The 72,089-nt window shown below is 27.8% G+C and overlaps 4 protein-coding genes across 6 annotated transcripts in view; 2 read left to right on the top strand and 2 right to left on the bottom strand.

Moving 5' to 3' along the window:
* Positions 1-5,711: 5,711 nt before the first annotated feature.
* On the bottom strand, positions 5,712-6,422 carry LOC136088426 (leucine-rich repeat-containing protein 69-like). The gene has a single exon (XM_065812136.1). The coding sequence runs from the start codon at positions 6,420-6,422 to the stop codon at positions 5,712-5,714; it is 711 nt and encodes a 236-aa protein (XP_065668208.1).
* Positions 6,423-27,159: 20,737 nt separating this feature from the next.
* On the bottom strand, positions 27,160-38,888 carry LOC100206242 (zinc finger protein 593). The gene is made up of 3 exons (XM_065814802.1): positions 38,643-38,888; positions 36,918-36,980; positions 27,160-27,465 (listed from the first exon to the last, which is right to left on the bottom strand). Exons 1-3 carry the CDS (start codon positions 38,843-38,845, stop codon positions 27,300-27,302), a joined length of 432 nt encoding a protein of 143 aa, XP_065670874.1. The 5' UTR covers positions 38,846-38,888; the 3' UTR covers positions 27,160-27,299.
* On the top strand, positions 28,345-29,529 carry LOC136089086 (uncharacterized). Its single transcript, XM_065814801.1, has 2 exons — positions 28,345-28,563; positions 28,843-29,529. Exons 1-2 carry the CDS (start codon positions 28,537-28,539, stop codon positions 29,512-29,514), a joined length of 699 nt encoding a protein of 232 aa, XP_065670873.1. The 5' UTR covers positions 28,345-28,536; the 3' UTR covers positions 29,515-29,529.
* Positions 38,889-68,508: 29,620 nt separating the features above from the next.
* The window catches only part of LOC100211787 (KH domain-containing, RNA-binding, signal transduction-associated protein 2), a 24,213-nt gene continuing 20,632 nt past the window's right edge, over positions 68,509-72,089 (top strand). For all 3 annotated transcript variants that reach the window (XR_010642790.1, XR_010642789.1, XM_065814800.1), the window contains exon 1: positions 68,509-68,716. Coding sequence is in view for 1 of the 3 variants with exons in the window: in XM_065814800.1 (XP_065670872.1) it covers positions 68,626-68,716 (91 nt within the window). In the remaining 2 variants the exon portion in view is untranslated. The remainder of the gene's footprint in view (positions 68,717-72,089) is intronic.

Genomic DNA, 72,089 nt, shown 5'->3' with positions numbered 1-72,089 from the left:
GATCCAATCAAGATCTTGTCCAAAATTGTTTTTGACAATTAAACTTTAGTTTTTTGCCTGCTGGAAAATAGGAATTGTGGTTTCAATTTTTTAAAATTCTGACTCTCTAGCTATTGCTCCGTCTTTTATTACTTGTTATCTTTTATTACAAAGTATTTGATTCTTTTATTAAAAATCTTCTAATATCTTATATTCAGCCTAACAACTTACTCACTGACTATTTCGATCCTCAAGTACGTCAGCTTTTTTAACCGAGCAAAAAGGTTCTGATGCGCATTAGATGAAAGTGGTAAACATAAAACATAAAACATAAAATATAAGAAAAGCAAAGGGCAAAAGTTTTTGACCAATCAAAATTTTTAATAAAGTCTGATAAAATGTTTTGATAAAATTTTTGATAAATGTTTGAACTTTTAATATTCCAAAAACTTCATTTTGCACATGTAGTAAAATCTTGCTAACTCGAACCCTGGATCAAATTTCGTCAAAATTTTACAAAGTTAGACGGATTTTTATAACCCCTTATATTTTCTTCATTAATTTAAAATAAATTGATGTAACTTTAATTACAACAATGATATAACTTTAATTAAAGTTTTACCATTGTAGAAAAAAAGTTTTAATAAACATTCGAACGTTAAAAAAATAATCAAACACCTTGATGTCTAATATAGTTCAAATAACTAAGCATTTTCACAGACAACTTCAATTTCAATTCCTTTAAATAAATTCTTTTTATTAAAATAAAACTTCGAAGATTGCTAAAGAAAGATCAAAACAAGAACAAGAACTCTAACTGAAAACTACAACTAAAAGTTGACAATTAAGAATTAACTGCACCCATATAAAAGAAATATAGCATTTTAAAACAAATTAAATTCCAGAGTTTCGGTGGCAAAAAAAAACAAAACAGCAATATGTTTAAAAGTCAAAAAAAGTAAAATTTTTGCAAAAGAAGTCTGGATGATAGTCTTCCTACATGAAGAATTGGAGGAAGCAAAATTATATCCTGGTTTTAAACGTATGACACCAAAAAATTTCTGTTTTCTGTTGACTTCGAAAATGAAACTTTGCTCTGTATTTTGCAAAAATACAGAGTAAAATACAGATACAAAGCTCTGTAGTTTGCAAAAAAAAACTTGAATGTAATAACTTTTAACATTTAACAGGTGGTTAAATAGGCAGAAAAAAAGAAACATGTTTCGTTTAAAACAATATTAGGTATTTCATTATTTTATTGTACATATTTACAAACATACATATTATTAAGAATTTCTTCTCCTAAATTATCAATGAAATTATCTCATTTAGTTATCCCAAATTTAATCATTTTTTAATCAGATTGTTGTGTTTTAATTTGTTAAAAGTTCAATTGGAAACCTGGAGTAAAAGATTCATGCGATTTAATCGCTTCATTATCTCGACTTATTAACTTATTTAATTGCCTTCATTACTTCATTGCCATTTGTAACAACAAAACCCTAAAACAGAATCAAATAAAGTTGCTTTTGATTTAAAGTTGTTTATTTTTGCTTAGATGAAGGCCAAAAAGTTACTAATGACTACTCTTTGCAGGTAGTACTTTTTCGTTACGACTCACGTGATGTATTCAATACTAATATATTTATATTTATATTTATTTATTTTTGTCAAGCAACTATTTACAATTAAGATGATTTCCGACATATAAAGTATTTAAAAATATTAAATACAAAATACACTTTATCATATATAGTAGTTTCAAGACTGGAGAACCTGAAGAAGATAAAATCTTATCATCAGTAACCTTTGATAATAAAAAAGACAGTAAAAGTCTATTGTTAGAAAAAATCAAGTAAGGAATCTTGATTGACAATTAGTTTAATTATGTTCTTTTTGAATTTTTGAGAGGTATTGGCTTCTCTTAGTTTACAACTCATGCTTGTAAAATGGTTCCATAGCATTGGGCCACGATAGAAAATGGCAAAGCTCGTAAGTTTTGATATAGGGAAAGGTTTTTTATAATTTCCGGTTGTTCGAGTGTTGTATCGGTTTGATATTTTAGGAAAAATATTTTCGAAAACCTTCGGAGTTTTTTTAAACTGATGTTGGAACATAATATGTGTGATTTTGAATACATTTATTTCATAAATATCAAGTGCCCTCATACTTCTGAGAAGAGGTTTAGCGTTTGTGAAGCGATTTTGAAAATAAATAATGCGTGCTCCATGATTTTGTTGTTTGAGGAGACATTTGAGTTTAGATTTGTTTGTACAATATTGCCATATGATTAATAACTATGTACGAATGCAAAATATAGCTGAGTTAGGGTAGATTTGTCTAAGATTTGACGGGTTTTATATAAAATAGCAATATTTCTTGAGATTTTATTGCTAATATATTTAATATGATCTCGCCAGGATAAGTTTTCATCTATTAAGACACCAAGTAATTTATTTGTGAAAGAGCGCTCAATTTCCATGTTATTTATATATAGCATTGGTAAGGATTTAGGAATATATTGAAACTTTCGTTTAGAATGGAATAAGGAAAACTTAGTTTTAACAGTGTCTAAAGATAGGCTATTCGCGTTAAGCCAGAATGATATTTGTTCTAGTTTTTTGTTTGCAACTTGAAATAGAGAAATAATGTTGTTGTGAGAATGAAATAAAGTGGTGTCATCTGCAAACATGATGGTAGACAAAGTATTTGATGCTTTATATAGATCGTTGACGTATATTAGAAATAGTAGAGGACCTAAGATGGAGCCCTGTGGAACCCCACATAATATTTTAAGTTTGATTGTCTAAAAACCGTCATTTAGAGATATAAACTGTTTTCTATCAGTTAAGTAACTGGTAAACCATTTATGGTATGTATTGCATATTCTATAATATTTTATTTTATCTAGTAAAGTTTGATGGTTAACGGTATCGAACGCTTTTGACAAATCTAGAAATATACCTTAAGTGAAATTGTTATGAGAAGATGCTCCACTGATAATTTCAACTAGTTGCATAAGTGCATGCTCCGTAGAGTAATTTGATCGAAAACCATATTGGTTACAAAAGGAAAATAGCCTATTATACATGATACGCTCGAAGATTTTAGAAAAAACTGGTAATACTGAAATAGGTCGATGATTTGAAACCAGACTTTCATCTCCTGTTTTAAAAATGGGTGTAATAATTGCAATTTTAAGTTTATCTGGAAAAACACCTGAATTGAGCGATTTGTTAAAAAAATCTAATAAAACATCTCTAATAAATCCATAGCAATCTTTGATTATGCTTGCTGAAATAAAATCATAATCTGTTGCTTTATTAGTATTTAGTTTTTTCATCAAATCCTCAAGTTCTTTACTAGTGAGTTTTTTAAATTCTAAGTTTTTATCAGACTTCGATAGATAGTTCGAGAAATGAACAGGAGTGTGTTTAATTTTACTGGCTACGTTTGGACCTATGTTTACGAAAAATTCATTAAATTTTGTTGCTACCGATTTACCATCAGAGATCTGAGTGTCGTCAACGGTAATCACGCTTGGTAAGACTTTATTGTGAATTTTTTGTTTACTGAGAATCTCTTTAATTGCATCCCATGTTTTTTTCCCGTTACCTTTTTGGCTCAATAGCTTGTTTTTGAAATATGTAGTTCGGGCTATTTTTTTGGTTCTTTCATATAGAAGTTTGTGGTTTAAGTAATTATGCTTGTCGCGATCTTTCTTTGATTTAATAAAACGTATATATAGCTTTTGTTTTCGCTTCGAACACTTTTAAAAGGTTTTTTGAGAACCAAGGGTTGAGAAGTCTTTTAGTTTTAATTCGGTTAGTTTTGTTAGGAAAATGCTTGTCGTACAAATTAAGAAATTTATTTAAAAATAGGTTGTAGCTTTTGTTAGCGCATGTCTCGAGATATACAAAGTTCCAATTTATAGAAGACAACTCTAGTTTAAACATATTTTTTGCTTGGGTGGTAAAGATTCTTTTTTTTAAGAATGAATTTTTCTTTAGTATATTTTTTGGTTTTTTGAAAATTGCAAAGACTGGAAAATGGTCACTTATGTCACTTCGAATAATGCCGGATTTAAATGTGGAATGGAAAAGAGTGTTTGTGAAAATATTGTCGATTGCAGAATAACAGTTTTGCGTGATTCTTGTTGGTTTCTTTATTATAGGCACCATTCCAAACTCATTAAAGCGATTGTAAAATTGTTGTATTTTAGTATTTTCACCATATTTGAGATAGTCCATGTTAAAATCTCCAACAAATAAAAACGAGCTATCTTTCTTTTTTTTGCATGCGATTTCAAAAGTCATTTAAGTGATTTTTAAAGTTGTTTAAACTTCCGTTTGGTGGTTGGTATGAAGTTGTTACGATAATATTTTTTGATGGTTTGTTATAAATTTCTAAAGTGAAAGATTCGAATTCTTGCACTAATGAATTTGGTTTAAGCCTTTCTAACAAAAGTTATGCATTTGAAAGGTGAGAAATGTAGTGTAGACAAGAGTTGTAAGATTTGTCTGATTGGAGTTGTTGCAGCTAACACGTGTGCAAAAAAGTTAGTTCTGAAATATTATATGGGGCAGTATAAATTATAGTGAACTAAAAAATCTTTAGAAAATTGATCCTACAAGCGAAAGCATGCTTGCAGGATCATTTTCGGTGCACACAGAAAAAGAGTTTTGTTTAAAAAAACCTTTTTTTCTGTATGCACCGTAAAATCACACTCTGTTTTGTTTGCAAAAACAGGTTCATTCTGAACCTCTATTAGGAAAATTTAAAGCCTTTAACGTCTATAAACTTAAAATACATCAAATTGTACTCTTAACTCATGTTTAAAATAAGACATGAACTTTCTCCTATTATATTTAGGTCTTATTTTAGTAAAATTTCTCACAAACACGCTACTAAATTTTCAATTAATAACTTTGTTGTTCCAAGAACTCTAAAAGAGGATTGGTTATAAGACATTTTTCGTCTTCTTCTTGCTCCAGCTATCTTATATATTCATGCGATTTATTTTATTTTAAATATTATTTCACAACAAACAAAAAATCTATAAACACTTTTCTATTGAGTATTTTTCAGAAATGACACGAATACCAATTTTTTGTATGTGCTTGTATGCACATACAAAAAATGCAAGTATCAAATAAAGGTGATTCCGAAAAAAATTACTGTCACAGCTTGCTGGAAACAAAGAACTCCTTAAAAATGGACACTCTTGTAATGGTGTTAATTTAAGCCTTTATAGGCTTAAGAGTATAATAGCAAAAAAGGTTAAGCGCATCAGGCACGTACAAAAAAAGCGCCTTAACTAGGTTGGGATGTCTTACGAAGGTACCAAACCACAATTTTGGGAAAGTTAAAGTTAATTAATATTTGTGTTGATTCAATGCAGAATTATTATGGCATGACAATCAGAAATAACAATTTTTTATGAAAACAAAAAATTTTTAATTTTTATAACAAGCTTTATTTACCTGCTTTATTTGCCTGATTTGCTTCATTACTATGAACGTTATATATTATTATTACGTCATCAACTATTATTATTATGTTGATTTATACATTTGTTAAACACTCACTATACAAGTAACTTAAGTTAAAGTTTCGTCAAGATAAACAAAAAATCTTAAGTTAAACTTTTTTTTTTCTTTTTTTTTTTCTTTTTTTTTTTCTTTTTTTCTCAAGATTTTCTTTCAAAAATTAAGAGTTGAATCTTTTGATTTTTAAATTTTAAAAATTGTCAACTTGCGCAGAAAGTCTGGAAGATTGGGATTTAAAGCAATCACATTGTTTTCGGATACGTCAAGTTCTTCAAGATTTTTTAAATTATCGAGTTCTTTCGGAAGATAATTTATCTTATTTTTAAATAATGTTAATACTCGAAGTTCTTTTAAATACTTTACGGAAGGAAACTCATTTAAACAATTACCATCCAAATTTAATATCTCTACATTTTCTAAAGCATTACAATTTAATACAAACCTTTTAATTTCGTTGTAACTAAAGTCAACTTTTTTAAGTACCTTCATGTTTGGCATAGTAACCGGCACTGACCAAATTCTATTACAACTGAGGTTTAAAATTTGAAGACAACTTAAGGAAAATATTTGCACAGGAATAAACTGAAAGTTGTTGTTGCACAAATTCAATTCGGTTACGTTTACAAAGGATGTTACTTCATTTGGTAAAATTGTGAGATAGTTTGAATTCAATCGTAGCACTTTAATTTTTTTATTAACTTTGGTTAAAGTTGTTTTATGTAAATGGCGTATCTCTTTCATACTCAAATCAAGTTCTCTATCGCCTTTTTTGTTTTTTTTAACATTTATTTTTAACCTTTGATTAAAAATAATTTCCTGCTCGTTTTGTTCGGCAACACTTGTGCTTAAAACAAAGTTTTCTTTGTGAAGTAGATCTGATTTCATTTGGCCCATGTAACTAAAATTGAGCATCAATACAAAACGAAAAGTTAATAAGATAATTCTAGAAACTTTGTCAACTTCAAAGTTTGTAAAGTAAAAATAAATTTCAATTTTCTGAAAGCAGATCGATTAAATTTAACGTAAACGATTGTTATAAAATTAATATTAACGATTATCTCCACCTAGATGATTTTATCTCCACTTTGATGATGAGAATTTATTTTTCCATTTTTTCTCGATTATTTTAAAAAAACTTTACACCATTCCGTTTAAAACACGCGGTTTTCAATTTTTTTTTTAAACTTCAATTAGTTGATTATATTGAAGAAATTGATGAAGCTGTTTTACTCATAGAAATTTTTTGAAAAAACGCAAAAATGCTCGTGAATCTTTAATAAACTAATGGAATTAATATTTCCATTGAAAAAAAGTTGTTGTAAAAATATTGTTGTAACGTCATATCAAAACACATTTACTTTGAATTTTAAAATTTACGATATTTATTAACTGTTACGCAAATTTATAAATGTTGACTGCAAATGTATATAAATAATAAAAAAGCTACTTACATAAAAAAAAAAGTTTATTAAAAAGAAATGGGAATTAAATGCTCATTGCACAACACGAAGAGTCAACAACCAATAAGTGCCGAGGCAAGAAACAGGCAAGTTCTAAAATTTGATTTAAAAATTTTAGCAAATAAAACATAATGAGTTTGTTATTTTTATATTTTCCTTCTTTTATTTATTCAAAACAAGTTTTTCAATATTGTATAAACAAATTGCAAACGCTTAAATAATAAATTATTTAAGGATTTTCATAAATTCAAAAACGTGGATAACTCGATAAAGACCATGAGGTCATCGAGAACCATTGCGAAGTGGATAATACCGCATCATATATAAATTCGTAGATACACGTTAAATATAATCAGATACATATTTTCTGGATAAACTAAAATTTTACTTTACATTTAGCATAAAATAAATATAGATAAACAAAGAAAAAAGTTTTCAAAGTGAATAAGTATATAAAATATGTTTTATGGACTTCTTTAAACTTTTTAAAAATAAGTTTTAATTCACAAGAAATATTTAATAATTTGAGTCAATTTTGTTCCACAGATAAGCTACACGAAATGATATACAAAATTCGCCGTGATTTGTTTTTAAAAACTGTTTTATCAGAAAATTACAATTCTGTATTTCGTATTTGCATATTTAGTTTTATTTATATATAGGTAATGAAAAAAAAAAATTTTATTTTATATTTGCATATAAAACAAAGATTGAGAATCAATACAATTGTTTACATCAAGTTGAAATATGTTTAATACATTTATTTTCCTTAAGAGTAGTTTTCTAAGAAATAGTCGATGACATGAATTAACTAAAGGTACTACATCTTTCTGTTGATAATAAAAGAGTTCGAGTTCGTTTTGTTCAGCCTCCCCATGAAATATCGGCAAAGTTAACATGGCAATAAATAAGTGAAAAATACAATTGAGCGTACGCGTATTTAATTTGAGTGTACGCGTATTTAAATAGTGTTGATTTCTATAACACTCTAATGCTTTTTGAAAATTTGTCAATGTTTTGAAAAACTTAACGTAAATGTTACAAAATCATTTTTTAGTATTATAAAATCTCTTTACATCTTTAATCTTTCTCTTTAATCTGGTACAATTTTAAAAAAGTTAAAAAATTGCACGAGTCTTAACTATTTTCAGATTCTTCATATTACAGACCAATATCAGTTCTACAATACTTTTCAGATCCTTCAAATTATAGACCAATATCAGTTCTACCATACTTTAATAAGTTACTCGAACGGGTAATGTATAATATACATAACAGCTACTTAACGGTAAATAACATATTGTACAACAAGCAATTTAAAAAAAGAATTGTTCAAGTGATTATTATTTCAACATAATAGTCATAGTCAAAAAGTCACAAATATGCCAATTTATGCTTCACACTTATGCCAGTTTGCATTTATGCCAATTCGTACTTATGCCAGTTTTTGCAACCATTTTGCATTTATGCCAGTTCGCACCTATGCCAATATTTTCAAGTTCTTTTGACTCACTTATGCCAATTTGTACAAGCTTGCATTTATGGCCGTTTTCGCAACTCCTTTGCGCTTATGCCTGTTTGCACTTATATAACTTGCATTTATTCAACTCCCAATCTAAAGTTATATTCTTATTCAATTTAGTACCAGGATCTATTTTATGGAAACGTTTTCAGCATATTTTAAATATCAAAGGAAAAACACCGCAATTCAAATCTAAATTAAGACATTATTTAGTCTTTACAGACTTATAATAAAGTAAAGGTTCTCGATGAAAAGCTTCACGTTATCTTCTGCAAGTTTCCTTAAAACTACATTATTTTAATTCATAAATAAATACTTTCAACGACAACCACAAGCAGGTCTCTAGTAAACAATGCTGGGACAAAACGTGTATATTTTATAATGCATGGGTTAGCCATAGTTAGCCATCACAATAAAAAATAGTTAGCCATAATTTACCGATAATTACAACTTGTCTTAGCACATACTTTCAATTAAAAATGAATGTTTTTATATTTAGAAATAAAAAAAAAGATAAAATAATGTTTTTATATTTAGAAATAGCCAGCACTTTATATTATAAACCACGAATTTAAACAAATTATTTTAACCCATTGTCAAACTTTTTTAGGTATTGTAAATATGTGTGGAGTACACATATATAAACTATATAAACTGAAGACATGTAAACATAACTTTGTTGAAATATATAATAATGATCGTTGTAAAAAAAAAATTGAAAGCTAAAAAAATCTGAATGTAAAAATTAAACTTCATGCAATGTGAGGATGGTTAAAATACTATCTTAATAATAATATTTGTCAAATAAAAATTGACACTATTGGTTTTTGTTCTTTTTAACATATTTCTATTGAAAAGTGTTTATAATTGCAAAAAACTACAACCGTTACCCATGTTAAAGTTGTTTAAATCCGTTACGGCGTATTTGTTTAAACTATTTCATGCGGCTTAAAGTATTTTTCGTATATTTGTATGAAATGATGAGATCCGGTATAGTGGATTAATATGTATCTTTTCATTTTTTTAATACATTCATAGTTCTTATCACAGGTTTTTGAAGATATTTCAGATCTAGAGAGATTAGATGTGAAATTAAATCTCACATCTGGCCTCATCGCTGCATCAAGACTAATGCACAAACGTAGTTGATCTATTTACTTTTACGTACTTCAGAGAAAAAATCGAATGGGTTTTAGACAAAAAAACAGATTGTTTAAGATAACAAGACATGTCTGGGGTTCAAGATAACCTATACGGTAGGAAAATTGAGAGTTTTCAGCTGTTTTTTTAATTTATAATTTGTCATTCTCATAATAATTACTTACAATACCTTTTTAGTTAAGATGTGATCGGTGCAGGTATAAGATATGATCGGTGCAGGTATAAGATATGATCGGTGCAGGTATAAGATATGATCGGTGCAGGTATAAGTCGTATTATCTAGCCCCGTTAATGTCGTTTAAACAAAATAAAAAAACTCTAATAAAAAAATACTAAACAAAACATTTACAAGTACTTTAAGATTTTCGTTAAACTATTCTTACATTAACGAAAAAAAGTTACATGTTAATGTAAAAATGAGTTGCGCATAAGATTTCATTTGCTGATAAAATAAGAATCAATCAAAAAATAATATTTTCACTAACTAATTACAAATACTATGACTTTTTAGATAATTTTGTTAATTTATTTTTAGATTTAAACTTTTTCTTTTTAATCAAAATGAAATATAAATTTAAGAATGCAATATAAATAAATTTAAGAAATTTCAAGATATATAAAAGAGATTGCATTTGTGAAGAGCGAAGGTTGTTAAACATCACTAGTGTCATTGCTAGAGTTCTGGCTTGAGAATTGGAGGTCCGCGGTTCCAAGCTAGCTCTGGACATATATGTATCATTAGGAAGGAGGCGTGAACTTCCTGGTTAAATACTGTTCCGTGGTGCTTTGTGATAAAATCGTTACAACTTCTTGGAGCACCTAAAATAACTAACAAAAAAAAAAAAGGGATATAATCTAAAAATAAGAGAGACTTTAGGATATGTCATAATCAAGTATATATATTTTTTTAAATACTTTTAAAAGTTTGGAAAATTTGAGTTCAAAAAAAAGTGGCGTTTGATATGTTATTGAATGGCGTTCGATATGTAATTAAGTGGCCTTCGATATGTTATTGAGAATTCGTTTTGTTTTAATAAAGAGGTTGTTATCTGATAATTATGCAATGAATGTTTTGTTAGATCTCTATGATTTATACATTAAAAGGTTTTTTAAATAATACCCTATATGCAACCGGTTGCATATAAGTTTTTATTCTAAGCATTAAATAAAGTATACTATAAATATTTAATCCGTAAATAATTAGAAGCATTAAAAAGTATACTATAAGTAATTAACTCGTAAACATTTTACAACTTCATCAGGAGGTACCTCAAGCTTATTCATTTCAAAGTCCCCTTTCTTCAAATATAATTTGAAGTTTGTATTTCCTTAAAATATTTTATCATTCAAATTGTTTCTAATGTTTAAAAAAAAAATTATTTAAACTTTCTGCATTATCTTTTTGGTCGCTTGTAATATGTATATATATATATATATATATATATATATATATATATATATATATATATATATATATATATATATATATATATATATATATATATATATGTATTTTTTGTCATCAGTATGTAGGTATCCTTGTAAATTATTACAAGATCTTTCTTCTCTTTAGAGAAGGCTGGGGTTAGTTGCAACAGTAAGTTGCAACAGTGCAATTTAAAAGATGTCTTTTAAGTTTTCGAAATATTTTTACATTATATATCTATAAGGATAACACAACACGTCAGCTCATTTGAAAAAAGGTTTTTTATGGTTTACTGAAAACTAATAGGTATAGGAACAAACTAAAGTAATGAGAGGTAAAAAAATAACTTTTTCAAACAAAAAAAGCTAAAAAATACAGAATTATTAAAAAAAACTATATTGAATAAAATTTTTATAAATCCTACGTGTTAAGTTGCATCAAACTTCTGAAGGTAAATTGTATTTTTTTTTTTTTTTTTTGGTTTACATTTTTAGTCTTTGTACAGCTTTATATAACCAATAATAAAAATAATAATATAGACTTACAATGATAAAAAATATAAAAATATAAACAAGATATCTGAAAGAAGATCGCAGGGATCGTCACAACCTAAAGTAAGCATTTAACAAAGTTAAAAAAAAAATTGAATAAACTTTTACAAAATTGCAAGGTAAATAATCTGTGTCTGAAGAAAGATCAAGAGGATCATCTCATCATAATTTTAAACAAAAGTAAACGAACATATAAATTAAACAGTAAAAAGTAAGTAAATAAGAACAATAAATAAAATAAGTAGGAATAAACTTCTATAAACGCAAACATGTATATAAACAATAAAAAAGTAGACCAAAATATATCTTTAACTTTTACTACTAGTATTAACTTTTAAAAAAGGCTAACCCTAACCTAACCCTGACTAAAAGTAATCAAAATTAAAATTCGGAATTTTATTCCAAACCAAGGAGCGCCACACCTTTATTCCAAAGGTGTGGCGCTCGATAGGTAATACAAAATTGATTAAAGTTTGTTTGGCAAAAAGGTTCATTTAAAAAAGTCATTATTTCTCAAAATATATTTACTGATTGGTTTAAAAGAGAAAAGATCTTTGAAGACAGCTAGGGATAAGTTATTTATCCACATATATACAAAACATAAAATATTCAATACATTTAACTCGTATATATTTAGAATTCTCATTTCAATAAAATAATGCTTCAAATGAGAGAAGCGATTTGCAAAATTGATTTTACAGATTGCGCGTTTCTGACGGAGATAAAGACGTTAACTTACTTTTTTTTGTACTTCCCCAAGCTATATTGGCATAACTTAAATAACTATGTATAAATGAGTAATAAAGTTGGATTAAGTCTTTCTTATTGAGATTGGTTCGTAATTTATATAGGATCCCCCATGTTTTTAGAAATTTTTGTACTTATATAACCAATATGGTGATTCCAAGTAATGTTTTCATCAAGATAAACACCGATAAAATTTTGTTACAAAATCTCTTTTTATTTCTTTTTAATCGATAAAGATTTGTCATAATTTTGATGGGAGAAATCGGTTTTTTGTAATCACTTGAACCAATTATATATATCGTCCCCTCAGTATTATCTTGTTCTACCTACAAATGTAATAAATAAAATGTTCTATCTAATATATAAAATAAATACAAAAAATGTATACATATAAATAAATAAAATGTTCTACCTGATAAAATATATTATATTATATTTCATTGTGTTTATTTATATATAATGTATTTATTTATATATAACTTTTTTTGTATTTATTTTACATATTAGATAGAATATTTTATTTATTACATTTGTAAATAGAACAAGATAATACTGAGGGGACAATATGTCTGAGTTCTTCTTTCAATGTTTTAAAAAATTCAGCTATATTATAGTTACAGAGGAAAAAATCTATATCATCTACATACATAATGCTCGTTAGTTTGAAGCTTTATTTAAGTCATTTATATAAATTGAAAAAAGGAGAGGTCGAAGATTTAAACCTTGTGGGACTCCTCAGGTTATATCATGGCGTACTCTAATTACACGTCCGGATATCTTGCTTTTCGGAACGAAAAATTACAAGGGTAACTTTTTGACTTACATAGACGTCTTTTAAAACAGTTTATTCAAATATTCTTAATATGGTTAACACATGTGGTGTAGTTTACTGTAAAACTGGATATAAAAAGAGAGAGAATCGAATTGATTTTATTCCTGAAAAGCATCCACTTTTTGGATTTCCAGAAAATAATCCTGACTTATTAAATCAGTGGGTAGTATTTATCAATCGAAAGTTATGGAAGCCTAGTAAAAATTCGGCTATTTGTGCTGAACATTTTGAAGAAAAGTATTTAAAAATTGGCAAAAGAGTAACATTAATTTGGGATTTAAATCCCGTTCCATCTATTTATTGCTTACCTGAAAAAATACCATTATCAGTATATCCAACAAAATCAAAAGGTAGAAAGCCATCATCTGTCTGTCATCCATCAAATCATCAGGATGAACCCAATTTATTTATAGAAAAAGATAAAGTTCACTGTTTAAATGATTTAAATAATGTTAACCTACTAGGGTATCAGCTCAAAATATATAATGACAAATACATATTTTTTAATTTAGAAATTAATCAACACTTAGGTATTTTAGAAGGTACAGAAACAATTGTAGTTGATGAATTTATGCATGTTTCCTTGTTCTATAAATCATCTTATCTTCCATTGCCTCCATGGTTTTGAAATATTGGCTGTGTATTAGAGAAAAAAAGTGTACTAGAGAATTTTCCAGCATATATAAAAAATCTTGAAGAAAATAGTTTATCAAATGATTTAATGACTGAATTCAATGAAATAAAATACAAAAAACCAGTTGATTGGCCGGAGTTTTTATCATATCTTTTACGATATTCCCTTATTCTTCGATATACATCAGCGCAGGCCTATAAACTCTTATTAGAACAGTTTCCTATACCATCATTTAGCCTTTTGAAAAAAATTAATAAAGGTGGGGTAGAACTATTGAAATCTGTAAAATGTTTACTAAACCAAAATAAAATTGACAAAGATGTAGTGCTGTTGATGGATGAAATATATTTGCAGAAAGAAGCACAATATCAAGGTAGTAGAATGATAGGTGAAGATAATGAAGGAGTTTTATATATATCTCTACGAGAAAATGGTTTTCACGTACATGGTGTAATTTCAGATAATCATTCTACTAATGTTTCTGCTTTTTCATATTTGATAAATAAATATAAAAATACCAACCATGTTGTATTTTGTAATAGTAGTATTACTCATCATACAAAAAAAGACAGTGTAATATATTTATTTTTTGACGCTGTTCATCTTCTCAAAAACATACAAAACAATTTACTAAATTCCAAACGTTTTATATTCCCTGCTTTTTATTTTGACCATTTTCATGATGTTATTGATGTACATGCTGGTGAAATATCATGGAAGTTACTTCATGATGTATACGATAAAGACCAATTACTTCAGTTGAATTTAAAAAATGGTTTCAAATTATCTTATAAATCACTTCATCCAGGAGATAACAAACAAAGTGTACCACTTGCTCTTGCAATATTTAATCCTACAACTTCTGCAGCTATTGAAAGTTATTTTCAAGATCGGACTGATGCCTCAAGCTTTTTAAAGTTGATAAATATTTGTTGGACAATAAGTAACAGTAAGCAAAAATACAACAACAATTATTATATTGGAAACGCAGCTGTTTTGGATGACATGAAACCTTTATTTTTGCGCAATTTAGCTGAATGGATTGAAGAAAGACAATTATGTCAAGCTTTAAACTCTCAAAAGTGTACATTAAATAAACAAACATCAGAAGCTCTTAGGACCACTTTAAGATGCACAGCTTCACTTATTGATGATTTAATTCAAAAAGGAGAACATTATTTTTTAATATCACGCTTGCTAACTGATCCATTAGAGCTAAGATTTTCAAAGTATTGTCAAATGAGTGGTGGCAGATTTTTAATTCGTTTGCGTGAACTTGAGACATCTGAGCACATTTTAGCGGTGAAAACTTTACTTAAAGAGTCAGTCAATATCTGGGAGGAAGATGTAAGAAAAGAGAGTTGTAATATATCTTTAATGAAATTATTTTATGATAAATTGCAAGAAATTTTACCAGATATTGAAGAATCCAATTTAGATTCAGAGAGCTTTGAAGTTGCTACAGTTATTTCTGGTTGTGTGGTTAAAAAGTTTAATAAAAAGATCAAATGTGGTGTTTGCAAAACTTTTCTATTAGCTGAATCTGGCGAGGTACAATGTCAATATTTTGAAAAACTTTCACGTGGAGGATTGATTTTACCAGCTATTAATTTTACGCATTATGTTTCAAAAGCATTTGCAGTATTAGATACTGCCATTATTCTTATAAGAGACTCAACTCTTTGTGATCGATATGTTGCAGAGCGAGTACTTAGATTAAATGATTGTGCTACTTCATTTTTATACAATGAACATCAAGTTATTGGTGTAAAATTTAGAAATCGCGTTGTTACAAATATTTATTTTAACAATGAACAGAAACAATTTTCTGATGAAATTCGAAAGAACAGTGTAAAGGATTTTAAGAGCAGACAGAGAAAAAAATTGAAGCTGAATTAGGTGAACTAATCAATGCCAAATTGATTATTTCAATTGTATATTCTTCTTTTATTATTAGGTTTTTCTTTATCGTTTTATATATCTCGTTAATATTATTGAGATGTTATTTTTGAGAAATATATTTCTTATGAGGTACATATTTATGTTAATAGAGTCATTAGAAATTTTAATATTTTATTATTTAACAAAGTTATTACAATTTTTTATTGATGAATAAAGTACAATATAATTTTATTTTATTTTAGCAGTGTAAGTTTTTTTAGAAACATAATCATCAGGCAAAGGAAAGTGTCTAATTTATGATACACTTATCATAGTCAGACAAATTTTATTTTATATACACACTTCTGTAAATAAAACCCCTCTAAAAATCATAATTTTAATTTGCGGTAAGTGTGGCCAATCATTCTATACGATATATTTTTGTTTTGAAAAGTTACCATTCTATTTTTTCGCTCCGAAAAGCAAGATATCCGGCCGTGTAATTATAGTAGGCCATGGTTATATTAAGAAAAGTGGGTTTATAGCCATTGTTAAATGGTACAAATTATTTTCGGTCAGATAGATAACTTTTAAACCATTTTCGAATTTTATTTTGTATTCCTTAGTGTTTGAGTTTATAAATCATAATATGGTGATCGACCGTATCAAAAGCTTTTGATATGTCAATAAAAATTCCTAGTGTATATTGTGATTTTTCGAATGATTTTGAAATTTCATGTGCAAATTGGGTAATTGCATGTTCAGTTGAGTTATTTTTCTTTAAACCAAATTGATTTATGTAAAGTAGATTGTTATCGTGAAAATATTTGTACATTTTGTTGAACATAATTTTTTCTAGAACTTTTGAAAATTTGGAGAGAACAGAGATGGGCCAATAATTACTGATTTCAGATTTGTCTCCTTCTTTAAAAATAGGAATAATTTTTGCAATTTTTAATTGTTCTGGGAATACTCCTTGATGGATAGAAGCCCTAAAGACTTTTTAAAAAAACAACTTTGAGTTATTCAAAGCAATCTATAACCACGTTGCCATTATTTTGACATGCTTCAATTGCTCCAATTTAATCTGCTCCATTGCTTCATTTTTTTTAAACAGATTTAAAGGCTCTTTCAAACTCATAAATCATTAATTTGGAAGATAACTCATCTGAGCAAATGCAATAATTTTTGGTCTTAAAGATTTTTCAGACAGTGTTGGTCCTATATGAGTAAAATATTTGTTAAATTCTTGAGCTATAGCTTTTTGATTTATATAAACTTTTGTTATCGACTCTAACAATTTGTGGCAGGAAATCGGAGCATGATTTTTTTTGACAATAATTTCTTTCATTATTTGCCACGTGCGTTTTGTGTCGTTTTTAAATGTATTGAATAATAAGGAAAAATAATTTTTATTTAGGTTTTGTGAATTTTTTCAAATAGGTTTTTGTAGTTCTTATAAATTTTTTTGCTTGTTTTTGTTTTTAAAAAATTTATACATAACTTTTATTTTATTCTGGATGATTTTTTAAAACTTTTAGTAATCCAGGGTGTATTGTACAGTACTGTACTATTGTACAGTAAAAAGGGTGTATTGATATTCTTAGTTGTTATTGTTTTTTCTATGATTGGGAAAATTGGATCATAACGTAACTTTGGGATAAAGCACTTTTCTAAATTTTTTTTGAAATTTTTTACAAAAATTGTATATAATGTAATGTAATCATAAATTCAAGAAACACGTCAGACTCATGTAAAGTTTCACATAAAATGTTGCAGCTCCAAATAAATACTTCTGAGTCTACAGATATTTTCTGTATTTTAGCTTTTCTTTATTATAAGTATAAAATTTATGTAAAATAATAAAAACTCAAAGTAACTAATTTTTTTTTTGATTTTTCTGCAAGACTCTTGAAGTACTTTGTTGCAACTTACGACGTTAACTTTTGCACCTTGTTCCAGAGCTGCAATAAGTTGCAACGATTTTTTTTTTCATTTATTTTCAACATTTCAACATTTTTATATTTTTTATTTTTTTATTTTTTGCCGTGTAAATATATGTTATCCGTAAGTTACTAACAAGGTTTATAGGTAGCAGGAGCGAGACGAAGACTATTATGTCTTAACGCCAAGCGCCTTGATAAATTCCGTAAATATAAAGTTCAATTTAAAAATAAGCGATTTCGTTAACTATATAAAATTAACAAATGTAAAAGTGGTAAGGTAATAAATAAAACATCTATTATTGAAAATTAACAAGAAGCGCTATTGGCTTAAACATATTCTTCAAAAAGCACGGAAATATTTAATCTTTATTTATAAGGTGAATAGAATTTTACTGATTAAAAAAAAAGAAGTGAGTTTTAGAAATCAAAAAAAAGCAATTGCTTTTACTCAGCTTTTTAGAAGTAATTGTTCAGCTTTACGTGAATAAAACTTTAGCAAACTAGCTCAAATTTTTATTCTCGGAAAGCTAAGCAATTTATTCCAAAAACGCGATTCAAGGAAAAAATCCCCCCGCAAAAAATAAATTTTTCAAAAAAATATTGCTTTAAAATTGATAAATTGCCTACCCAAATGAAAACCCTCAGTCAATGTAGCGGTTTTCTTTGCATGTTCTATTTATTTGTCAGTCAGTGTTTGTACACTCCTTGCATGTTCTACCTATTTGTCAGTCGATGTACAGTGGTGTGCAAAATAATAGGTAATTGTTAAACAATTTGACTTTTCGTACAAAAAAAGTACTTGATACAATTAATTCAATTATTAACTAACATTTTTAATGTAAGGAAACAATTAAAAAACAAAATTTGTTTACTAGCCTATACAATTAGATTATTTAAAAAAATATTTACTGTGCAAAAAAATAAGTTAATTAAAATTAAGTACACATTTTCCTTGAAATAATGAACAATAATAAGTAAAAATTTAATTTACTTATGGTTTATTAATATTTGGTTTTTACCCTTTATTCGCAATTATCGCTGCACATCTTTTCGGCATGGTATCAACTAATTTCTGGCATGTACTTATTGGAATGTTCTTCCAAATGTATTTAATGTTTTTCCAATTCTCATCTTTATTTTTGGTCTTAGAAAGTTTTCCTAATTCATTTTTAACGTGTGCCCAGAGATTTTCTATCGGATTTATGTCTGGTGATTGGGCTGGCCAAATTTTTACTACCTTTGCTGCATGCTTTGGGTCATTATCTTGTTGATTGACCCAAATCAAAGATAGTCTTTGTTTTAGGTCATTATCTTGTTGATTGACCCAAATCAAAGATAGGCTTTGTTTTAGGTCATTATCTTGTTGATTGACCCAAATCAAAGTTTGGTCTCATCTGACCAAAGAATAATTTGCCATTTTGAAGATGGCCAGCCCACGTGTTTCCTAGCAAAATCTTTCCTGTTTTTAATTTTATTTGGCGATAAAAATGGACACTTCTTTGGTACTTTGGCTTTAACATATTGCTGAGTAAGCTTTTTTCTAACTGTCGAAACATAAATTTGCAGGTCAAGAGTAGTTTTTACTTCTATTGACGTTGCAAAAGGATTTCTTTTGGAATAAAGAACAATATTTTTGTCATCTCTTCTAGATGTCTTCCTCTTTCGACCGCATGTTTCAGGTGTTGTTTTTTTTGCATACCATATTAATTGAACAGTCCATTAAATTTGAAATTTCTTTCAAAGTTTTACCCTGGTTTTGTAAAATTTTGATTAAATTTCTTTAATCTTCCGAACAATGTACATTACGTCCAATTTTTCTTTTGATTTTTATCCTCTTTTTTATTTCTTTTAAAAAAATAAATACTTTTATTTTAGTTTAACAAATTTCAACTTTTAACTAAATAAATTAAATTATTATTGTAAATAATTTAAAATTTAAATATACATTACTTATTATTTTGCACACCTTAAATTAAAGTGTTCATAAAAAATCAAATAAATACACGCACAAACTTGTTTATACATCACCAGCAAACAACACAATATACATAAGAAAGTGAGGTTAGATAGTTAGGTTACATAAGAAAATGAAGTTAGAAAGTGAGGTTATGTGGGATTCCCGCGTTTATGTCAAGCATATTTATAAATATGATGTAATAAACGCATTATCCTTATTATTATCTATTATTTTGCAAATAATAGATAATAATAAGGATAACAGCAACAAAAACAAATAAAGAGAAAAATGAGAAGAAAAATTTAAACGATGACATGTTATTTAAGTTTTTATACAAGTATTTTTCATTTGATTCCATAACAATGGACCTTGAGTCATTATAGTAAAATTTGACTTTTTAAAACTTTTCGAATCTGAATAATCGTCTAAGTATTTAATCGAAAATTATACTTAAGAGAAAATTTAAATCAAAAAATATCGGAAAAAACGTTTGGTAGTAAGTTATTTTTATACTATTATATAAATTTTATATAAATATTAGAATCTGTAAAGATTCTAAGTTTTAATTTAACTACATCTTGGATATTCATTATTTTCGTTACATGGGCATCATTATCTAATTTATTTAAATAATTTACATGCATGGTTTTGTAAGCTTTGTAATTTTTTTAATTTTATTTTTGAGTACTTGCCTATACAATATTAGTGTATGAAAGATGACTATGAACAAGGCTAAAGTATCATCATTTTTTGTGATTTAACATCGAGAAAAGATCTTGATTTATATAGCACACCCATTGCAGAGAGTATTCTTGTTTCTATTAGACCTGCTTTTTCCACGATAAATGTTCATCAAGTAAATTTCTAAAAACTTTGGATAATCTTTTTTAAGTATATATTTTTTATTAATAAACATTTTTGGTAACTTTAATGGAAGGTTCACTAGTCTTGTTTTATGAAACAGAGTAAAGCTGGTTTTTTCACAATTCAAAGACAGTTTATTGGCCCTAAATCAGAGGTTAAAACTTTTTAATTCAATATTCATGGTTTCAAAAAGTACTTTTGTATCAGAGTGATTGAAGAGCAGGTTAGATAGTCAGCATACATTATAGACGATATTTTAGATAAAGCTTTATCCATATCATTGATGTATATTAAAAATAACAGTGGCCCAAGGATTAATCCCTGCGGAACACCACACACTATACCTGACTTTTTCTCCTTAACATATTATTTTCTGTAACAAAGATAGTTCTAAAATTGATTTTTAAATAAAATTTTATTTATTGTCAAGTAGTTAAAAACTCTATTGTAAAGAACCATTTCAAATTTCAAATCCTTGGACTCCTACTTTTCTTGATATATATAAATGATTTAAATAAAGCTTCTAACTTATAAGTATCATATACGCAGATGATTTTAATCTATTCCTCTCGAGCAGTAATATATATGAACTCTTTACCACTATGAATGAAGAATTAAAACATATATCAAACTGGTTTAAATGTAATAAGCTAACTTTAAATATTAATAAAACCATATGGACTCTATTCCATTCGTATGCAAAAAAGCGATTTTTACCAACAAACTTCACGTAACTTTATATTGAAAAAATTAAAATAAAAAATGATTCCCTTACAAATTTCATAGGCGTTTATCTCAATGAAGGCATCTCCTGGAATCAATACATTAATTATGTATCTACTAAAACTTCAAAAAACATTGGGATTCTACATAAAGCTCGTAACTGCCTTAATAAAAATTGCTTAAGCCAACTTTATTACTCTTTTATCCACAGTTACATGAATTATACTAACACTGCCTGGGGGAGTACTATAAAAAGTTAAAAGTTCTTTATTGTCGACAAAAACTTGCGATCCGCATTATTAACTATGCTGATCGTTTTACACATACAAACCTATTTTTACTGAAATAAGGTTATTAAATTTATTTGAACTCAATATATTTAAAGTTTTATATTTTGTATATTTATGGAGAATAAAATTTATCCCCTACCGCTTTTAATAATATTTTCAGACTCAAACCTGACAATAAATACGATATGAGAAACATAGACTTTTTAAATAAGCCGTTTTGTCACACCAAATTTAATCAATTTTGCATTGCTTATTGTGGACCCCACCGATGGAATAATAATATTCTGCAGAATTTCGATCAATCAACTTTCTTTTATCTTTTCAAGCTCAATCTAAAAAAATGTATTTTTTGACTTGATAATATACTCAGATACTTCTAATATTTTGAAAATTTTTATTCAACTTGGATTTTATTACTTTTTTACTTTAACTTTTACTTTATTTTTTAGTATGTTCAACTTTTCTTTATTTAACTTGCTTGTATTTTATAAGGCTCTGACGACAAGATCTAGTTATCTTCTTTCAAATACTGGCTTATTTCTAATTGTTGGCAGTTGTGCGCATCTATACATTTGTAAGTGTATATATGGCCAATTCCATAGTTCAGTGACGCATCATGCGGAGAGATTTTTTTTAATAGAAATTTTTCTATAACTCAAAAATAATTTTTTATTACTCTAAATCAATCTTGAATTAAAATTTTATAATATAAACTAAACACAATTGTATTAACATAACTGCTACATAGCAAAAATTAAAACATGAGTTCAGTGACGCAACGCGGAAAAAAGTGTTTTTTTATCAGCATACTTTTAAATGGAGTTTTCGCTGAAATTTTAATTCTTGCTTGACTTATTAGATTTTTTTGTTGTAATTTATTCATTTGGCAATAAGGTAGTCATAAAAAAAGCCACAAACAATAAAGTTTTCATATCGTTTTATTTTACAGAAAAAAAACTATCAGTTCAGTGACGCAACAAACAGACAACTAACAGTTCAGTGACGAAACAAAAAGACGAAACTAAAATCATTTTAAAAAGTTTTGTTATTTTGTAATAAATTTTAATTATACTCAGGTGAAAATAGCATCGGAACAACGTTATCATTCTGAACATAAAAATAATGTGATTTTGATATACCTTTGATTTTTCTTGAATAACCTAAAATTGAACTGAATCCAAGTTCAATTTTTTGTTGTCTTGTATCGTTTTCTGACATGTGAATTACAGATATTTGCAAATCTTGTAATGCTAACGCAAAATCTGCTGCTGACCTGATTTCGTATTGACTAGTTTTAACTCTCAGGGCTGCGATTCGCTTAACAGTAGCTCCTATTCCGTCAAACACTCCTTTCCCGTGCATCGCTGCAAAGGAATGCCAGAAGAATTTTTTATGAAAACGTTTTTCAAACACAACCATTGCAGCCATAATGCTTTTGTTTTTGAACTGAGAAGTGGCATTATTGCTGAACATGTTTACTTCTTTGACTTGATCAGGAATAAAGTGAAGGATTTTGTCAATGTACGGTATAACGGAAGACTTAGTATGATCAGTTGAATCTGAAACTATGGCAAATGTTTTTAACTCAATGTTCCAGACTGCTAGGGTCATGATAGAAACTTGATTTTGACCAAAATGAGCCGCCTGTGGCTCATTTTGATAGAAACACCTAGCGTTTTCAGCCCAGTCAACTTGGATTACCGCAATTTCAGAATTAACACTCATCGAAACCTCCTTCAGTTTATTAAAAATTTTTTTTTTATTTTTTTTTTATTTTAGGTGCCCCAAGAAGTCCTAATGGTCTTGTCACAGAGCACCGCGGAAGTGCATTTAACCAGGAAGTTCACGCCTCCTTCCTTACCGTGACGCGAAAATATGTCCAAAGCTCGTTTCGAACCTGGATCTCCTGCTTCTAAAGCAAGCGTTCTAACCACTGCGCCACGGCCGCAAAATTGTTGATTGGTTTTTCTTTACAAATGCGTGTTTAACGAACTTTGCATGCAACGGTTCACAAACAAAGTTATTTATCATTTCAGATCCAACTTTGATTGAAGGCGCTTGAATTGATTTTATTAATGCATTTAAGGCAAATCGCATATTTTCATGCAAACTACAAACACAAACATTATGCGGAAATTTTGTAACTGACTTTACATTGCGTGGACGAAGGTCGCAAAATTTGCTGAGTCCAATTTTTATGTGCAGATGCTTTTCCTTGAATAACTCGAAAGCTTCTTTTAGCGTATAATATAAATGACGTATCTGAATATTGTTTGCTTTTCCGTCAGGTAATTGAATTCGAGTGACATCTTTTTTGTTTGGTGATATTTGGGAAACTTCATCTTCATTATAAAAGTTTACAACTGCTAAAACATCGCTTTCAGAAAGACCATACAGCTTTGAACATGCTGGAGGTAGGCCCGAATTATCTTTACAAGCAGAGCTATTTGAAAGAATAGAAAGAATTTCAGATTGTTTCTCCTTTGAAGTTGGTACTGCTTTTAAAACTTTTTTCAATGCTTTTCCTCTTTGTTAAACGTTTTTAAAAGATGAGCTTGGTCTTTGATATTGATTTAAAAGTTTTCTTTTTAAAGCGCGACTTTTTAAAACTCTTAACTTTGCTTTAGCAGCATAATCTGCTTTTTTATTAGGATCGGCTTTCAATTTTTCTCGATATCTCTTAGATCTAACTCTGGACATTTCTTTCTTTTTATCAGCATTCCGAGAAACATAATTAGCTTGGTATTCTGCATAACGTAAATTTTGACCAATTTTTTTTTAGTAATGATTAAAAGTTTACATTAAAATATATAATTTTTAAAAAAACCTCGCCATAAAGCATAATTTCATTGCGATAATTAAACTTTTTTAGCTTTTAGTTCAGTGACGCAACGTAATTTTTGCAGATGTGTATGGGACAAAAAAACACTTGAATTATTTTTAAAGAGTAAAGTTTTTTTTCTCAAAACATTTATGTAATCTCAAAGATTCTTTCTAAACAAAAATATGGATATGTTTTGTTTAAAATATTGCAACAACTCGCCCTCAAATTTTACTCACTTTTTCGAATAATAAAAAGAACAAACAGTTGCTAACATTCATCAAATTTATCTACTCGGTTCAAACATTTTCTACTCAAAATTTATTTTAACAATAATTTTAAGGTGTTTAAACTATGATTAAAGAAATTAAACCTTTTGAAAAAAGATATTTTTAAACACGAAATTTATCTCTTCCATCGTGGAAATAGCCATATGCTTATATTTATATTTATATTTATATATGCGAGTGTTTTTCTTAGTTTAATTATGCTGATATTGGAATTTTTTTAATTGTAACACCATATAAACGACATTTTAATGTAAGCGAAATCTAAAAAAAAAAATATTTTTGAAAATACAGAAAAGTTACGATAAGGATGGTTACGAAAAGGAAGGTTACGAGAAAGACGATAGTTAGAGATAGTGAATGTATCGCCCTTTTTTAAGATCAGGTGAATCTAAGCTAATTTTAATTCATCAGGAAAAATACTATTATCAAAAGAAGATGCTATAAAGTAGAGTAAAGGTTTACTATCAATGACAAAGATAACTGCATTACTAGTAAAATCATCATACGCACATAATTTGTTACGTTTCTCCCAAAAATGAATTAAAAGTTTTTCGCCCAAAAATGAATTAAAAGTTTTTCGCCCAAAAATGAATTAAAAGTTTCAGTTGAATGCACAACATTTGATGCACGGCCCAACATTAAACAAAATATTTGTTAAATTCTTGACAAATGTTTATTTAATTTGTTATAATTTTTTGTTCAAACTTTGAACAAAATATAAAACTGACTTTGAATCAAAGGTAATTTTTGTGGCAACCATATTGCTAAGCGGTTTTCGGTGACAGGATATTTTTATGTGCAACGGCATTAACCAGAATATATAGAAACAAGAACAAGAACAACAACAAAAATGCCTGAGTATTCCTAGTTATCGAAGCACACTATACGCAGGCAAATAAAATTTTGTGCAAAAGTATCAAACTAGAAGACATAAAGCCGCCCGAAAGTACTGCGAGGTCAAAAGGATGAACAGAGTTGGTAATCTTACTAAGAGTATCTTTCCTCTGTGAACCGGCACAAGTAGTTGTAACAAATTATAAAACCGGGAAACATTGTTTTTTAAGTTTTCGTATCTGGCTATTTTGCTCCAAAAATAGTTTGGAAGACGATGGTGGGAGTTATACCAACAAAGAAAAATCTGCCACGTAGCCGACCTAAAAATATCGGTACAGTTTTTGCCAACATAAACATTTTTAACGTCGGCTGCTTGGCAGATTTATCTTTGACCATCGATGATCATATTTTGGCTGAACGTTCTACCAATGCATACTCGAAACTTATTTTGTTTTTTTAAATCTGGCTATTGAAGTGCTCTAAGCAGTCTAATTGAATAGGCGGTTGTTTAAAACGCAACGATCTACCATGGACGTAAATATAATATTTAATTTTATATGTATAATTATAGCATTATATGTATAAATATGTATATAGAATTGTATATAGAGTAACATGTATATAGAATAACATGTATATAGAATTTCCTCCTTTATCCCCTCTCTAATGTGCAAATATATACTTGGCGTAGTTAATGCGGTAGTGGTGTAATGGTAGAGCACTTAATTCATAAGCAAGAAGTTCCGACTTCGATCCTCACCACGTCCTTGGTAGTACCGCGCTCAAATTGTTTCTCCGCGCAGCGGCCTTATTCGTCAAGGTTCGGAGTTACAATGTTCAGAGAGGGTTGTAACCACAATTATAGTAGCCGATGAAGCTGTAGTAGCCTTCTTGGCCTTGGGGAGATAAATTAACATTAAAAATAAATAAAAAAACAATTTTTAAATTATTTGAATTTTTTTTTTTTAATGTTAACTATCAATTTTTTACGTTGATTTTCAACGTGTCGAAACATGAGCTTTAAATGTTATAACTTTTTTGTTTCAGGTTTTTACGTTAAATGAAAAGTTTTTTTTTTTATATAATTATGATATGATAATGAAAATTTTTTATACATATATATATATATAAATTTCAAATCTTTTTTATTACCACAAAAAATCTTTTAAAAAGATGCGTTAACCCACTACAGAATCTAGTTCTAATCTGTTATGGTACATATTAATTAAATGTGGTGTCAAAACACAACGTTTTTATCAATTTTCACCGAAAATATAAGAATTCCGATAAAGAAAAAGTTTACAATGAAGAAAAACTGCCAATAAACAATTATAACAGATCATATTAGTAAACTATGTTTAAAACAATTATAACAGATCATATTAGTAAACTATGTTTAAAACAATTATAACAGATCATATTAGTAAACTATGTTTAAAACAATTATAACAGATCATATTAGTAAACTATGTTTAAAACAATTATAACAGATCATATTAGTAAACTATGTTTAAAACAATTATAACAGATCATATTAGTAAACTATGTTTAAAACCGCCTTAACTACACCAAGTATGTGAGGATTTTTTGTAGTTTTCAAAAAAGATAATTCAATCATTGGAATTTAAAACAGCTTTGAATAAATCGTTTTCTAGGTACTTAACAACGATAACTTCCAATGAATAAAAGAAATTTAAAAAAAATTATATTTCAAATTTTTATTTAAAATACATCAAATAAGAAATTAGACTTTGTATTTTTTAATACAAAAACTAATTCAACATATTTAATAATATCACGATTGATACAATGGTCAATCTTTGAAACAATGATCAATCAATATGCAAATCTTCTACTTGCGATGTTGGAGCTACAAATTCGTTATACAATGTTTTTTCACCAATTTGTTTTACGTTTGGATTAATAGTATATGATCCCATTCCAGCAGCCATTTGTGATTCGGCTACTGAATATGGCTTTTCTTTCATAACCCTTAATCTAAAAACGATTAACATTTCTAAAAATAAAATTGTAGACCAATTTGGGTCGCAATTTTTATAATTCATTAAAATTAGGAAAAAGTAAAAAAAATTCCACGTGAGCATTTTTAAAAAAGTTAAAAATCGATGAAGTACTAAAAAAACTTTAATTTCACTTTTTTGATTATTTCTAATGATGCAGCAAATTCTTTTTTTTTTTTTTTTACTATTAAAATCAGATGGAATACTCCAGAACTTATAATATATTATTCGTGTCAAATGGAACGCTCCAGTTCTTAAAATATATTATTTATGTCAAACGGTACGCTCCAGTTCTTATAATAGCGAAAATCAAAACTTATAATAGCGAAATCAAAACGACAACTGCAACCGCAACGTCCAAACACAAAAAATTGCTAATGCGCATGTGTAAGCTTAGGGTAAGTCCCAATTCGCGTTTCAAAGTTCTAGGCCGGACGTTAAAATTAAAGTTTCAGCGTTGTGTTGAAAACGTGAAATGATTATGAAAACGTTAACATTTTTTCGCAAACTAAGATTTTTTGTTTTTGTTTTTTGTGGTGAACTTTATATCGATATAAGCTGATATATCAGCTGTGTGTGTGCAATTCAATGGTAAAAGGTTCGGAGTATTAAGCGATGTTTGCGTGGTTATTGATTAAAGTTGTTTTTAATTGATAATAATTGTTAATATGCTTATATAAACATATTAATAATAATTATCAGTTAAAAACAATTAAAATCAATAACCAATAATTATTGATTATCAATAATAACCAAATAAATATATGGCTATTATTAATTTAGTAACTGGTAATGTATATTAATATTATAATTTACATTTTTGAGGTTTATGTTTCTATATAAATTGTTACTAGAAAATGTGCAAAGATGAGTTAAATTTAGTGAACTAGAAAAGACATTGTATTAGATTTTTATGTTTCTTGCAAGAGTATTTAGTGCTCAGTTTGAGTGTTCAGTTTTTATTAAACAGAGCAGTAATAAATAAATTAATGAAAAATACTTATCAAGCTAAACATAACACACAGTTTATCTTTGTTATGGAATCTTCATGTGGAACAATAACATCACCCTCAAGGTAATATTTTATTTATAAAAATAGTTATAAAATGTGGCTATATAAATCTGTTATCTCCAGGGTCATCTAAATTGATTTCCCCTAAAGACAAGATTTATATAAACTAATGAGTAATATAATTATAATATAACTAATATAATATAATTCTAATGATTTAAATTTGTATAAGTATGACTTTTTAATCATTTAAATCTGTTCTATCAAAAATTAATCAATCTATTAAATAAATCAATCTATTAAAATAATAATTAAATTTAAAAAAACACTTTTATATTCTAGTTCAATGCGACTCAACTACACGATTCACTGTTGTTAATGGAGGTTTTGACCTTCGAGCCATGGCAATTTAAACGTGGTTCAAAAGAAAGAGGCGATTCATGGGAAAAAATATCCAACTCTCTTAATGGATTACCTGAGCCTTGTTTTAAAGTTACTGGAAGGTCAACTCGAGACCATGTAAACCTTTTAATTGAAAAGTTTAAAAAAAAAGATGCAGAAGAAAATAAAGCAAGTGGAATTACATGTGACTTAACAGACTATGATGTGGCTATTGCTGATGTCTATGAGAGATTTCAGCAATCTGAAAGTAATTTTAAAGATCTTTTAGTCCAAAATAATGCAAAGGTTGATGCAGATAATTTGCAAGCAACAGAAATGCGAAAGCGGTCATTAGAGACATGTAGTGAAAGTGAAAAGCGAAACGGACGACAAGAAACTAATAAAAAGTCCAGAAATAATGGCAATGAAACAATTTCTTATTTAAAAGAGAAAAGTGAAATGGAAATAAATATTAGAAAAGAGGAACTTGAAGTCAAAAGAATAGAAGTTGAAGCACAAGGAAAAACAATGCAACAGATGATGCAGCAACAAAATAACATGATGCAAGCTATGATGCAACAGCAAGCATCTTTTTTAGAAATTCTAAGCAAATTTTTACCTGAAAAAAAATAAAGCAATTTTATATTCTGTCTTATATTTCATTTAAAAAAGTATTTATTAAATTATAAAAGTTAAATAAAATATTCTGAAAGGGATGGTGCTTGACAATCAAAATATGTTGTTGTTGTTGAACCATATAGGCAAACGCGTGCATTATGCATTAACGCACATACCAAATACATTTTAGAAACTGGACTAAGTCCCACTTTAAGATTCTTTTTAAAGTCTAAAAATTTAAAATAGTTTACAATATCTTCAAATATCCACTCAACAGCAACACGAACTTTACTCATATTTTTGTTCCAAATAAGCTGTTCAGATGATATGTTAGCTCCTTTAAATCCACATTGTAAATGAACTCTATGGGGGTATGCAGGGTCTCCGTAAACACACAAAGGCTCTCTATTGCTGTTAAAAGAATTTACTGCTAATTTATTTAGTAAATTTGAATCAGCGAGCATGCCACTATCATGTCTTTTCCCTTCCACAGGACCATATAAATTTGCAATTAAGCCATTGGGTGCAACTACTGATTGGAACTTTATTCCGTGACATCTTTTATGTCCATTATAAAAAATTCTTTGGTGCTTTCTAGGACGACTTATTTGTCTTAAAGTTCCATCTATAAACCCCCAGCAGTTTTTAAGAGGAGCCCCTTTAGCATGAATAGCAGCAGCATAAATTTCAAGATGCAGAGTGTCTAACCATCCCTGATTTACCTTGGTAAGTAAATGGCCCCATTGTGTAAACAATAAATTCATGATATGATTTGAAATCATACACAATTGCGGTACTGGTCTTGCAAATCGCGGTAACATATCTTGATACCTGCAGGGATACGCAAAACGTTTTAAAAAAATACAAAAGGCTTTATCAGCTGATATGGTGACACCATTGTAACACGTTTTTTTTGCGGGAATATTAAGGATATTGATCAACTCGTATATATCTTTTAATAAAAATCGAAATTCGCTTTTGGCTTCATCCTCTGATATGTCGTCTAAATTAAATCTTGGATAACTATGATAAGGCAAAGTTAAGTTACTTGATTTGTTAACATCGTAAAGTAATAATAGCTCTTCGTTGTTTATTATCTTATTAGAATGAGAAATGAGTAACTGATTGCGAACCTGAGATAATTTTGACATGTTAATTTAAAAAAATAATTTAAACTTCGTTCTTTTATTGAAATTTACATCGAATAGGTTTCTTACTTAAAAATTATAAATATAACTGTACAAAAAATCATGCAGAAAAATATACAGAACTATACAAAGGCTTTTCGTACCGCGACGTTTTCATAGTAACTTTCGTAACGATATTTTACAAAAAACGGCTACGTGAACGACAACTTTAAAAAACATAGTTTCCCCGTTCTCGTTGCGGTTGGCGTTTTGATTTCGTAAAGTCGCTAATATACTATTTATGTAAAACCGAACGCTCCAGTAAACATTTTTTGAATATGAATGAAGTGTCAAAAAGAATTAGGAGTACATTACCTATTAAAATTAGTAACTTTGTAAGGAATTTAAAAAACTTCATCTTTCTGAAAAGATCAAGTTTTTTAAATTCCTTACAAAGTGTTTTAAAATAGCAAAGGTTAAAACTACATAAGACTACAAATATTTATATAATATAATACAAAAATCAAATAACAAAAATCAAAGACCATCAAAAAATCAAGGATCATCAAAAACTTTTGTAATGAGTATTGATATGATGTCTATTGTCTTTTTGTATATTGTGCCTGCTACCTTATCTCTAGGATTTAGGTAGTTTTTTAATGTTTCTTGTAGATTTAAAGTTAAGCCTCACTATACCTCATGGTTTCTCCTTCTTATGAAGGCACCCAATGATTTGGTTAGATTTTTTCCGATTGTAATCATTTTCACCAAAACAACTCTTCTGAGTCTTTTCATCATTGTAAATCAATGCAAAAATTTTATATTTTTACTGTACTCACCTCACTAAGTTTGAGAGAATGCAGCAAAGAAACTTTTTAATTCATTTTATCGATGTCCTCTTTCAACCCCTATAGCTGAAAAACACTAACCATGACAAAAGATACAAAGCAAAATAAGTTGAGAACAAGAATATCAGGGACATGGTGAGGGATCAAGGATTTTTAATCATAAAACTAACAAAAGTAATTATTTTATTACTAAATCTCATATTTTATCTCAGAAGTTAAGCTCTACAAACTTAAAGAAAATCTTTAATAGCATCATTAACAAAGACTAAGGCTCCATCTTTTGTAAGTCTAATCTTGTTACCTCTTTCAAAGAAAAGAATACTTTGCAAAGACTTTGAACCTGATAACCACACTCTTCCAATCAATCTAGAGAAACAATTTAATCCATTTTTATTCATATCATTCATATCACAAGCGGCATACTTTGTGCAATCGATTCCTCTAACTATTGTCCAGTCTTCTTATTACTAACAATGTAGCTTAGTATTTGATTAATAAACAAAATGTGTCAACATTTAACAAGTGCTTGAAATAGGCGTCAGTTATTTCTATTTTTAAAAAGTTTAGAGATTTACTTTAGAGAAATTATCTTTATAGAAACTTTTACCTTTTTAAAAAGTCTTCACACTTTATAGAAGCTTTTACCTCTTTAACAAACCTTCTTACTTTATAGAAGCTTTTACTTCTTTAACAAGTCTTCTTACTATTAATAGCAAAGCCTTTGAATCTTTAACTAACAATTTTCTAATACCTCATATTAAATCGAACAACTTTATGACAATTTATGATTATTTTGCTGAACTGCTGATTGGTTAACTGTAATAACAGATAGATTTTATCATGTATTAGATGGATAAACTAAAGCAATGATTATCTTAACATAACAAAGGCTTGTGATAAAATCTCGCTGGTAAATTTGAATCAAAAAAAAATGTTGTTGATTATTTTCAAAATTATGTTCATATTCTTATACTAATGAATGTCAACATTCAATGTCAACTGAGCTCTCATCAAATTTTTTTTTTAAACTAGCATTTTCTAAAGTTGCTTCTTTTTATAAGTACTGCTTAATGAATCCAAAATTATTTATTCTTCTAATGACACCCTTTCTTTTTTGGACAAAGTGCAAAAACACAAATTTAAACATAACCTGCTTTAACAGCCAAGCTTGAGCTTTTGTTACAGCATGGTAAGGTAGCATCTATATCTTTTCTAGAAATTTTACCAGTAGCGCTGCTTAAGTGAGCTATAATTAAGGGCGCACCTTTTTTTTTACAGCAAATATCATACAGCAAATTTTGTTATGCAAAAGCTGGCGCAGAGGGTACTGCCACCCAAATTATTTTCCTGTAATATCCTCTGTTAGCATCGACCTTTAAGCTGATGCGTCAGTTTTGGTAACCTTCGGCTGATGCCAATTGTTTAAAAAAACCAGATTTTATAATTTTATGTTTCTATATTGTATGCAAAAATATAATTATTTCATAAACCAAAATGCATGTATAAGCTTATGTTATTATATAGACACATCTGCAACCACTAAACCTTAAAATATTTTTCAAACTGTTTTTTATCAGGAGGTCCCTACATTTAGTGTTTTTTTTAAATCAAGAAATGTAAACGTAATTTAAAATGTAAAAAAAAAATTTTCTGCCAGATGTTCTGCTTTTTAATATTTTTATTTGCAAAATTTATAAATTGCTTTGAACTTTTATTTTCACCTATATCAAAACTGTCTATAAAACATTTAGTTGCTTTGCTCATGGTTGATATTTTTCTTGTTTAATTCCTATAATAAAGTTAGAAATTTAAATATATGTATATAAAATATATATATATATATATATATATATATATATATATATATATATATATATATATATATAATATATATATATAAATATATATATATATATATATATATATATATATATATATATATATATATATATATATATATATATATATATATATATATATATATATATATATACAGTCCTGGATTTCTATATATGCCGACTAGACCGTGGCCTAGGCCCCACAATTTTTTGGGCCCCAAAATTTAAGTGAAAAATATTTAAATTTGCTAAGTAAAGAATAAAGTTATGAAGTTAATTCTTTTAGCGTGTATTTTAAAAACTAATATTTATGCAGACATAGATGGAAACATACATAAACTTGAATGTTCTCGAACATCTAAACAAGACGTGGCCAAGTTGTGAAAACTAAATTTTATATGCGTGGTCAGGAGCAGATTTTTTGGTGAAAGTCAGAAGTACAGAGTCCATAATTTGTTCTATTGAAACAGAACAATCAGTTTCAGATATTGCTGAAACTTAAACATCAACAAGCTGAAACTTAAACATCAACAGAAAAGATGACGTTGGCATATGGAAACATCTTTCTGAAAACGATATTTCGTTTTGGGTTTCAAAAAGACCAAAAACTTTTCAGAACTTTGATAATGATTTCCATGATCAATACAATTTTACAAGGATCACGCTTTTTTTTTTTGTTCAAAATCTTTTTTCAAAGGCCAAAGAGCTAATTGTGAAAAATATGATCCTGAATGGTTCATTTACTTCCCAGCAAAAGGAAATCTTTACTGCTTTGAATGCAAGGTTCTTAAGATTTCATTTATTGTCCTTGCTTCACCTGGTGTAAGAGACTGGAAAGATGCTGTTTCACTGTTAAAAAGCCACGGAAATTCTACAGAACACAGAGAAGCTTTAATGGCTTATTTAATTAGAAGTCACAACACATAGGACAACAAACTTGATGAAGAATAAAATAAAGAACAGTAATATTGGAGAATGGTTTTGAAGTGCTGTAATTTGTTTTCTGGTTGATAAAAATCTAACATTTAGAGGTTCCAACAAAATGTTTGGAGAACCAAGTAATGGAAATTTCTTTAGACTTTTTGAACTGATTGCAAAATTTGATTCATTCCTATCAGAACACATTAAGGTCAAATTGGTTCAGGAAAAACTTCATACTTGTCTAAGACAGTTTGCGATGAATTAGTTTCTTTAATGGAAAAAAATGTTCTGAAAGTTATCATGAGTCATATAAAAGTTTCAAAATATTTTGGAATTTCAGTAGAATTTACGCCTGATTTATCTTATCACGATCTACTTTGCATTGTTTAAAGATACTTGCATAACAATCTTACGAACCAATTAAACAATTTTTACAGCTTATTCAAATTAAAACTGGATCAAACTGTAGCCAAAGCTACAGCAAACTTCTTGAATGAAATTTGAATCACCTTTTTAGACTGCAGATCTCAGTCATACGAGAACACTTCTAATATGCCGGGAAAATAAAAAGGAATGCAAGCAAAATTTTAGAAAAAAATAATCTTGCAAAATATTTTCTTTGCACTGGAGATTCTTTAAACTTGGTTGGATCTTCTGGAGCTGATGTTTGCCTAGAAACTAAAAATTATTTTGACATCGTTCAACAATTAAACAACTAGTTTTGATCAGCAAGATTCAGTGAAGGAAATCTCTGTTTTGAAAGTATTTTGAGTCACAGATATTTTGGCAGATCAAAATTTTGAATTAATTGCTAGAGCTGAAGCACAGAATATTGTATCAAAAATGGAAGAATTTGAATTTGCAGTACAAACAGTTTTCTGGGATGCAATTCTAAAAAGAATAAACTCAGTGTCAAATTGAGGTTCAAAAAAAACATTAGATACATGTTATTTACTTCTTTCTTTGCTGGCAGATTACATCCAGAATTTGAAAGACAACTATAACGATTTTAAAGCTGAAGTTAAAATTTGACTTTCTGATGAATATTCACATCGAACAAAGAATATTCATATAGAACAAAGAATATTCACAAAGAACAAAGAATATTCACAAAGAACAAAGAATATTCACATAAAACAAAAAAAAAATTCTTTGACAATTCAAATCATGAAAAATGTGTTATAATAAGTCCAAAAGAAAGGTTTCAGAAAGATGCTTTTATCAAAGTCGCCAATGAAATTCACTCAAATTTAAATAAAAAGGTGATTGTATACCAAGAATCTAACACAGCTTTTAGATTTTGAATTAATGTGAACATTGATAATATGAAGCTGAAGAAAAATGTTGAAGAAATTGTCGAAAACAATATCATGAAGATATCGATATGTCTTTGTTTGATGAAATTTTGCAATTTCATAACTTTATCACAACTAAATATCAAGAAACAGCTATGACTCACTAATTCATTTAGAAGTTGATAAATGAAAAAAACTTAGAAATTGCATTTCCGAATCTTGAGACAGTTTTGAGAATCTTTTTTATGTTTTATTAAAACAAATTATTCCGCTGAAAGAAGTTTTTCAAAACTTAAATTGATCAAAACTTTTTTGAGATCAAATATGAACCAAGAAACTTTGAACAATTTATCAAATTATCTATCAATGCGGATTTAATAAAACTCCTTGATACAGATTCTCTAATCGACAAATTTTGTAAAGAAAAAAAAGGGAAAAAATTTCTATAAGTAAAAAATTGTTAAAATTTACTCTTATGCTGAAATGTTACTTATTTTCTAGTTTGTTTTGCATTTATAAAATCTACTTACACATATTTGTACAGTATTATTCTGTCAGTATACTTATGCAATTTATTTTTTATGTAATAAAATGAAAAATTAACATAAGAAAATTCTACACTTTTTTGAAAAAGGACCCCAAAAGGTGATTCAGCTTAGGGCCTCAAAGGGTGTAAATCCGGCATCATATATATATATATATATATATAATAAATCAACAATGAGCAAAGCAACTAAGGATTAAGCAAAGCTTAGCAAATAAGCAAGCATTAAAATTGACCATTAACATTATATTTGAAAAAAAATCTTAATTTACTAAATAGTAGTAAAGAAAATAGCATAAATTCAAATTTAGGACCGAAGCCAATGCATCGGCCTGTATCAATCGGCATTGTCCAAAAGAAAACATCGGTGAAACCTTAGCTATAATCTTTTTCTATTAAAACTCATTATGTGTTTATTTATACTCATTATTTGGCATTTGACACAAACACCTTATGTTTCATTTCAGCCAATTGTTACCAAGACAGGTTTGATATTTTTGGAACTGAAATTTCTGAAAAATGACATAGGTGTTCAAACTTATGGCACTCCAAATTGGAACACTATTTGTTTAAATCATTTTCAATTGTTCAAATTTAGGAAATTCCACAGCCAATGCGTAAAAAAAATCTTTAACACTATTCTATTTTTTATATTTTAAAGATAACTTATTTTAAAAAATCTGAAAAACATTTAAAGTTTACCAAGCGAGCAATTAACTGATTATAATTTTGAAAATATCTCTGTATTCAAATAATCACTAGATTACACTTTTTTACTAATCATTGTTGAAGTTAGAAAAATAATAACAATGTTTTATATAGAGATAAATAATGGAATACCTTACCGTTTTTTATGGTTCTTTGTCTTTTTATGCTCTGATAAATTTTTTCCATCCATAAAGTATCTTCTATAAAGTAAAGAAAATTTTTTTCTTAAATTTACGTACGCATTTAGAATTTACATTAACAATCTAATAAATCTTTAATAATACTTATCAAATAAATAAAAAATTATTACTGACCAGGGTTTGATTTTGACTGGGGACATTTTATGTTAATTGAAGTGGGGCGTTACATTTTTTACGAACAAAATTTGCAAGATAGACATCATAACAAGGGATTTTTTAAATAAGCAGTCCAATATCTGAAATACCCTGTTTATATAAATCCTGAAATACAACTAAAATCACTTTTAAGAGAGTTTGGTGATATATGCTATGTTTGCTATATGCTTTTATTTTTACAGTCATATAACTGAATAATTAACTTCACAATCACGTGTCACATCACATTTTTTTAATGTTAAAATTTTAGAACTTTTTAGGGAGAAAAAAATTAATAAGATAAAATACTAAATTAAGACTAATGAAAAAAATGAGAAAATTTTCAAAAGATTTATATAGTACAAAATTGAAAACCTTTTTAAATTTATGTTAAATATTGGTACATTAAAATTATTCAAAATTTTATTTTTAAATGTGATTATGTTAGTTATTTATCCCAATTTTTGACGTTTTTAATATAGGATATCAGTTTTTAAATTCAACTCTCATTTGGAAAAACTTCATTAAATATAGGATATCAGTTTTTAAATTCAACTCTCATTTGGAAAAACTTCATTAAATATAGGATATCAGTTTTTAAATTAAACTCTCATTTGGAAAAACTTCATTAAAATACTTTTAAACATTTTTAAAAAGTTAAAAGTTGTTAAATGTTAAAAACAATATTTTCTTTAACAATATTTTAAAACTTTTTGCTGAAAATAAATAATTTTTTTTTTCCCCTTAAAAAAAATTATGAACTCTAAGCTACCCCAAAAGAGTTCAAATAGAAAAATAACCCAACATGAAATAGTTTTAAATACACCTTGGATAACTTTCAACGCACATAAACCTTTTTTTTTTACTTATTTAATTTGCGTATAAATATGCTATGAAACTAATTTTAATAATTAATAACGGAAATAAATTGTGCTTTAAGATTTATATTTGAAGCACCATTAACAGAAATTTTTATTGAATATTTTTTTTTAGAAACAATACAATATTACTATACACAAAAGCAAACTATTAACAGCATGACACATGTAAACAAATCAAAACATAAAACAAAAGTTGCATTTCATTAAACCAAATCAATTAAACCAAAAAAATGCTCATAATAAATGGTTTACTTTTGGAACAATGTTAGTATATTCTAAACTAACTACACATTAATGTGTTGCTATGTTTGTTTCTTTGTAACACATATACAAAACTAATATAGTAAAGTTCTGACTCCAGTTTATCTGAAAAACTTTATTTTTTAAATCCCTTAAAAATCAATTTTTTAAAAAAGCACATATGTTTTAAAAGGATTTTTATATGCTCTATTTCCCTTCAAATTCCAGGGAAACTTTTCATAAATCCAAAAACCTTTATTTGCATACTGGGTTGTTTTAGAGCATTTGTTTGTGAAAATAATTTAACTTATAGAAGCACATTTAACTAGTAATAGAACACAAATTTGGTTGGCAAATTAAAGATTAGCAATCATAACAAAACGAATTCAATAGAAAAGGAGCCTACGCGCAAATCACACAGTAGAACTGTCCATCTCCAGGCAAATCTGGGTCAACTAGTTGATGAAGAATGTTGTTTTTTTTTAAAGGAATTAGGTCTATTTCGTCGTGAATTTGATCTACATCTTTAGTCCTGTTGCGAGTTCTATGACTCTTTTTAAAATCTTTGACATTTTGGTGTGTGCGCTTTTTTCTTTGAGGCTTACCCATCTTGTTGAGAAATTCATGCGGTTTTTACGGGAAATGCACTTAGTGTGCGGAAAAAACCAAAACAAACTTGAATCACGTTAAATAAGGCGCGTTTCTCGTCTCACGTCTCACGAGTGAGTGGAGTGTACTGAGTGACATGGGAACAGAAACATGTCCAGAGTCTTTTTTTTGCCCAACTTCTCAGAATTTATAATAATAATTTTGATTACAATTAGGATCAAATATTCAAGTTTAAAGATTAAAAATCAAAGAACCCCCAATAATAATAATAATAATAATAATAAAATAATAAATTTTTTTAAAAAAAGTGAAAACTATCATTAAAAGTGTTATGGAGTTATTTGAACTGACTATTACTTAACTTTGATGGTACTTTTCGAGCTAGAAAAGTACCATCAAAGTTACCCTAATTGTTGTTGTTATTGTTGGTGAATTTCCTATTTCCTTAATTTAGTTTTGACTACTGTCTTTGATTACTTTCTTAAAATAGCTTTCTTATATTATCCCTAAATACTGTTATTATAAATATTATTGCTATTATTATATTTATTGTTGCTGTTATTGTTATTATTATTATCATCATTACATTAATTAGCTTCATGTCACTTTAATAATATAACCTTTTGGGGGGTTTCCTCAAGAAATTTTGAACAAACTCCTTTTAAAAAACACTGATTTAATTGTTGAAACGAGTAACCAGTTGTAATTTTAATCGACTGATTCGAGCAGCTCAAGATTACAAGGTCTTGTTTCCAGAGTGGACAGCCGACTTCGTGACCAATTCATTATTGGAATTAATGACGGTGCTATTCTGCGAGCCGTTTTTCGTGGAGAAGATGCGTTGAGCTTTGACGATCAAGACTGCGTCCGTGGTTGCACAAACTAGATAAGATACGCACGTTTATCTAAAAATAAAGATGTAAATGCAAGTTACCGGACGACTGGGACTAAAATCGCAAATTATATACAAAGAAAGAGAGAAAAGCGATGTTACAACTGCAAACCATTTGCACGTCAATATACTTTTTAAGCAACAGATGCTCCAATAAACATGCAGCGAAAAACTGCTACAAACGTCTGCGAAACCACAAAAACTTAAATGGAAAAGTTCGCATTAGGTATTTTTATATGAACTCGACCCAAAACAATACTACCTATTATCGACTTGATAAAAAACGGAAGAAAAGCTACTGCGCTTGTGGACACTGGTTGCTCGCAATCAAGTTACAGCCGTCTGACTATACAGTGATTCGTGAAGTAGAGGTTGCAACGATGGGTGGAATAGTTCGATGCGAAAAACTTAATTCTAAAATACACCATTCAATGAACGCGTGCTTGGTGAAAGCAATGGCTTTTAGTGTGGATGAAGTAATAAACAAATACGACATCATAATGGATATAGATTTCCTAAAGACGTGTGATGAACTAAAAATTTGCACCAAAAAAAGTTTTTGATTATGTAGTCATCATCACTCAACATCATCATCACATGGCATCAGTCATCAGCAACTCATCATCATCATCACATGACATCAGTCATCAGCAACTCATCATCGTCATCACATGACATCAGTCATCAGCAACTCATCATCATCATCGCATGACATCAGTCATCAGCAACTCATCATCATCATCACATGACATTAGTCATCAGCAACTCATCATCATTACACATGACATCAGTCATCAGCAACTCATCATCATCATCACATGACATCAGTCATCAGCAACTCATCATCACATGACATCAGTCATCAGCAACTCATCATCACTCAACATCACTTACAAAGATTAAAATTGGAACAGGCAAGGTTATTTTGATGGCAAATAATGGATTATAAGTTGGAGTGGGAAATGATTGTTTTTATAATTAGTTTTTTTTCACTAATTGTTTTCCCAAGAATTAATAATAAATAATAAGAAGAAGAAAAACGTAACAAAAATAATAATAGAAAATCTTCCAGTAATACCTTCCACAGCTTTGTCCTTTCAAGTTAGAGGCGACACTAAAGATGAAGTTCGAATAGGTGCACGCCGCGATCAAATTTTGCAGTTGTTCAACTAATGTAAATTTAAAAAAAGTATTTTAGTGAAACTAAAATTTTGTATTTTTTCCTTGTTTTTATATTCTGCTTCGTTTAAATAAACATTGTGTAGTTTGCTTGAATCGAATAAAAAATTTTGTATTTACTTATATTGTACTTTTTAGATAAATGAGGTATGTCGGAATTAAGGGATGTTGACATTTGCTTAATTTTTACCTGACACAAATGATAACTTATATTGAATTTCACAAATAGTAACTTATACTTAAATAAATATAAAATATTCTCCAACAGTCAACTTATTAGCAGCTCAGAAATTTTGCAATAAAAATATTTTATAATAAAATATAAAATATTTTTAAGCAATTTTGCCGCGACAATTAAACTTTCAAACAAAGAATACGTTTCTATAATTGGATTTTTTTTTTAAATATTTATATTTTAATTATGGTTCTGACTGACAAAGATTATTCGGCTTGGATGTTTCAACATTTTGAAACGTTACAGACTGGATCTGAGCCTGGAGTAGTTGTTGCTCAAGAATAATTTTTTTTCTTTTCGGCCTTAAATCGAGTTTTTTCCATTAGATGGCGTTCAGCCCTGTACGCAGTCTCTTCTTTTAGCATGTCCAGCTCCTGCTTCATCTTAGCTTTCTTTAATGCACTGTACTCATTATCCGAAAAGATGTTAGTTGATGATGATGTCGATCGTTTTGTAGAAAATTTTACCGATGGGTGTAACAAAAAATGGAGACTTTAATGTTTCATGGCGTTTAAAATTTCAAATGAATTAATTTTTGCTTGCTTTTGATAGTATCAATTAATGTTAAGTACTTTAAAAATCACAAAGTTACACTGATATTTAGTGGTTACTTGACAAAAACTAGCTAAATTATCATTTGTTTCGCCAGACATTTTAGTGACGGATTTAAGCTAGGGACTGTATTAGATGGCAAAACAATGTCAGAATTTGATGTGTTTGATTCTTGCCCAATTGAGATATCTATAAATTAGAGATATCTATAAATTTGTTTAAAATTTAAATGAAAGCACTACAAATTTTATTTTACATCGATTGAAATTATCAAACACAGCACATCTACTACATAATTTAAACATCAATGTAATTCTTATTTAGGATATTTTTATCAGTTAAAGTTTTAACCAGTTAAAATAAAGTTTTTAAATTCTCTAATAAGCTCATGCGAAAATAATTTTCTAATAGCAATGCAAAACTAACCGAGTCTGGGATGTCTACAAAGTCATTTGAAGTAATGTCTTCATTTAGATTGGCAAATCCGGTGAGTTTGTTTGTCGAAACCTTCTTTCCAACTCTAATGTCATCAACTTTGATTGGGAGAATATGCGCTGATTCTTTTCCGATGATGTCCATCACAGTGTATTCATAGTCAGAAAGTTGGCTACCTTCAGCACCAGATTTCTTAAGTTTTTTAAACTTATCCACGGTTGATCTCCTCAGCTTTTGGCACTCAGTTGTCCGAATATGTTTAACAGTGAAAGTAGAAAAAAGACCATGAGCTACAAGAAGTTTTCCAACTTCTTGCCATTTTTCTTTTCGATCTTGATTGCTTCAAGTCGGAGAGAGAAAACCAATCATTTTCTCTTTGTTTTGGAAAATGATATTAGCCATAACAGTTTTCTGTTCTTTTGTTAGCATTTGCATAAAAATATTAGTTTTCTTATAAATTTGTTTTCATGTAATTATTGTATAGAAAACATCATATAGAAAATCTCCTTTTTATAAAATTACAAGATTTTGATTTTTTAGAATTATTTTTAAAATTATTCAACAATTCAAGGAAGTCAAGCCATAATTAAAACCAAGGTTTTAAAATCTAAATGTAATAACTATAATTAAAAAAGACACAACAAAGCAAATTAATCAGTCGTTATCCTTTTTTTCAACGGGTCTGAGAGTAAGTATAATTAATGTTCCAAACATACAAAACCCGAAGAATCAGGACAGCATACCATTCATTCCATCCACTAACTTTAATTATGTTTCGGTAGCCCCTGACGCTGACATTGTCTTATTATTGTTTATCCTAAGGTTTTATCTTATTTATCTGAAGGGTAAATAAACTATGGCTTTTAAATTATTTAAGAATTTAAAAAAATAAATTTGTAGAAAAAACCAAAACATTTAAAAGTTTTTATCATTAAACAAATCATGTAAATTTATTTGAAAAACTAGTTAAGAAAATAGGTCGTTAATTTTTTTAGAAGTTTTCTTTTTTAAATTTATAAGTGTCATTAAAGCGGTATCTAGTTTTAAAGTTTCTTTTCAAAATTAAATCAGCGCGCAATTTCAAATTGCTAATTGCGAGATCTATTTTTTAGATTTTACAAAAAAACGCCAATTACATTAAAACGTCATTGTTTTATGGGACGCGGTAAATTTTACAATTTTAATACTCAATTTTTAGTGTAGTTACACTATTTTTTCGCGTCATTACATTGTAAAGTTTACAATATTGTAAAATTTTTATAGGATAGGGCCCAGGATTCCATTGCCAGTAATGTATAAAAATTGTTAGGGTTAATTATCAAGATAACGGGTGATTACTAAAAATCTGGACAAAACTAAAAATTAAATAACTTTTAATCTAGAAGACCTATTTTATTGTTTTAAAAAGAATAAAATAGCAAATTTATTCTAATTTTAATAAAAACGTTTATCTTAATTCAACAAGACCTTGTCTTCTTATTGTGTCGAGTCTTCTGCTAGTAGACTCTGCCAAACGTTGTACCAGCTCTTTGTCGAATTTCTTAAAACAGTAAAGTATTCTAGAGCGTAATTGATCCAAATTCTCTGCCTGCCAACCATTTTTGTAGACATCTCCTTTAATACAAGACCAAAAGTCCTCAATAAAACGAAATTCAGGCATATTTGGAGGGTTTTCACTTTTTGTTATAAACTTTATACCATTTTCATTCAAAAACTTAACAGCTTTGTTTGAGTAATGGGCACTTGCTAGATCAGGCCAGAATATGTATTTGGCATTTTTTGGAAGCTGTTTGATGTGTGGTAATAGTTATTTAGTCAAACATTCATCAACATAAATATGCTGGTTAATAGCTGTTCCAGACTGTACAATGTATGGAGTTGATAGGCCAAAAGGCGTAATGACCACGTAAACCAATAATTTTTCTTCAAATTTCTTTTTTTCTTTGAATTTAACATTGTTTGGTGTTAATTCGATGTTACTTGAATAGAAATTATCATTACCATTAATTAAGCTGTTCGAGAGAGTAAAATAAGACTCGTCATCAAGAACCCAAATAAAATCTTTATAATTTTTATAAAGTTGACCACACAAACGTCGGTTTTTTGCTCTCTGGGTCTCAATTCGACTTGGAGTCTTCATTTGTATTCTTTTTTTTATTGATGTTTTGGTTTTCAATATCTTAGAAATAAGTGACTGAGAACATTTGAACTTTTTTGAAGCTATACGCTGAGATGGTGCGCTTAGTCATTATTTTCGGCTTTCTACCACTACCAGTTTGCCTTTCAAATGGTCATAGTCGATCTTGATAAGTTTTCTGCTTCAAAATGAGAAACAGTGAATGATTTAGGTTTATCTGAATTTTCTTGATAAAACTGGTACACGTGTTTTCTCTGGAGCTCTTCGTTTGAGATCATTTTTAATACTAAATTTAAAATACTTATATAAAAGTTAATATATATTTCAAAAGAAGAATAAATTTGCAACATTTTAAAAATTGTTTGAAAAAATAAATATTAGTTGCATATAGAAATATGATGTAAGCAATTTTGTCCAGATTCTTAGTAATCACCCGTTATATTATAATTACTGTTTATATAAACATAAATAAAAGAGCCTTTTTTTTTAAACATTATTTACCCAATAAACAGATTGTCTTACCCACCCATAAACAAAAACACAAACAAACAACCTTCATTAGTTGTTGTTATTATTATTATTATGATTATTATTATTATTTATTATTAATTCTTTGGAAAACAACTAATGAAAAAAAAGTTATAAAAACAACTAATAAGTAATAAGTTTTTATATTTTGAAATAATTCGAAAATGGCAGAATCTTTAACAATTGTCAAAGAATTTTTGGAATGTCATGACAGCACTCTACAAAAAACCTTTAAAGATAGATTTGAAAAATTACAATAAAAATTTTACACTGAAATTAAAAAATTAAAAAACGAAAATGCTTTACTGAAGAGAGAAATCGCTGAAGTTACTAAAGCAATGAATTTTCGTAATGAGTATGATCATAGTCACATAGTATTTACCTAGTCTGGAAACGCGGGCCGTTTTCTTATAACACTTAAGTTCCTCTTTATACTAGTGCTCAGTCTACTTTAGAGTGCATCAAATTATAAACATTATATTTTGCTATAGTTGGTTAAGTTGCATATATTCTGGGATAAATATTGAAATGGCAGGAGCAAATTGTGTTTGTTTTGGTTATTCAGTTTCAAGTTATTATTTTGGATTGCTTATATATTTTGTATTCCGAATAAAAATGATGAGTATAGCATAAAATAAAGACATCAACTGTTGATAAATGTAGTTACGTGTATTTTTATTAAAATAGAACAACATTTTTACAGTAAAAAACTTATTCAGTAAAAAAAAGTTTGAATTTTAATAAATACTTTATAAAATTGCTAGTATATCAAAGCTTCTTAAATTAAAATTTAAAAGCTCGTACATAAATTTTTGTTTTTATTATGCTGTATTGCAATTTATATAATAGCAAACAAAAAAAATATACTTGATGCTATAAAGATGATGTAAAAGTTGCTACCAAATATTGCAAAAAAAAAATTACAATGTATTAACAGAAGATTACAGAATTCTATTTAAAAATCCCTGTGTATTAAATTAAGTTACAGAATTTTATTTCAAATCTTGATTTTAAGTTTAAGCTATGATTTATTATCTATTTTGCTGAATGCAGAAAAATGATATCTCAAAATCTAAGGTTATCTTTAACTAAAATAAGATATTTCATGTTAATTATCTAGTTTCAAAGTCAGCTGCAGTGTACGATGATATACTTGACTAATCTAGCTGACTTTAACAACTGGTGCCACTGCATGACAAACGTTTCTTTTGCTTTAGAAAGCAAACAAAATTTGTAAACTAAATTTCGTAAAAATTGTTGCTTGTATCTTGCGATGATGTTTCTGCAAATCGCAAGTTGTTGAAATAGCATTTTAAATGATTCCTTTATACTTAATCCACCACATTAAAACAAGACAACTTGTTACTGCCTTATTTAAATATAATTTATCCAACTTAAAACATACGGAAAAAAAAAAATTTATATATATGTAAGAATGGTAAGTTTATACTGTGGAACCATATTTATTAAAAAGTGTTAAACTTGCTGCCTAAGTAATAAGTTTTTGCTGTATTAAAAATTTTATTACATCATGGAATAGCTTATTTGAAAAATATTTTGGACACTAACAATCACTTAGTGCTTGCAAGGATAACCCATCTACAAATGACTTTGGCTTCAATGATAACAAAATAAAAAAAAAATAAAAAAATAAAAAATTTTTTTAGTAGCTGAAAATGTAATGTATTTAGCTACATGGGTAATATTAAGTTATAGTAATTTGGTATTAAGTTATGCCAAAATAACGATGTTATTAGATTTGTTCAAAACTAAATACCTTTTATATTTGTAAAATATATGTAAAATAATAGTGTTGACATTATCATTTTAAAATTAAAAAGACAAATATATTATTTTTATTATTCAATCTTGAATCGTAATTTTATTATAAAGTTACTACGTTATAAAACAATTAAATGAAGTATTTATTTTACTACTCTAGGAGCTAAATATATACTAATAATATTTTTAAAAGATATGTGGCTATGAAAATAGCCGTTTTAGTAGATTCAAGTCGTCTCACTTTTTCTTTAATGTTCTTGTTCCAAAATAGAGGGTGTTTTTTAAATGATGTTCTTTATATATTAATTTAGTTTGACTTTTTTAAATCTTGAAAGCTTTTAGGTTATCTTTTACAATGTAAAATCTACAAATTTGTATATTAAGTGTCAGATGATTATGCATATTTAGCAGCAAGCATAACTTATAAGATAAACACTGCTCAAGATACAACTTAGACATGTAAGAACTTAAACCAATTTTAAAATTAGAGGTACTAAAAACATTCCCGCAAGGTTATAATAGAATGTTTTGTTTAGTAATGTAGTGGGATACACGCTTAAACGTTATAATATCATTGATAAAAGAGATACCAGTCAAAGAGTTCTTATAGGAGAAACTCGGAATTGAAAACAAAATTGCAATTGAAAAAGCGCACAGGACTGGGAAGAAGCACGAATCTGGAAAAAGAAGAAGAACTATCGTGGTAAAGTTACTTAACTATAAAGATAGAGAAATCGTATTAAATGAGTATAAAAAAAGAAAACTATCGAACGAGAAAATATATCTAAAGGAAGACTATAGCAATTGCACAATCGAAACACATCGACTTCTATTTTCAAAAGCAAAAGAACTTTGAGCTGAGGTTAAGTTGGCTAAAGTTATATATACCAAACTTGTAACGCACGCCTCAGAAATATAAGAAACTCTTTTAAATCTTGTTTAGTACACAAAAAATGAAAACAACAAAAAATTGATTACTATAAATCACTTATTTTCAACTTTAAAAACAAATACATTAGATCTGATGAAAACACCAGATATTAACTACTTTAATTACTTAAAAATAGCTTAATAATAACTCTAACTTCCATCTTCCTAGTTTTGAACCAATTTTATTAGAAAGACAATTACGAATAACAAACTAAGAATAAACGCGGTGGAGGAATTCTGATTTACATAAAACAAAACATTATGCATAACATTAGGGTGATTTGTGCGTTTCTGGCGGCGATAAAGAAACCGTTGCAATTGAAATTTTAAACAATAAAAGCGAAAAGTTAAAAAGCAAAAGCATTCTACAAAGTTGTTATAGACCACTTGGTGGTGCGTCAGAAAATTTAAGCTTATACTTAAAGCACAATATTTTTCGTAAAGATTACAATAAAAAGAAAAAAAAAACTTTGTAATTGGCGATTTAAATATGGATTGCTTACGATAAAGCGAAAACAAAAAAATTTATGATATAGCGAAAACAAAAAAATTTAAAAAATTTATGATGAAATATTTGTATCAGGAGCAATACCGCTTATCATTCGGCCTTCTCGAATAACAGAAAACTCAACCACTCTAATAGACAATATTTTAACAACAGATGTATATGACAATGACATGCAAAAAGACATAAAATTAGATATATTTTCCTTTTCCCATTTTCCTAACAATCAAAGCAATTTCAACTCTTACCGGCTTTAACACTTAATTAGGCGGCTTTTTGCATTAAATGCGGCGTTTTTTATGCATTTAATCTGGCGGTTTTTTGCATTCAACCTGGCGGTTTTAAAATTTATATCAATTTTATAATGCATGATATAAATCGCTTAAATGATTAGTAATAAAAAATATTCTACATATTCCAGTTAAAAATAAATATAGATGTGTAATAAATAGTATTATCCAATATAGATGTGTAATAAATAGTATTATTCAATATAGATGTGTAATAATAGTTATTATAATAATAATAATAATAATAATAATAATAATAACAAATAACAATAATAATAATATATATATATATATATATATATATATATATATATATATATATATATATATATGTATATACATATATGTATATATATATATATATATATATATATATATATATATATATATATATATATATATATATATGCAGACATATATATAGTTAGTAAAAAATCACAAACTTTTTTTATTTTACACTATGTTTAATCCACGGTTTGTAGATTAGGGGTCCTAATATCAATGAAATGCCCTATGAAAAACCTTTTAGGTAATTGTGTATACTAATTGTAGCACAAAATAAGTAATTTCAAAATCCTGTATTAAAATCCAACGGAGTTATTTGAAATTTAAGTTTTTATCCAAAAGTGTTCCTTTCATATACGCTATGGATAGCTTTTAAGACCAAAATATTTGTTTTCGTTAAATTTTTATTAAACATGATATCTAGATCTGTAAAAATAGGGACTTTTTATTTTTATTCATTTATTTTCTACAATACTTCACTTACGAGATAAATAACAATTTTCTTTCTGATAATTGATTAGAATACTCTTTAAGGAAAGACACATGGGAAAGCAAATGTTTCAAACTTTTTTTCTGAAATAAATTATGTAAAAAATCTTTCTAGTGCAGAGTTTAGATTTTCTTACTATTATACTCAGTTACACATTTCAGGAGATGCTTGGCATAATCAGGGTGGGAAGAATCTCGTTTGTGTCTATCCCAATGATTTGACCCTTGAAGTTCGAGCGCAAGGCTTCTGTTTCCTGTTCACTGAAGAAGCCCAATCCCATTTGAGATTGGGCACATGGAAAAACACTGCATACGCTTTAGGGGTAACTGAAATCGGAAGTTTAATGTAGCTCTGTTGGAATTGAGCAATCTTGGATTCGTAGTCAGGGACCAAATTCTGGCCAAAGTAAGAAGTCACAGCACCCTTGAATAGCGTAAGTGTTTGAATGAAGCCATAAGCTTGAGTAAAATTTTCCTTTTCTGAAAGCAGTTGGAGTTTTCTCACACCTCTCAAGAGCTTCATGCAGTCATTCCCATTGAAATGACCACCATGGAAAGGCTGAATGGGAATGTGAAGTGATAAGGATCATTCCTTGGCTTTGGGCTAAAGATCTCAAAGAGTTTTGATCAAGTGATTTACCACACCAAGTAGCAAATGAAGCTCCATGGATGGGATAGCCTCAAGGATGAGCTTGTCATCTGGAAAATCGAGTATTGGAAAGTGAACAACATTTTTGAAGTCCTTCGTTTTTCTCAAATCTCCTCATGCTCTGATGAATTCGGAATGTTGTCTTCTGATCTCACCAAAAGTTCTCAGGTGACCACAGTTTTGGAGATTTGTTGATGAGGCATCACACCAACAACATGGATGCTTGCTGCTGTGCGACTGTATTCCACATAAAATGTTTGCCAGCTTGAGATTGTAAGAAATGATGAGAGAATCTTTTGGACATTCGTCTTGAACTTGAATGAGATTCAAAATAGCCTTCACATTATGGTAGCTCTCTGAAGTGTTTTGTGCAAGTGCTATCAGGATTTGTTGCTTTACACTTGTTTCTTTGGTTGAGGGTTGAGACATCAGTTTTATAGTTTTCTGAACTAGGCTGTTTGGTGGCATTTCATCCTCCTCCAAAACATTGTGAGTGAAGCTTACTTTCAGAAAGGAGCCTCTTCCATCAATTTCCAACTTCAAAATGGCAGATTCTGTTAATTTTTGGTCTGATTTAAAGGCTTTACTGAAACTCCTGAGACTTTTGCAATGAACCACCTGGCATGATTCCTTATTTTCTGTCAGAGTTATGCTGCTGACAATAAACTGATTATGAAGCTTTTGGCCAACTTAAGCAAAATTTAGAGGGAGACTTGGCTCCACCAATCTTACAGGACTAATTTGATTCAGGGCTGAGCCAAGTTTTCGCATTCCATTGTTGGACAGTCCAGTATTCTGCTGTATTTGAACCATATTTTCCGTTGTAAGAGGTTGTTTAAAGAGTTGCTGAGCTGATGATGGGCCTAAACAAAAAAAAAACAGAAAGTTTAAAATCAATCAAGTAATTAAACTAGATAAAAATTTGAGAATTTAATTTAGAGCAAAATATAATAGGAATATTTTTTAAGTAAGTTAAATTAGAATCAATTAAGAATATTGAAGAAGCATTTTTAATTTACTTTAATTTTGCCTCTCCCTATTTAGCTCTATTAAAATATTTGATTGACAAGTTCAAACGTTTTTTTAAATAAATTAACAATATCAAATCAGCACAGCATACCTCTTCTCACAGACAACATCTTTCCACTTGGTTGACTAAGCCTGATGGTTCCATTTGGAGAGGCACTTTTAGAAGCCAAAACTACTGATGTCACTTACTCTGTTTCTACAAGATTTGCAGCTGCAATTTTCCTCATATTTTTATGGGTAGTTCCTAAAGTGCAGTTGTGAGGAAGCCCACCTCCAATAATTGAAAAGCGCTTTATGCAACGTTTTCCAGCACTTTGAGACGCCTGCTGTGGGGGTTTGGACTCTGAGTCTTGGAATTTGTTGAATGGATGCTTTCCTTTTCCCTTGAGCTTGGCAATTTGGCAGAGTAAATACTCACAAATATTAGAAAAACGAGTTGCAGGTTTGATTAAAATTGTGTCAAAGTAGTAAAGTTTTGGCACAACGGTTATTTTCCCATCACAAAGCTTTCCAATCTGAGATCGGCATGAGGTACAAGTTGCCAAAGGCACTCTCTTATCATTGAAATCGAGATCTTTCTGGATTTGTTGAAGGATTTTTGATTTGTAGTTTTCGGTCAGCTCTTGGTCACCTTTTTTCATGCAAATGACACAAACAGATTTTCTGCATTCTTCATGGCTGTTTACAAACGTTGGCATCTTCCAACTAAACAAATATATTCACAAAAACATTGTTTACAATTTTCTTTGTTTTGTACAACTGCCTCTTCCGTAACAAACTCTGGATACGGACACAATGTTCGAGCTTTCAAAAATGCTCTTGAATCATAAATGTAATAAATCAAATTTTAAAAACAGTTATAAAAATAAAAAAACTTAAATATTTGATTGGCTTAAATATTTGAAACATTTTATCTTTTATTAATTTTTTTCACAGAGCATGTTTACTGTATGAAATTAGCACTGACAAAGTCCGAATTTAGATTTATAAATACTTAGAGATACAAATTTCCATTTGGATGTTAATAAGGGAGTTCAAAACACCTTAATATAGACTCCCATAGACATGTACTATTACCAACTAAAAGGATTTTCATTGGGTATTTCATTGATATTAGGACCCCAAATCTACAAACCGTGAATCAATAAAGGCTCATTAGAAAGAAATAATATTTTCAGAAATAGTTGAAAAATATACATTTTTATATACACAAAATAAATTTTTGAAAATTACGACTTTAACCAGTAAAAATTGAACAGTTGGTAAGTATTTAGCCCGATCCTAATAACCAACTATTTGCTACAGTTGGACCAACAGTCGGCTATTAGTTTGTACCGTGAAAAAAACGTAACGTTTTTAAGAACACTTAGCCAACTGTTTAATAAATTGATGGTACCATTAACGGCCCAACAGTAATAAAACAATTGGCTAACCATTACCGGGCCAACTATATGATTTTTTTCGCGATTTTTTAAATTCGCTTTTGCAATTTAATTGAAAGTGTAAATGTTATAAATATTTACAACTATCTTTATAACTTGACGTGATGGTGAAAAATGAGTTGCATATTTGAAATCATAATGAGAAATGCTATACAAAAAACAAATTGTTTGCTCGGCTCCAAAAAAAAATTTTTTTTTGTTGACCTGTGCAATAATACAGTAATAATCATTGTAATAATAACAATAACAACTACAATTATAATATTTAATATTTTTAGAAATTTACAACAGTAATAATAATAAAAAACCAGCAGTAAGCAACCCCCAATACAAGTTATGAGTAATTAATTCATTAAAAATAAAAACACATTCATAACTTAATGTATTATCTAAAAAATTAAATACAAATTTATCTATAAATAATATTTTAACTTTGACTCCCTATCAGCAATGTCATTGGTTATAGTTAAAGACATAAAGACCGCATTAACATCTGTTAAGTTCTTTTTAAAATCTGTCACAACACAGGTACCTAAAAAAAGAATAATTAAATACGTAAGAGCTTAGTATTTACATAAGTTTTATTAATTCTCCCTCTCATCTAAGAGAGAGAGGGAGAGAAAGAAAGTGTTTCTAAAGTAGCATATTAAAAAAGTAAAAAAGACGCAATAATAAGTAGTAACTGGTTTTATTATGTTACCAATAAACAAAACTATTTTTATTTTGATTTAATTTCCAGCATTTTTTAATTAAGCTCTAGCTTTTCTGTTCTAACTGTTGGCTAATGATTAATAGAGTAAATTTCACATCATATTAAATTTACAAAATTAAAACCATGTTTCAACAGTAAGCAAACTAATCAAGTGATGAAAAAGGCAACTAAAAAAAAAAAAAAAAAGAACTTAATTATGTTTGAAGTTATAAAAAAATTTTAAATCATTTAAATTTAAAGCTGTTATTCATTGTTACTATAAATAGTAAAATTCATACTTTGCTTTGTTCTAAATTGTCTAAAGTAAAATCAAATTAACACTGAATTCTGGCAAATAAGTTTTTTGCTCGCTGAGTAGCATTTCTTATATTTCAACAAAAATTAATTTTATCTTGCCTAGATCCATCTCTTTCAGTTGACAACAACTATTTTCAAGTTGCCAATAAGCATTTACATTAATAACTTATTTGAGCCTGAAATTATTCACTTCAATTTCACTATTATCATTAAACATATTACCAGTAATATTACTATTGTTACAATTAAATAATAAAAAAATGTAAAAGAATCTTACAAATTGTGATCTTTTCTAATTAAAGACTATATTTAAACTTAAGATTTATTGAAATCCATATCTTTTTATGTTTATATACATAAGTCGTTTATCAAAAATATTGAACAATATTTATTTACATCAATTATTTTTAATTTAACAAAGAATCTAGACTACAATGCACAAAATTATTTAAGTAAGTGATTAACAAATTACTGACTATAATTTGTTGATTACTTTCGTGTCAACAAATTGCAGTCAGTTTTCCATGTTAAACAGATAAAATATAATCTAGTATAAAATAAATCCAATATAAAATTATAAAAAAATGTAAACTTACTCAAATCAGTACCAGTTGTGTGAAGTGACAAAAAACACCAGTTCTTTCCAATTGCACAAAAAAATAGCTTTCAGCTCTTTTCAATTGCACTAAAAAATAAAACAAAACTTGCTTAGCTAAGTTGCCAAATTCTTAAGAACCTGAAAACAAATAAGAAGAAAACCAAGAAGAAACAAACATTTATTCATTAAAACTACTATATTTAAACAAATTAAATTAAACAAAGAATAACATCAATTCACCTTAAAAGCTAAGAAATTTTCTTAGCTCAAATTTGCTTGCAGACCTTGCTTGTAAAATCATGTGAATAAGAAACGCATTTAAAAATGCGTAAATACTTCTCAAAAATGACATATGCAATATTGAAGTTTAGACGTTGACTGGACTAATTATTAGTAGATCTTTTTTAAAATTCATACAAATTTACAATACTTTGTTCTTCTATATCATATAAATCCATGATATGATAAATCTGAAATGGAAAAATATGACAAATAAGTAAAAACAAAGAAAAACATCATATATAAATCGAAAATTAATGTATCGACAGATTATTGTCAAAAACAATAAGGGCATAGAAGTAGTTGTTGAGGGAAGTGCTAAAAATAATACCATTTAAGCTATACATACATTTATAGATTTAGCCAAACACAAAATGCATATAAATTATGGCACTTTCGCACCCCCCCCCCCTCCTTTTTTTTTTTTTATTGCAGATTATGAAAGCTCGTTGTTTAAAATGAAGAAAATTGGTATCCGTTTTGTTTTTTCACCAACCCAAAGCGCTCTAACTTTGACTTGAATAGAAAAAAATTCCCTACCAAAACGTTAATATTCGCTATTTTCTTATCATGTTTAGTTTTAATTCCATAATTCAAAAACCACTTCCATGTTAACAGTGAATAGCCTGGTTTTTATATTAAAAGAATTCTAATATTCGCAATTATATTGCTAAGTGTTTATTATCGTCACTTTTAACATCCTATTTTAAAATAATGCTGCCTACGTGAAACCATGTCATTTTTAATATTAACATTGTTCGAAGTAAAAAAACATAATGGGTTTAAAAAAATGGTGAATAATAGAGTTTTGGTAGGGAATTTTGTTTTCTTCAAGTCAAAATTAGAGCGCTTTGGGTTGGTGAAAAAACAAATGGATACCAATTTTCTTCATTTAAAACAACGCTCTTTCATAATCTGCAATAAAAAAGAGAGGGTGCGAAAATGCACCAGCGCCATAAATTATTATATTATAACATATATGTATATATATATATATATGTATATGTATATATATATATATATAACATAATATAATATATATATAACATAATATATAACATATATATATAAATATGTATATATATGTATATATATATATGTATATATATATATATATATATATATATATATATATATATATATATATATATATATATATATATAATATATATATAACATATATATATATATATATATATATACACATCCAGAAATACTCACGTTAACATACTACTATATACGCACATATACATTTAGCTGTATTTTAACTCTTATTAATAGTGCAAAAGTGCGCTAGCCCCATAAATTATTATATTATAACATATATGTATATATATATATATATATATATAATATATATATATATTATATATATATATATATATATATATATATATATATATATATATATATATATATATATATATATATATATATATATATATATATATATATACACATACAGAATTACACACGTAAACATACTACTATATACGCACATATACATTTTAGCTGTATTTTAACTCTTATTAATAGTTAAAATAGAGCTAAATGTCTACTACAAATACAACAATGGAGTCATAATAAAATAAAATTAAAAACTCTAACAAATTTCAAATTTTATATCTGAATGAACTAATGGATAAAAGTAAAATATTTGTACTTACCAGCGTAACGGTTATATTAAAAGGTGAAGGAGAGCTTTAGTTTAAAAGTTTAATTAAAAGGTAAAAAAGCGTTTAAAAAAAAAAAGAGAAACTGCTTCAAATTAAACTAACTCTACTTAAACCACGCGACTAAACATTTACATAAAATATAATTATAAATACATTTATAAAACTTACGGGAAACTTTTACGATTGTAAAACACGCTGTACACAGTGGGTTAATAGTTGCCACGGAATACCAACAGTTAGTCAACTATAGCCAATACTATTCCGTCAGTCGGACCAACTAAAGTGTGTTTACTGGGTATTTTCTATTAATGTCATCTCCATTAACACATTGCGTAAGAAAAGATTTGCAGTGTCTCACGAAGTTTGAAAGATCATGTAATGTGCTCAAAACCGCTTCTCATTTAATTTTCGCGAATGTCACTTCACAAGAATATAGAAAAGGTGAGTATTGTGGTAAAAAAAAATATCATAGGAATAGCTATCATAAAAGTTTAATAATGAATGATGAAAGTTAACGTTGTTCATCACCAAAGTAAACTCTTCTTCCTCCCTCAAAATACTTTTAAGTGTATTTAAGAATCCTTTAAAGATATCTGCTGTCATTCCTACGCCAACTATTGCTTCACTCTGGACTATGTTTAAACAATTTAATGCTAACATCATAGTTATGTTACGGCCTCTTCATGACAATACACATTGATTTGGAGTCGGGCTTTCATAAGTATAAATGGTATTTCTACAACTTTGTTGCAATGTCAAGTTTAAATACCATGAAACATATATTTTTCTTTCTTCTTTTACCTTTGCAGTATTACGTCTTCCACTAATGGGTCCTAAAATTTTATATGTATAATTCAATTTTTTTAACCATTGCCAAAATGTAGAGATATTGACATCAATTCCAAATTCTACCTTTATCTCCTGTAGACTACAGTTTCTGTTATCTCCAATTAACTCATGTAGCTTATTTCTTATTTCCTCAGTACAACCTGACTGTCGAAAACCACCTATAATACCAGGATTGACATTACCTGTTGATATTTATCGATGGACCTCGTATTGAAGTCTCACTTCTATACACGAAATCTGATACTTCTTTTTCACTTTTCCCTTCGTTAATTACAAGATTAATGATCAAATTTATTACTTCAACATTCATTTCATTGTCTTCTTTATTTATTTATTTTAGAGTTTTAAGAAATTAAAGAGAAAACAGGCTTAAATTGTATATAAAGAAGTTAAATTAAATGAAGCAATAAAAGCAAAACTATTTATCATGATAAAAAAAAACCCGCCAGATTGAATGCAAAAAACCGACAGATTCGTGCAAAAAACTACCAGATTAAATGCAAAAACCGGTAACACAAATAAAATTCAAACCATAAGAAATCGTATTTTCAGAAAAAAAAATTTAGAAACGTTTAAATATCAATTATCATTATTAAACTGGAAGCATATAAACTTTAATGAAGACATAATTGTGATCTATAATAAGTTCTTTAATACATTCTTCTCGGTGTACGATGAAAATTTTCCCGTCTCCGAAATAACCTTATAATCAAAAACCTTAAATAGTCTTTGGATTACCAAAAGTCTTGAAAAATCTTCAAAAATTAAACAAAAATTGTATATAAAATTTACGCATATATAAAAACTACAAAACTCTATTTGAAAAAATTCGTAAAAACCTAAAAAAAAAATTATTGCTCTAATCTAATTACTAAATATAAAAATGACACAAAACAAATATGGAAAATATTGAAAGAAATAAAGGGGAAGCAGAAAACCGGCTCAAATTTCCTTCCGTAAATGATTAAAATAAACAATGTATGAGTATATGAACTAAATGAAATAACAAAAGAATTTAATAAATACTTTACTGATATTGGAAGTAGGCTGGCTGATAGGATTCCTTCTACAAATATTTCCTTCAATGATTTTTTGACAACTTTAAACAATTTATTTTCTCCCCACGATTTATTCCTAGATTTATCAATTGAAGAGTTTTAAAGAGCTTTCAAATCTCTAAAAAGGAACAAAAAAAAGGAACAAAGCAATCGATGGAATAAACGGGAACATAATTATAGATTGCTATGAAAGTTTGAATGATATTCTATTTGAAGTTTTCAAATCATCTAAAAAACAAGAAGTTTTCCCTGATCTATTAAAAATTGCCAAAGTTAATACGATTTACCAAGACAGAAAAAAATCAAACGTCAATAATTATCATCCTATTTCTATCCTTCTTACGTTTTCAAAAATATTAGAAAAAATTATCTTCGAAAAGACATACAACTACCTGATTTCAAAAATTTACTATATAAAAATCAATTTGGTTTTTAAAAAATAGTTCAACTGAACAAGCCATTATTCAGTTTACACCCGAAGTCTCAAATTCTTTTCCTAAATCACAATATACATACAACTACCTGATTTCAAAAATTTACTATATAAAAATCAATTTGGTTTTTAAAAAATAGTTCAACTGAACAAGCCATTATTCAGTTTACACCCGAAGTCTCAAATTCTTTTCCTAAATCACAATATACACTTGGTGTTTTGGTCGATTTATCAAAGGCTTTTGATACAGTCAATCATCATATCTTAAAAAACTTTAGTTCTTCAGAATAACTGGTAAATTGATCAAATGCTATAAAAGCTACTTGTCAAATAGAAAGCAATTCATCTACCACGGAGGAGAATTGCTTCTTATTGATTTTCAAAATAAAAACTAATTGAAATAAAATTTGGTGTTCCATAAGGTTCCATCCTTGGTCCACTTCTCTTTTTAGTATATATCAACAATCTAAATAAGGCCTCGAACTTTATGAGCATCATATTTGCAGACGATACCAATTTATTTTTATTAAATAAAGACATTAAATATAAACTTTTTTTAAATATGAATAAAGAATTTATACAAATTTCTACTTGCTTTAAATGCAATAAACTAACCTTAAAAATTGAAAAAACAAAGTCGATCCTTTTCCACTCCTCAACAAAAAAAAAACTTTTTTTGGCTAATGATTTACGTAAACTTTATATTGATGAAACAGAAATAAAAAAAGATTCCGTTTTAAAATTTCAAGGTATTTATCTTGACGAAAGTATGACACGGAAAACTCATATTGATTATATATCAACAAAAGTTATTGGAATCCTGTATAAAAGTATTGGAATCCTCTATGAGGCCAGAAATTATTTAAATAAAAATAATTTAAAACAACTATACTACTCATTTATTCATAGCTGTATTAGCTATGCAAATATTGCCTGGGGAAGTACGGGTAAAAGTAAGTTGCAACGTCTTTACCGCCATCAGAAACATGCAATGCGAATAATATATTTTCTAAATAGTTTTTCAAACGCAAAACCTTTATTCAAAGATATAAATGTATTAAACGCTTATAGACTTAACTTGTATAATACTTTATGTTTTACGTTTTGTTGTATGAACAACCCCTTATTAAATGTTTTTAAAGATCTAATTACCTTTATAATAACTGTTTAAAAGAACCCTGTTTTCAAACAAAATTTAGTCAATTTTGTATAGATTATCGAGCACCTTATCTCTGGAATAAAATTGTCCAGTCTAATTTAGATTCATCTATCTCTGTTTTTAAAAACAAGTTAAAGAATATTATTTTTTCAGCGGAAAATATATTGAAACATTTTTTAGATATTATTTTAACCATTTATTATTTCAAATGTTTTGAATTTTTATTTTGTTATAAACTAAATTATTTTATATTAGATTTATATTGTAATTTTTATATGGTTCTGGCGACAAGATCAGTATGATCTTCTTTCAGATTTCAAGTTTATATGTTTATATTACATGTAAATCACGACATGTAAATAATGTAAACTAAAAAATAAATAAGTCTAACAAGCTTGAAGATAAAACATCCAAGTAACTAATACAGTTATAATAACCAAATAATACTTAATTAGTAACAAAAAATGGGTGCTAACTAAATATAAGATCATTCTGTATGAAAACAAGTGAGAGCTAGTTTAAAATATTTTACAATATAATTTTTTTTATTATTGGTTACTAAACAAAGTTTTTTTTTGATTTCATCGCAGGCATAATTTCTTGATATTGCAATTGAGTTTGTATAAAACTCATTTCTCTTATCCCAACCACAGACTGACTCAAACAGACAGACAAACAAGACAGTTGTCTTGGTAATAAATTGACTGCTCTCTCACAACTTTAGGTATGTAATGAATACATTGGAAGTTCCAGGGTAAAAACTCTCAATGCATGGAGTTGGGATAATGACAAGTTTGCAGTGAAAGCTGGTTTATTACTTCTTTTTTCCAATCAATAAGTTCTTTGATATCACAAGCATCAAGATTTATTGCTTGTGTAACTTTAAATGGTCTTATATCAGTAGAGCCATTTTTACATCCAGCCCTGGCTGCCAATACTATGTCGTATTAAATGACCTTTGTTCTTAATTATCAGAACAGAGAAGTGAAACAAGTATATTCTCAAGATGAGCCCACCAGCATTCACTTTTTAGATTAGGTTTATAGGCTTATTTAATTTTATCAACTTGTTCCTACCAAAGTCGAAATAACATTAAAAGATGATTAGAACCGTATTTAATTCCATGATTTGCTTTAATCTCAAAATATATCGAAAGATAAACCTGTGCCATTTTAGTTGTAAGCAACCTTAAGATCTCTGCATTCTTAGGTTTAGAATCATGCTTGCTTATATATAGAAACAAGCATCTCATGCCACGAGTAAGCCATTTGCTGTGAGACAATCTACCACATTTAAAAGCGGCTACTTCAGGATCAAGTTTTCCCTTTAATATTGTATTCAAATACTTCTATACAACTATGCTGTTAGTGCTCATTTGCTTAACAAAATCCTTACTGATATGATCTGAAGGCTCCAGGAGGACAATCGGCATAAATTAAGTAACTCTTTTAAAATTATCAAATTTAGATAACTGAAATTAACTTTAGATAATTGAATAATAAATTAATTTTAGATAATTGGCATAAATTTAGTAATAATTGGCATAAATTTATTAACTCTTTCAAGATTATTAAATTTAGATAACTGAAAATTAATTTTCTGAATTTAATAGTAAGTAAATTTATTAACTGCTCCACACCATCCTTTTTCTGAAGAAGTTGGCCCATCAAGTTTTTCCACAAAATGACGGAACGGAACCTCTTAATGTGAAGCCAGCAAAAAGATCTAAAAAGTTTTTGATTGAGAAGTTCTTCCACAAAATGAAGCATTCCACCTCTCCATACAGACATTTCATTTGTAGTACCACTAAAAATTAGTTGGAGATTAAGATCTTTAGCTCATTCCATTAACCAGTTGAATAATCCAATAGCACATTGCTTGGCTGGTTTACATATTTAAGATTTACGCTCTGGTGTATAATGAGCAAGATAGTGACATCTAGGCACCTCTGTCACAATTATATGGTTTTCTTGAATAATTTTTTGCTTAAGCTACTTGTTATCTCTTTGAGGCTTTATCTTTTATAAGCATCCACAAAAATTCCAGTGATTTAAGGTTTATCTTTTCTATCATCATCAAAAATTCTTTTGATTATATTTCTTTCACAGCCTAAGATTTCTTCTACTCTAGAGAGGCCCGCACAGAGACTTTTAAAACAATAATTACTTTTGTATTAACTAATGCTGCACATAAACACTCTATATATATGATCTTGGTAATATATGATAAAACGAAAATACAAATGCTATTTAAAATGAATGGAATCATATATTTCATCAAGTTAAATGTTAATTACGAAGACTAGTCAGATCACATTAATTTCACTTTGCGGGTTTTCTACTTTGCAAAACTAGAGATCGCATTTTCGTACGATAAAGTCTTCGCAAGGTCGTTTTCAATTGAAATCACCATAAGGTTAGTAAGACGTTCTTCAGCTATTGTTGTTCGCAATTTGGATTTGATGAGAGTAAGCTTACTGAAAGAGCGTTCTCCTTCAGCCTCTGAAACCGAGATTGTAATAAAAATGCAACGCAAAATATAGATCGTAGAAAATATTCATTAAAGACCTTTCTGGTAGATTCTGTAGAGCAACATGAAGAAACAGATTCTATTTGTCCAAAAGTATTTGCTTCAGAACACCTAGATGACGAATTTCTTCAATAACTCCTTATCTTTTACATCATTTACGTAGAGATTTTCCAGGACTTTTCATTTTTCTTTCTGACTAAATTTTTCTTCATCACTAAAAGGAGATGGAGAACAACACATGAACGGAGATATATCCGTCGTCTTTTGAGCCGTATCCATTCTGTATCTTATCTGCTAGAGCAGCGTGTCAAGAGCAACATTAAATATTTTCACCTCAAAATTCTTTGGTTTCGCTTCGTGGAAGTGGACTGTGTTCATCGACTCGCTGTGAAATCTTTTCCTTGTCCTCTTCTTAACGAAATCATTTTGAAAACCAAACGAAGCTAACCTAGATGCAACCAGTTTCGCTTTTTGGAGGATTTGGGGCCAAAAAGATCATAGTCGGTCAAGATCATCGACTAGAGTCTTTAAAAGCTTTTTCTCGTCATCTAAAGAAATGCTTTCTGATTGAAGAAGGAGGATGAAATCGTTGACACAAAGGAGAGCCTTGAACCAGAAAGAAGTCAAGACAATGAGTTCAAAAGATTGAATCCACTTTTTGAGTGTCTCAACTAAAGCCAGTTGATGATCTTCTAAACCAAGTTTTTCAAGAAGTTTCAAGGACTTCAGTATTTCTTTTGGTTGTTTCGACAATGACCGGACAGCCTCCATGCGCGCACTGCATCTTGTTTGGAACATTTGGTAAGGGATTTGCCTCAGTCAAAATTTTCCAGCACATGGGGCTCCTACTAAAAAGGTTGTACTTCAATTGGATGTTGCCAAAATAGTTTTTGACTACAGAAAAGGATTCTGCAGAATGAACGCTAGCTAAATTGAGACTATGCACACTGCAAGACATGAGCAAAGCTTGATTTTTTTCAAGAATGATGGCCTGCACTGTTTTGTATACACCGGACATATTAGCCCTGTCGATGATATGTTTTTAATATCTGCAGGTTTTTCATGAATTATCTTGATAAAAACTAGAGTAATCCAAAGATCAGAGTTTAAGCATCCGTTCATTGAGAAACATGTTTTAACAAAATAGTTTGGTTATTTTGTTTTAAAAAATGCTTGCTGTTATAGTAAACACAAATAAAAACTTTTTTACGTGTTCTGGATTTTTAAATATTAATCTAAGTCTTTTATAAACAATGTATTTTTAGTTCGACAGCTGTTTTAATGCGTAATTGGAAACGGTATTAAAAATCAAAACTGCAATTTTTAACAAATTTGTTATGTAACTTTATGATTGTTAATTATTTTTATGCAATGTGATGTGATGGAAAAACTTAATGCAACCATAACTTTAATACAACCAGCTTTTGCATCTATAGACGTGTGGATAAAATTTCGAATAAATCATTTTGGAAAGAAGAATTTTTTCTTTATTTACATTATGATCAGTTAAATATATAAAACATCTGAGTTCTAGTTTATAATAACTGTATGAGAGTTATTACACTAACCAATCAATCAATCAATCAATCAATCATATATATTCTGAAAATAAATTTTCACGGCTATTTACAAATAGTATTGAAATACTAATCTCAAGTAAATACCTTAAAAAAATAGTTTACTTATATACAATTAATCTTTGTAATAATAATAATAATAATATTAATAATAGTAATAAGAATAATAACAATAACAATGATAGTAATAATAATAATAAAGTAATTATAATAATTTAAATAAATCGGTATTACTTTTCATACAGCAATCGTTTTTACTTACAAAGTTACAGTTACAAACAGTAATAACCTGACAAAACGTAACAACTTACGATGACATAAAAACGACTACTGCTAAAAAAATTATAAAGATTTAGTAAATATATTAATATAATCATAGTTGTTATAATATAATAATCAAAATATATTGCAAATATTATGACCAAATAAATAAATACAATATAAACAGAAAAACACTGAGAAAATCAAAGTTACAACAAACATTAAAAACAAAACAAAAAATTACCTTTGGCAAAAAAAAAAAAAAAAAAAAAAAAAATGATTAAAAAAAATAATAATACACGGTAGAATAAAACATATGTAATAAATGGCTAAAATGAAAATAAAAACAAATAATATGTAACTGTATAAAAAAAAATTTATATGCCACTAAAAATAAATATTAATTAAAAATAAATAAAAGACTAACAAAAAATAATAAGTAAAACTATATACGCTAAAAAACTGAAGAAAAATAAATAAATAATAAAATAAATAATCCTAAGAAATAAATGAAAGAAAACTAAAGAAATAAATGAAAAAATAAAAAAAAATCTTGATTTGCCGAACGTGGTTCCGATGTTTAAATAGTTTTTTTTTTCTTTCTTTGCCATTCTTTTTATATAGTTCATTCATTAACGTTTTTTTTTTAACTTCTATTTTCATTACTTTTTTACTTATTTTCTTACAGATATTTCTTTTTCTTTTTTTCTTTTAAAACGTTTAATTATTCTTCTTTTTATGTTGATTTTATTTTTGTTTAATTTATAAATGTTTTCTTTTCCCTTTTACTTTTTTCCTTTCAAAAGTTATTTTCAACCGTTTGAAAAAAGCGTCCACCATTTGCGATGTCATTGCAAAGAAACCCATAACCCTAATCTTAATTAAAAGCTTTACACATTTAGGTTACAAGTTGATACATTAATGAAAAATACGTTATGTGAAAATAGTCGTTACGTGAAATCTATGTAATAACATTTTCAGTCTCTAGTATTTTAACCATACATGCAAGAGCGGAGCACATAATTTTTGTGTGTTTAAGATAATAGACATAAAGCAAACTTTAAATTTTAGTTAAAAAAAGCTTAAACAATCTCTGTAATGGAGGTTGGGTACAAAAATACATAAAATTTTTTGTTCACCCCTCACTAGGCACTTCACACGATTTCACAATTATCTTTATCTCTGCCTATAATCAATACTAAAGTACGCGGATAATAAAGACGTTTTCAGAATGAGTTCATTTATTAAATTTGGATAACTGGCTCGCAAGTTATGACAGTTTATATTTAGCTCAATAATGCCTATTTTGCGTCAAGATTTGTTGAGTTTTCTTCGAGGATTTACGGCATCAAATTTTGATAATAAATTTATTTTTCTAATGCCATCAATGAGAAAGAGTTTCATTGAAGTTCTAATCCTAAATTATTTGTATTGTGTTATATTTTACTAAAGAATCAAAGCATTCAATTCTACAAATTATTATTGTTATATTAGGGGCCCCTAGGTAAGGACCCCATTGCTTGTTTGCCCCATATTGGACAATTGGATCAAAAGCTTTAAAAGCTTTGTTAAAATCGTAAAAATTAACATTAGATAAAGAAAAAGAGCTTTTTCAAATTGTCAGAGTGAACAAATTCATTTACTTTTATAAATATCAAAATAGTACGTAAAAATCTTAGGGTTTATTTACCCCATTTAGGGCAAATTAGTCAAGAACAATCAAAGCTCTGTAAAATCATCAAAAATTAATTTTAGTTAAAAAAAGGAGCTTTTTCAAACTGTCAAAATGAACAAATTCATTTTTATTTATAAATATTAGGTAAATATGTAAAAATACACAAGACCGTATAGAGTGAACAAATTCATTTACATGTATAAATATCAAGAAAATAGGTAAAAATCTTAGGGCTAAGGTAAAAATAATAAAAATTAACTTTAGTTAAAGAACAACTGCTTTTTCATATTATCAGAGTAAACAAGTTCATATATATTTATAAAAACCTAAAATATATGTAAGAATCCCAGTGCCCGTTTGACTTATTTGGGGCAATTGGGTCAAAGGCATATTCCAAATGTTTTCTGAAACGTTTTCCAAACGATTTCTGAAGTAGGCTGTTTTCCATTAACACATTTTTAAGAATGGAAAAATATTTTGACACTTTACAAACAGTCATACACTGATGTCTAATAGCTGCTGCACCTTATGGTTGACATCAAGTTAAATCTTTGTGCCTTTTACAGATCTGACACCACCCTTTTTCTGTAGGAGTTCCATTCTTGAATACTTTTTACATTTTAAAGCAAAATTTTCAGCATACTTTAGAAATTGCAATTGACCAAATCCGATTCCTCAAGCTGCACAATTATATGCAAAATCAATTATTTTCTTTTTTTCTTCTTTATCTAAAATAGCTGGTCCAAGTTTGGCTCTCATTTCCATTACTCCAGAAAGTTAAACTTGTAACAAACATCTTAGAATGTCAAAAACTTAAAGTGAAACTCCATTGTTAACAGCTTCAATTGCTGATATCATCAATTCATCATTGCATAAACAGTGTTTTCTGCATTTGCTTCTCTGTTTTTCAATTTTTGTTGAGTTTTCTATTTTTTTAGATTTATTTTTTTTTTCATTCTAAAGTAAAGTGCAAAAAAACACCATGAAAACTTAATTATAAAATGGTTATGACTGTCTAAAAATAAATGTCTATGTTTCTATGATTATATCATATATGTATCAAATAATTTAAGTTGGTCATTCTATTTCTCTCTCTGTATATGTATACATATACACAGAGAGAGAAAGATATATATATATATATATATATATATATATATATATATATATATATATATATATATATATATATATATATATATATACATATATATATACATACATATATATGATGGTTTGTATTTTTCATGCATATACAGTTGGTGCAAAAAGTATCCGACACAAAGGAAAAACTTTATTTAATTAAAGACCATTTAACAAAATAACATAAAAAAACACTATTCTAATGTAATTTTACATGGGAAATACAAATATCATATCAAAACAACAATATCATTAAATGTTGACTTAATAACTGCAATTTCGTAAAAGCTAAGGTTCAAAAAGTATCCAACACATCGTAAAAAAAGAATTTGATTCGCCAATAATTTGTCATCCGTTATGTTTGAGGGAATATTCTAGAACCAGAAAACGTTGGGACAATCTAGAATGCAAAAGAACGCCATAGAATCTTTCTAAGTGCAGTCATTCGTTATCTGACATCTTCATTGAAAGGTGGCCTAAATTTTACGCTCTTCAACAATGCCTAAAACTGCAGAATTGTCTGAATCAACTTGAAAATCAAATATTCAGCTGCACAGAGATGGTTTAGGATATAGAAAAATTTCACCTGTGTTAAATATCCCAATTTCGACAGTTGGTGATACTGTTCGGATGTAAATCCTTCCATCTTTCGACTAGTCTGCCTCGTTCAGGGTGTCCTACAAAAATATCTGACCGTACAGCTAGGAATTTAGTTCGAAAAGTACAGAATAATCCTAGACTGATTCGCTCTGAACTGCAAAAGTACTTGCAATCATCTGGGACAAATGTTTGCAAGAAAACAATTAGGACAGTTCTTTGAAAGAGAGGATTCCACTCTCGGTCACCAACAAAAACCCCTCTCTTGAAGGAAATTCACGTAAAGAAACGCCAGAACTTTGCTGAAGAGCACTTGAGTAAACCTTCAAGCCTTTGGGATAAAATATTATGGTTAGATGAGACTAAAATAGAGTTGTTTGGTTGGAACTGTGTCAGTCATGTTTAGAGACAGAAGAACTCTGCGTTTCACCCGAAGAATACCGTCCCAACAGTGAAGTTTTGAGGCATAATGCATAATGTTTTGGAGTAGTTTCTCTTCTGCTGGCCCTGCGGAATTGGAAATCATAGAAGGAAGAATGAACTCCAAAATGTTGTTTTGATATGGTATTTGTATTTCCCATGTAAAATTACATTAGAATATTGTTTGTTTATGTTATTTTGTTGAATGGTCTTTATTTAAATAAAGTTTTTCCTTTGTGTCGGATACTTTTTGCACTCACTGTATATATTTTGTATTTTTTATGCATATTTATATATATTTCTGATGGTTTGTATTTTTTTTTTTTGCAAACACAGTTTGAATTATAATATATCATAATATTAGTGACATTTTAAAAGATTTACAAACGCAAAATGTTTGGATGTAATCAGGAAAACTTTAAAAATACCATATATTGAGTTTACAGAATGTAACATTTATCAAATTAAAAAAAAAAATGTTCTCAAAGTAGTTAACGAGTCAATAAGTACTTTAAACTGCATATTTATAAATCATTAAGTCTTATACCGGAATACCGGAAACTAACTGGAATTATTACTATTCTTAAGCTCCGTTCAAAAAATTCCACTTGAACCAATTAAACAGGAAATTGCCGAACTTGCCGACTGCAGGTCAACTTTGCCAAATAATTCTATAATAAAGTTTTTGTTGGGGGTAAGACTCCTCTAGGGACGGCACTGTGGAAATTAAAAATTTAAAAATAGTGAAATTTGAGGACACCCAACAGACACTGTACATGGATTGTTAGATTTCACCAAATTTGGATCAATGGTGAGTATATATTTTTGTTTTTTATCAAATTTCAATCTTATGTTGACTATTTTTACTATATGTATATTTATGTATTTACTTAGTTAAAAAACAAATATATTTTTTATTTTCCATTTGTTATTTGTTCAAGTGCTAGCGTTCCGCTCAAAAATTGCAAGTTTTAACCTAATTCAAAAATTCTGTTTAAATGTTTACATTTTTATTATTTTGAAAAAATGTAATTTTTTTAGGTTGAAATGTGATCTGGTGTCAATAATCACGGCTAATCTCATTTCTGCGCTTTACAATGAAATTTTGTGGAGTAATAAACGCCACTAAAAAGCACGATAGCTGGAGTTAAACTGAAAATGTCTGATACCTACCTCCAAGAGCTTTTGGAAGAAAAAGATGTATTAAATCCTGATACTCACCCTCATTCAATAAGATTATTGGAAGATGGTAATTTATTAATATTTTATATATATGTTTATATATTTATACAAATGTATATTAAAGCCATCGTCATTTAAACTATAATATAAAAGTTGGCAATTTGCAGAAGGTGCGAAATCAACAAAAACATAAGCAAATTAACTTTTTACACTTTTCGTTTGTATTGAACTAATATTTTTTTTATTAGTTAATGAGGTTTGTAAATAAATTTTGGTTGAAATTGCCTCATGAATAAACACGTAATTTATACTTTTTTTGTATTAAAAAAGAAGGGTATGTTTGATAATTTAATGTCTTCAACTCTTTTTTTAATACAAAAAGCTGGGATATTTTAATGATTAGAACGGTATTGATTGTATTCAATTTTTTTCAAACACATGTTTTTACTATTACTAATCTATTTAGTGTTAGAATTTTAGAACTTTTTAGTGTTAAAAATTTTACTTTTTTTTTACATTATTCAAACTTTTAATACAAATATTTACTAATTTTAATGCAATTACTAAATATTTGTATTAAAAGTTAATTGTTTTTTTAAATATAAATATATAAAGTTGTTATTAACGAGTGTCTTTGTAATTAAAGTAGTTTATTTTATAATTAAAATATGATATAGAGTGCAAGCTCACTACATTCCTGAAAGTGACACATTCAAGTTGTTTCTCTGTGGATTGATCTTGTTTATTAAAATTCATGTTTTAGAGATGAAGGTTTAAAAGAGAGGCATAGCAGCAATTAAGGCATAGCAAAGCAGTAACCTACTAGACTATAGTAGAGAAAAAGTATTTTATGACACCAGATAATATCTCACTAGAGAAAATTTTTATACTACTTATTATCATCTTTTCACAGTAAAATTTTGGTAGATTTTGCGTTGAGGCAGGATTGAGGCATGCGATTGAGCACTAATGTTGACCGCACAAATGATTTTATTTTTTGACAACTTGACCACAACTGTTTAGATGATTTTTAAACATTTTAAAATTTGAAAAAAATGTTGAAAAAAGAAACACAAGCTAAACTTAAATTAGGAAGAAAATTAAAAAAAAACAGTTCCTTATGAAAAAGAAAACATATAAGCACTAAAATAAAATTCAAAAAACTCCAATTGAAAAATAATTTTTTTACGTTTTTAATTGCGTTTAAAATAAATTACTTTAAAACTTTTGAAATTTTTTATTAAGGTTATGCAAAAAACTTTCACTAATTATTTCTAATGATTGTTTAATTGATGAACAAATTTTATTTAAATTATTAAAAAGTGTTATATATATTTTATATTGTTATATATATATATATATATATATATATATATATATATATATATATATATATATATATATATATATATATATATATATATTTTTTTTAAATTGTATAAACATTTTTTTTTCCAAAAAGTTGCACACAAAAAAAAAATTTTAAGTAATATAGTATATATAAAATATTAATTTTTATATATTTCATGCTCTGATTAGTTGGTCAAGTTGAAAAAAAAGTTTTGAACAATTCTTTATAAAATAAAGCAAAAAAAAATAAAGCAATTAAATCATTCCATTGCAGCGAAAGATTTAATTTAACTTATTCATAATTTAAAATAACTTAAAAAATTATTTCTCCATGTCTTTCTAAAAATCTTTCATAAATTTTTTAGAAAGAAATGAAAAAATAGTTTCAAACGTTTAAATTTATCATAAAAAATACATGCCTACATAAAAAAAATTAAGTATAACATTTTTTAATTTACACAAAATGCTTTTATTTTAAACAATCACTATAGTTAATTTTGTTAACTATAGCCTTCGGGTAAAATAAAAAGTTAAGAAAAGATTAACGATTAAAATTTATTCATAATATTACAATTTTTTTCATAGCATTTAAGTTGTTAAAACATCAAACCGCCTGGGTCAAATTGTAAAGGAAAAAAAAAATGGTCAGATACAGCGTGTGATCGCACCTTATCCCTGTCCAAGCCTGATATGTATGTGTGTGTGTATATATATATATATATATATATATATATATATATATATATATATATATATATATATATATATATGTATATATATATACATATATATATATATATAATTCTTCCTGATGAACCTGCTGATGGCGAAACACAGTGTAGAAGAAATCAAAAATTATAATTTTTTATTATTGCTCTGTTCTTTTAGAACATTGAGCACTCTGATTGTAGAATACACTAACATAATTTATATATATATATGTTTACATACATACATATATATATATATATATATATATATATATATATATATATACATACATATATATATATATATATATATATATATATATATATATATATATATATATATATATATATATATATATATACATTGTATATAGATAATACATACATATATGTATACTAATACATATTTAGATGACATTTTGCACATTTTTTAGCTTACCTTTTTCCATACTTACTTTTTTTTCAAAAAAATGACCAAAAAAACAAGTTGTTACAGCAATAAGTATTATTATTGTTGTTATTATTACTATTATTGTTATATACATTTGATTATATTGTTAATCTACAATTGAAAACTTAGTGAAGCAGAAAAAAAAACAGTTTATACTTTTGTATAAGATAAAAATATCCACCAAGAGTGGATCCATTCCAACTAGTAAGGCAGGGGGCTAAGATTTTTAGGTTTTTTTAATTTGGTGGATCCAGGGGAACTGGTACATTTTTTTTAGATTTTATGATTTGTTGGCAGGCAACCCCACAAATCATAATATATTTTTAGTAAATTTTTTTAAAATATTAGTCTACTGTGTAACTATGAGATATTACTCTTATATTATGTAACTATGAAATATCAGTCTTATATTGTGTAAATATAAAATATCTGTCTCATACTGTGTAACTATGAAATATCAGTCTTATACTGTGAAACTATAAAATATCAGTTTTATATTGTGTAGCTATGAAATATCAGTTTTATATTGTGTAACTATGAAATATCAGTCTTATACTGTGCAACTATAAAATATCAGTCTTATACCAGTGTTTCACAGGAAGATGTGCAATTGTACGTCATTATATGACCAGGCAAATCACTTTTTGCTTTGAAAATTTGACTGCGGCTATTTCAAAATACATTTTAAAAACGCGCTAAATGAAAAATATTCCGAATTAAACCTAAAGTGAAGTAAATTTCATTGAAACTTCTGAACGAATGTTTTTATATTAGTGAAACGCTTTTAAATAAAGTAACAATTTACTGATGATGATTTTTTCCATGCTTTATATAAGGTTACTTTCTATATATGTTTGTGTGCCACAAAATTTGAAATCAATTTTTGAAAGCTTTTTTCTCAACCAATTTTGCTCAAATTTTGCACACTT

Source organism: Hydra vulgaris, chromosome 12, assembly GCF_038396675.1.
Source record: "Hydra vulgaris chromosome 12, alternate assembly HydraT2T_AEP".
Classification (NCBI taxonomy): domain Eukaryota; kingdom Metazoa; phylum Cnidaria; class Hydrozoa; order Anthoathecata; family Hydridae; genus Hydra; species Hydra vulgaris.
The sequence above is the reverse complement of the archived record's forward strand: the minus strand, read 5'-3'. Positions and strand labels throughout refer to the sequence as shown.

What these genes read in the sequence shown, in the direction of transcription:
- LOC100206242 (XM_065814802.1), bottom strand. Translation starts at nt 38,845, where the DNA reads ATGGGTAAGCCTCAAAGAAAAAAGCGCACACACCAAAATGTCAAAGAT. An exon ending in TTCTACTGTGTGATTTGCGC is followed by an intron (nt 36,981 to 38,642) that starts GTAGGCTCCTTT and finishes TTTACTTTATAG; the next exon opens with AAGATACTTTATGGATGGAA. An exon ending in ACAAAGAACCATAAAAAACG is followed by an intron (nt 27,466 to 36,917) that starts GTAAGGTATTCC and finishes AATCGTTTTTAG; the next exon opens with ATTAAGGGTTATGAAAGAAA.
- LOC136089086 (XM_065814801.1), top strand. Translation starts at nt 28,537, where the DNA reads ATGTGGAACAATAACATCACCCTCAAG. An exon ending in ACAATAACATCACCCTCAAG is followed by an intron (nt 28,564 to 28,842) that starts GTAATATTTTAT and finishes TTTATATTCTAG; the next exon opens with TTCAATGCGACTCAACTACA.
- LOC136088426 (XM_065812136.1), bottom strand. Translation starts at nt 6,422, where the DNA reads ATGGGCCAAATGAAATCAGATCTACTTCACAAAGAAAACTTTGTTTTA.